The sequence below is a fragment of the Amphiura filiformis genome, chromosome 6 (assembly GCF_039555335.1).
Source record: "Amphiura filiformis chromosome 6, Afil_fr2py, whole genome shotgun sequence".
Taxonomy (NCBI): Eukaryota; Metazoa; Echinodermata; class Ophiuroidea; order Amphilepidida; family Amphiuridae; genus Amphiura; species Amphiura filiformis.
In genome coordinates this window covers 19,009,813-19,065,367 of record NC_092633.1, presented here as the reverse complement: position 1 = coordinate 19,065,367, position 55,555 = coordinate 19,009,813, and the positions used below count along the sequence as shown (strand labels likewise).

Genomic DNA, 55,555 nt, shown 5'->3' with positions numbered 1-55,555 from the left:
GAATCTGTCTTCTTATTGACAACAGCTGGTCTACGTTTTTTAAGCAAAATTGTTTTAACTCATATAAAACACTTTGTATATTTATGGGTGAATAAACAATAGGGGAAATTAAACTCAAATCTCATACATCGCAAAAATGCCAATTAACATGATAATCAATTTTCAGCGAGATGTTTCATTTATGTTGTGAAAGGCGCAAGATGTTGCTCTCTCTAATGAAATATTCAATACTAGAGAGATAATGGCAACACACCCAGTCTACAATAGCTACCATTCAAGGGAAAATTAAGGCTTTCAGCGCTTCAACCAAAATTACGGTGTCTGATTGACGCCATAGTTTGCACATTTAATAATAAAGTTGCACCCAGAAGCATAATCACAAAACCAAAACATTCTTTAGGGAAAGCTTAAAAGTTGTATATATATACAAAAGAAAGATCAGAAAGACAACAACAAACACAAAACAATGCACAATGGACATCGTTGACAAAATATTTATGGTTTACATGTGTTTTTATTAAGAATAAAGCGCAGTCTCAGTTGATATTTTAAATTTGAAGTTTGTGTGTTGGAACAATTTGTGACTCCGCAACGAGAGGCGGATGTGCATTAAAAACACATTCTATTCCTGGGCTGCGTTTAGTTTCCCGAATGCGGATTTGAGTGCAATACTCAACTTAAGTAAAAAGGTCACAACTCAACAAAATGAGTAAAAACTCGAATTGAGGAAATAATGCCCAACATTGAGCTCCTAAGGCTAATATGAGCTCAATGTTGGGTATTATTTACTCAATTTGAGTAATTTGTTTACTTGAGTAAAATATTTTAAGAGTGCACGCGCATCCCATGAAACCGCATTGAAACGTTTTAATTCGGATCCAGCTCTCGTGTGAAGTCACCATGAACTTCTTCAAAACGTTTAAGTAGATCAATCATACAGGTATACGGGTTCGACAAACATAACCATTGCTTATAATTATATGAGGACAAGAAATATATTAACTTTTTACCAATCAAAAATTACATCATTTTAAAATGATTTTGGTAAAGTAACATTGCTATACATTATGGTTTTATTTTACACCAATTATGTAGCGCATCCAATTACATAGCCATGGAATGTTACGAATCATTACAATAATACAAAATAAATGTCTATCTAAAGACAATGTTCAGTTAATTTTACATTTTATATTTGACTATACAGAAATTTACAATAACAAAGTCAAGACATATTAATATTAGCACATTCGCTTTTTCAAAATTTTCAGGCGTTATGCATTATAAACCCTTAAATAATTCCACCTGTTGTGTTTTTTGTTCTTTGTTATATTGCACATATCATAAATATAAACATAAACATGTTTTTGTTGGATGTTTTTAAAATTACAAAAACTAATCCACATCGGATTGGACTATTTCACTTGAAAGTCATACACCCTCTATGGAAGACATTACCTTATCAATCTCCCACACAAGGGTGTGGATTTCAAATGGAGTCACCCATTCAGGTTACCCCATTTGAAATTCACACTCCCCGTATTGGAGATTATATGGTCGTAGCTTCCATATGGGGTGTAAGGGTTTCAACTCGAATAGCACATTTGATACCATATCATGGTATTCCTAATAATCTTTTTAAATTATCTAGAAATGCAATAAGAAATTGCTTCAATAAAAAACGTCTTTTGTTGAATTAAAATGAGATTTAATTCATGGGGCACACTGAATAGAACCATTTTGGAGTAGAAATCACATCATCATCATGTTCATATCACATCAAATGGAAGAACAGATAGTCATATCAATTAATGGAAGATCAATTAATCGTTAATTTGCATCAGCTGCAATATACATTAATGTGCGTATCAAAATTGAATGGGAAATTATTGGAAGACCAGGTAATGATTTGCAAAGTTAACATTTTGTCTAAAAACCTAAGGCAATTAGGTCCCATATTTTTTTCTATTGTTTTAAAAAGTAGGCACTTTTGAAGATCATGAAGTTTTCTAAACAACGTCAATATCTCCTTCTTCTCCTCTGTCTCTCGCAAAATCCCCTGCATGCATTGCGTTTATATGTTCAACAATTGGTTCAACAACATCATCAATCCCACCAGGCGGGGTTGGACACGGGCTACTAACTGGCGAGTCTTTTTCCCCGTCATCGGAGAACATATCTCTGCCATCATCCATCATGCTGCTTAAGTTTGCTGATACATCACTAAGATCGGGGTTTGGGTTAGATTTGTTGGGCAGTGTCGATTCACGGCTACCACCGGTTGACAACAATTCGCGCTCTTTTGAGTTTCTCCATTTCATCCGACGATTTTGAAACCAAATTTTAACCTGAAGATAAAAAGATAGTGATGGTAGGAGAAATTAATACATCGAATTTTCAACAATTAATAGGCCTATAACACTTGTTACAAAAAGGAGAAAAATATAGAAATGATACAGGAGAAATGAATACATAGATCTTTCAACATTTCACACGGCACTTGTAATACCGAAATTTACTCCATTGCCGAAACGCAGGTATTTCGGCAAAAAAAACATGCATGCCTCAATGCCGAAATTTTGACAATCGATGCAATGACGCAACAATTCCAAAAATAATATACTTTTTAACAGTGGTATAAACGACAAACTGCGTGTATATAGCACCATCCGTCTGCGTTATTTTTGACCAATCGTCTCGGATTTTGGTAGTGCCCAATTTCGGCAAGCAACCATTCTGACACAACATTTGCTTTAATTGAACAGCAATGAAGTTGCAAAAAACAGCACTCCGTCATTAAGTTGTTATTCAAGAGACATACGTGTTATGTTATTAATATTTATAAATCAGCAATTTTCTCTCCAATTAGCAATGTTTTATATGCTCATATCTCAGTACAAAATTCTTTAACCTCAATACACTTGTACCAAAGATTGAGTATCTTTGCTTGTACACTCATAAAAATGACATTAAATATTTGGGTACCCAAACTCATACCCCGCAACTTGAGGTCAAATCTTGAGCTATGATTGTTAAATATGGGTCATTGCGCTCTGCCATAGAATGAGACTATTTTGACTAACAGTACTAACCTGTGAGTCCTTTAGTCCAAGTTTAGCAGCTAACTTCTTCCGGTCTGGTTTGCTGATATACTTCTGCTGTTGAAATTTTTTCTCCAAACCTTTCCTTTGTGCATCTGAGAACACTGCTCTTCTTAGCATGCCTCGCCTTGGTTTACCACGGGCGGCACCTGGCCATGGGAAGGTACCGGGTACGGGGATAACGGAGGAATGGGGACCAACTGTGAATGAAAAGAAGAAAAATCATACATAATGTTGATAGTCTTTGCAGATTTCAAATTATTTGTTGCCATGTTTTAAAATTTATGATTATCAACTTTCCTCATAATATCAGAGAAAGAAGGGACAATGAAATAAATAGAAATTTGAATTTGAATTTCAAGAAAGTTTCAGAGATGTTATCAATTCACCAGACAGTGACGTTGAATTTAGAAATTGCCACCCTCCTTTCAAAAGTTTAAATTGGCCCTAATAGATATAGGCAATGATATGATAATGCAGTTGTTCGTTAATTTGTTTGACCTTTGATGAGAAATTAATAACAATAAATATTAAAAAACAAAATGGTAATTAATAATAATCATTTTTGTCCCCTCTGTTACCATCAGTGTTCAACGTTTTTAATTCACTCAAATTACCATGTCGTGTGTCGATACAAATTGCGGACAACGCTGCCCTTTTTCTGGATTTTTACACCAGAACTAATTTCTGTATTAATACTATTGGACATGCATGTGTGATGTTTAACATGGCAATTATGTCCCGTGTGTCTACAGCAGAGCGTTTTGGTTAACATGGTTAATCGATTTGAAATATTGGTATCAGATGACGCAAAATACACGGTATTATATCTTTACTTCATTTCAAACACAGTTTAAAAGCTTGTTTGAATGCCTAAAACACCAGCTCTTTGTTGTTTAATATTGAACAACTCCTACCTAACATCACATTAAATCTCAATTAAATCAGTACGGTTCAAACTTAAAAGAATAATGTGTTGTCCTTACAGCTCTACTTCATAAGTGTTTTAATGCAAGCAGAAAAATGGAAGTAACCCAGAATGGAACCTTGTCAATCACCATGTTAAATGGATAAATAGCGCTAAAGCTAATACAACAACGGTCCGAGAGTCAAGTTTCCAAGCTCTATATGTTTCTTTATGTTTACACATATCAAACACTACGAAAGGTTAACCAAAATGTTTAATGAAAAGGCTGAGTAGAAAGTAGGAATTGAATTGCCGTGAGCGTCAATATACGCCTTTGTGGGAGAACTAATCGCCCAAAATACTCGACAAACAAGGAATATAACTTCTGGGTTTAGCGCAACTTGCTCTATGCGTATGTGAGCGAGGTTGTTCATGTGTATAGACATAGTATTATAAAGATTTTGAAGTGAACTAGCTAGCCAATTTTAGTTTTGTAAGTTTAGATGGTGAGAGTGATTCGCGGGAGAGTGAAAACTAACACCAAACGGCTATTTACCCAACCTTGTTACACGCCATTTTATTGCCCTAAATATAGCTATATTGGTAGATTTAATTTGCTTTTGATGTCATGAGATCTTGTTGACAAAATGTGTACCGTACATGCTATCTTACGTAGATAGCATTTTAAATATAAATACCGTGACTATAGCAATTGAGTTAAATCAATAGCAGAATTCCTATATGCCTATTCTTTTAAATTAATGTTCGAACATGCTATCTTACGTAGACAGCATTTTAAAATATAAATATTGCAATTGGCAATTGAGTAATAGCATAATTCCTAACAGCATATTCTTTTAAATGAATGTTCACCAGGATTCACCAAGAATTGCCTTAAAAACAAGTACGTGTCACTGTTGGTGAGCTTTTGTGTTATAAATGATGGATGTTAATTTTGCTGGACGTTAAGTATGTAAATTTCAGGTATATGCTACTGTTATCGATTTGTTTCAAAGTTTGTTTGGTTGTTTGCAAGCATTGGGTTAACATCGGTGTTAATTCTCTTCACGCGGGTGTTGACTGCAGACGACATGTTCAATTTTTTTTTTAATTCAAAAAATTCAAGAAATGTAAATTTTCATGACCATATTTGGAATCATCATGAAAAATGTATTAAAATGAGTACAAACACGCCTAGTATTGATCCAGTAGTTCTTAAGATAGCTCTTGTTATTTTGAGAAAATATTTCAAAACTTGAACTTTTTCCATTGAAGCGCATGGCTAGCACGCAGAGCATTATTAGGGTATCATTCTACAATATTTATAGTGTTGGCATGGTTAGTGTAAGTGTTATAGCGTTAGTGATAGTGAATAGTTTGAAATCCATGAGCGTTTAGTGCGAGGCAAGGGTGTCTGGGAAAATGTTAGGAGGAGACGAGCGTTTTGATATTAGTGTTATATCGTTGGTGTTCGCGTATTTCGTGTTATTGTTGGTGTGTTTAGTATAATTATGCCAATGTTTGTGTTCGCGTTGTGTGTCGTTGTCAGTGTTTTAGTGTTAGTGTTTTAGTGTTAAGTATGATGGTGTTATAGTATATGTTAGAACAATATAGTACAATTGTGATTTTGTGTGATAAGTCAACTTACCGGGTAAGAATGGATTCCTTGGTTGGAAGGTAATTGGGTCAATACCACTGTCGTAGTTGAACGATCTGTTGATGTTAGATAACGGCGAGGGAATGTTTTTAAACCCACTAAATGCACTGCTTACTGGTGTACTACTGTTAGGCACTGTAAAGTAAAATAAAGGATAAATATATTATTAGTATTTCAAAAATGAATGTGGATAACGAGATCAAAGGAACATGGGCTATATGATTTGTTTTTAGTACATTTCGGGAAATTCAATGCAATTCATTCTGTTACAACTGACCCTATGCCATATTTCCCCTCTGTTCATTTGCGTCAATTAATGTAATATTGCCAAAATGTACTATAATTTAAAAAAAAGTACACCTTGATTACTAGAACAATGTTGCTTTATTTTACCAATCTTTATATCATCGCAGATTGCAAGTTCAATTTTATTTGTAAATATTCAGATAGGGCCTATATAAGCTTGCAATCAAATACGTGTCTTACAGTTTTATACCATATATAATAACGAAATTCATGACACTGATAATAATCTTTAATTTCTAATTATATAAGCATCTTAAAATTTGACTGTCAACTTCTTTAAGCTTCTCTCAGCTATATGAACTGGAAATGCATTATTTCACTTAGCTATATATAGGCATATATTCATTGCTTTGATTTCACAAATTAAGACGTTTGTATAATGTCTTTTTAATTCCTCTAAGTTAACCTATATTTACACGATTGAATGCACAAATCTAAGGCGACATCTATTTACACGTTAAGGGAGGAGGAGAAAAACGAGTTCAAACTGAGTCCCGTTGTTCACGCAGCGAAATCTAGCCAAGCATACATGCAAGCTTTCGACACAGAACGAGCCGGTGCAGCGGCTGCTCACTTCGCCCACTACCGACTCTTGCTTATTCTGGGTAACATAAACCTAAAATTATTTCCCTGTTATACAATGTACAATAATGACCATTGTGTTGAATGGATACGAATATACGCGTATGTATTTATATAGACATCCCATCATATACTATAAAAGAGTTTTATTAGCCAATTATTTTCGCCTTTTTAACAATTTAATCATTTAATTTACCGTGTAACTATAATGCACTTGCTCGTTGAGGAAATTGTATAAGAATATGAGAAGTGCACTGGACAATGAGATCATTTTGCCTTTTGAAAATCATGAGCATGCATGGTATGATCCATAATAATATGACTATTGCTGTTAAACTGAATTATATCGGCACGCGTGAAAAAAATATTGGATAAATCTTTTTAAATAAAATATATTGACTATACTGCCTTCATATAGGTCCTATTGTTTAATTGTATTTTGATCTATATAGATACTACAATGTTGTAGACGCCAAGCCAAACATCAGCTAATTTGTTCATAATAAACATTTTATATGTTGTAAGTCATAACTATATGCGTGTGCTATCTTCAGTAGATAGCAACGAGAATACAACATTCAAACAACCATTAGAGGACAAATAACGGACAATGATGCGCTCCAAATGCACATCCATTATTTTTTACTTTATACTAAAATTAATACTAATATGCGTGTGAATGTTATGGTAATTGTTACTATTATATCACAAAAGTGATTTATAATGATTTATGTAAGCCTTTAGGCGCGGTTGATGATGATTACTCAAACATGTCAAATGATGCCAACAGATAAAACTTTCCCACATTTAAAAATACATTAGATAATATACACTAATCTAACCATGTCAATATATGATAGCCGCTCCTCAATTTTGCATTTTCTATAAGAATTAACGTTTAATTAGAGAATTACCAAGAATTCGATTAAAACATTAGACCATAAAAAAATCTGGGTAAAATATATAAAAAATACGTATCATCTCATCTCTGGTTCTGATTCACAGTTGCATGATTTCAAGGACAACAGAAGCATGCAAGCAGACAGGCAATATTAATAATGAGTTTAAGGGAATCAGATTTAATATTTCCCTTCTTAATTTGAATGACACATAGCTATATATGATAGATATCATAAACAGAAATATTAAGTACAATGAAAAATCTTAAACTAAAGATACAGATATAGTAAGTTTACAAAGACACAAACTTTCATTTTGTTACAATATCATATAATAAATTGAGATATTAAATGGATAAACATTATGAAATATGTTGATATTGTGTATAATTGATATATGCATTTCTGGTTCTTTGTGTGTATTTGTTTGTTTGTTTGCATGATTTTAAACATCTTACCTTGATGTGGTAAAGTACATTCTTCATGAGCTAAAAGAGAGGCGACCCCAAACTTGAGAAAACAATCTAGGCTGTTATTGCTACCATTCGGCGATGTGCACGGACTAGTGCAAGAGTTCTGATGCTTCGATTGCCTCAAACAGTTACATGTCGTACAAGATGCGGGGTGCTTTGGAATAGGTTTATGAATTGGTGTACGATCGGACAAAATGTCTTTCACCATAAAAGAAGTGTGTCTTCCTTCTGCTGCTGCTGCTGGAAGATTTTGATGCTGCTGCTGCTGTTGAGCCTCTCTTTCTTCGTCTTGTTTTCTCTCGCGTTCAATTCTCTCAGCTAACGATTCTCGCGACAGAAGATCATTCCCTGTTGCGTCTGAAGAGGATGTTGGAGGAACTGGAAGCAAAGGAAAACCAGGTCTCATGAAATGGTGAAATAAGGAAGACGGCGGATGAATGAGTCCAGGTTGGTAATCTGAATGAGCTTTCTCTCTACTGATGTTGCTGTCTTTATCCATTCGGCAAAATAATTGTGTTTGAAATGGCAGATGCCCGGGCAGATGATACGGTGTTGGAATTGAGTTCATTGATGAAACACTTGGATGGATGGCTGCAGTGGCCATGTTAGCATTAAAAGGAAAAGAGATATCCACGTGGGAAGGCATGGTTCTACAAGAATCAATTGTTGTCATCTGGTTATCAATCTCCACGGTATAGAAAAGTTACAACTGAAGTGAGGTGAAACTCATGAGGACCAGCTCTTGAAATACTTCTGATGTGAAGAGGTAAAATCACAAAACTGATATCACCATTCGAGTGGGTCTGTAATATATACCATGATATCCAACCAAAACACACAACACAGTCCTATTAACTAACAAATGATGGCTTATTAAGCGTTAGATTACTACTATTACCGCCAACAAGTTTTGGACCAATAGTTGGACAATAAATATGGGCGTGAACTTTCTGTAATACGCAGTGATTTTGTAGTTTGCTTTGCGCTGATTGGATAATGTATACCACATTGACGGCGGCGGACTGCAGTGCAGACATGCTTATCGTCCGTGGCATGGAGCTTTGATTAAATCAGGGCTTTTGCTACCGTGTAAGCGATATAACGAATAGCTCTTTAAACATTGTTCAATATAATAGTTGGCAACAAGTTGGAATGGTGTTGAAATGGTTTGCCACTTAAAACGGGAAACTTGCGCCATCAGTGAATTTATGACAGAAAGAATTATGATACTAGCCGTAGCAATGTATATTATATTATTAATCAACTGGTATGAGTTTAGTGATTGGCAGCGATTCAAAACAATGTTTATATCTAGCTCATAAATTATACAATTTTTTATTTAATAAGAAAAATTAACATATTAACATGTGGTTTTAAGTCTATCTGTACCGAATACAAATTACTTACACATATATATATATAACATATGATGTACTTTTTGTTCCCCAAAGGATATGACAGCACTGCATCGTAACAGTGACTATTATGCTATCTACCGAAGAAAGCAACTATTTTGTTGTTAATTATGCAACCACGTTTCATGTCGTATTTTATATTTATATGCACATTATGGTGTTGTTTTTTATATATCAGAAAACGAAGGTGGAGGAAAAATGGAAAGGAGGTTAAGAACGACAAAAAGAACACGAAGACGAAGAGAAAGAAAAAAAGAAGAGAATAAAAGACAACAGCAACAGTAACAACAACAAGTGAACGCTAGAAGAAGAAGAAGAAGAAGAAGAAGAAGAAGAAGAGGAGGAGGAGGAAGCAGAAGGAGAAGAAGAAGAAAAAGAAGAAGAAGAAGAAGAAGAAGAAGAAGAAGAAGAAAAAGAAAAAGAAAAAGAAGAAGAAGAAGAAGGTGGATGAGGAGAAGAAGGAGACGACAAAGAAATAAAAATGCAGACGTAGATTTAAATATGCTATAGGTAACCTACAGTAAGCCAAAAAATTAAGGTACCAGTTGTGTTCACCCCTGTATATCCTAAATAAAAACAAATATGTCAAAATTAAAACAAGCAGCTAATACCTGAACTCTGTAGCTCTGATTCAAGACTTTATTTGTTGAAATTGGCTGAGAATTAAAGAAACGGTGATCTAAAACCTACTGAAGAGACGAAATCAAAAGTTGCACTTTTGTGTTCTAATCAATGAAAACATGACGTTAGTTTTAACGTGCTAATCAATGGAAGCACAGCGCTAGTTCCCTTGTTCGCGAAGGCTTTGTGTACAAATCAATAGCGCATGCAATGGAAGAAACTGCAACTTTTAAATAGGCACCTTCTTTCGGGTTTTGGATCGCCGTGTGTTTATTTCTTAAACAATTACAACTAATGAGGTCTTAAATTCGAGCTAAAAGATGCAGCTATTGGCTGCTGGTTCCAATTATGACATATCGGCCTTTGTTTAGGATATACAGGGGTAAACATAACTGGTACCTTAATTTTTTGGCTTACTGTATTCCGTCACGTGCATGGAGATGGATAGAAGTTAACTTTTGGTTGTTCTGTATTGACGTTTGCCCCCTAAAGGTCATATTTCAACCAGAAATTAGATAGTTTAATGCATTTTTGATACGAGTGCGTTATGTTATTCTATTTACATATCCCCTTTCAGAAACTTGTTTTGATAACTTTAAATTAATTGTGTTACCAACAATTCGGGCAATTTTTGCACTTTCCAATGTTTGATAAACTACATTATACTATAGAAACCACAGTAAACGAAGCGCGCGGCATTAAATACGAGATAAAATATTATACAAATATGAGTACAATACAGTAGATCATATTTTTAATATTATTATATGATATTATACCATTGAAAATTGATTAGTTGTTAATTGTATTGTTACTCTGACCAATTGACCGACATTGGTAGCAAGATCTATCCATTAGTTTATATAAACTACAGATCAAGTGACCGCATAGTGAAAGGTATTTTGTAACGGTCACTTTTCGCTGGCGGGCATTGTTCTTAAATTTGGGCACAAATGGTATTGACTTTCCGAGTCAATGGTGAGCCTATTGGTTGACTAGAGCGCTACATCTTAGATTAAACTCAATCCGAAATGATGGACGACTTGGGTTAAAGGAAGAAGAAAGACGGCGAATATAAAGAAAGACATAAAGGAAATATCAGAAATGAGCAACAGAACGCGGGCATGGCGGGTGTGGTATCGCGTGCGCTACGGAGCGAGAAGGAGGGTAAAGGTTTAAACGTCCTTACTCACTGATTAACACTTTCATTTCTGTGGTTCATTTCTCAATCTCAAAGCTAAGGGAGTATTTCGTTATCGCGCTTATGGCATATACAGGGGTCCTAATGAACAAGAAATTATAATTTCTATCAAATGCACCAGAAAGTGTCTTAATAAACTGTCATTCCTCTTTTGATATTACTTCAAATGCCTATAAAAACTATGTTCATTATAGAGTAAAGTGCTTATATTTTGATACCCCGGTACTCAAAATTGACGAAAATTCAACATTTAACAATTTTTCTCATTTTTTTTTTCTAATTTGAAAGCCTTAGTTCCATTATGAGCGGCATCTCGAATTATCGATTAATTTCGCTGGAATCGGTGTGACGAGTTACATACCCGGGGTTACATAAAGGGAATATAAAGGGTACAAAACGTTTAAATTACATTTAATTGTAAAATATTTTTTATGTTGCCGGTAAGCATTCTAACATAATGTTATTTAAGTGTTGACAAAATATTTTTAAATGTTTGCAGAAAAAAACGTAATATTTTAACAACATTTTAGACATGTTGTTATGGTGTTGTTGTATGTTTGTTGTTTTTGCGTGTGTTTTTCATACAATACTGATTAAAACGTTTCATGATCTTTATCATATATCCCGACATGTTATTTAAACGATTCGACAAAAAAAAATAACAAAAAAAAAACCCAAAAAACAAAAACAAAACAAAAACAAAAAACATTTGAAACGTTTGAAACTCATTTTTGTATTTTGCTGGGAGCATAGCTTAAATTTGTACTATATAATATAGGTCGCGGTGTTACGCAGTGGACGGGTTAGGTTTCTTAAGACAGGAAGGTCCAAGAAAATGACAAATGGGAAGATGGAACGAGATGAGAAAAGGAAGAGAAAGCTGTAACCACATCCATATGAGGGAAAATTGAAATCCGTGGGAGAAACGGAATATATAAAAGTCAAGTTGTCATTATTGTATTATATGCAACAGAAGGAAGATGAATACTTATGCCTTTTGACCTTATTTCTATTGTGTAGAAATTATATTCTTGCTGAAATTCTCATCGGAATTGTGTGATGGGTAAGTATAAGATTGCTTCACAAACAGGTCGCGTGTGACATTCCAGGAACAAACTATAACATTGATAATTTGATACGCTAATTCTCTGTGTTATTTTCTTTAAAAAAAGATTTCGTAAGATCAAAATCTCAATCATGTTCTTCTTTATTTTTTTATAAATTATATATAGAAAATTTATATAGATAAATAAATAAAGGTTCGTATTTTAAAAGTGATTTGCATTTAACAATAAAAATACCGTATGATGAGGTCTCAACATGCCAATCCGAAAAAAGGTCCATTTTGTCCTGTAAAAGAACTTGAAAAGCATTCCTTTTTAAGGACTAAATCACAACTGGTCCATTTATTTTGGTAAAAACGTTGAAGTAATGATTTGAATGAAAATTAACCAAAGTCCTCCCCTCCCCCGTCCTCCAATCCCATCCTACAATCCCGGTCATTATTGTTCGAACACTTTAACAAAGAAACATCCAACATTGAATGGTGGGGAAGGGGGAGGTTTTAGTAGGAAATGGTTCAGACTTCACACCAAAGAAAGCGAAATGTTAATATGTCAAGTCAGGGATGTGAGAGTCTACTCTCACATCCCTGGTCAAGTATAACAGAAATACCGGTACGGTTTCAAGTCCTACTTTGACACAAGTGTTCCAACTATTTATGTCCGGGATTGTAGCTACGTGCCTGGTTTCCGATTTCATAATCTATTTCGTCTTCGTCTTATCCATTGCATCAACCAGCGGGATGTGCATATCTACGGAAAGCGATATAGGACCCTACCGACATGCTATGGTTTCGGCATAGGTCCTGTATCGCTTTCCGTATATATCAATGTGACAATGTCTTCGAATTTCATATAAATATTAAATGCATTTTCAATTTAATAACTGAACGAAAAAATGTGATCAATATGTATGTAATCACATAATTTATTATAACACTTCAATATGTGATCCTACATGTATTTCACATCGTAATGTGGCATTTTTCAAACTTCACAATATAAACACATGAAATGGAGATAAATGAACTATCTTCAAACTTGACATTAACAAATATGAATTTCATTACTTAATTTACTAATTTATTAATATGATAGATATCATCACAGTCTACAAAATGCGTTTAAATATGTGATAGCCTATACATTGAGTGATACCAAAAAATATAGGCCTAGTTAAAAAAAAAGTAATAAAGTAGTAGGTTAAACAGATTCGGCAGCAGACACGTAAATAGCTATAAAATCCTATATCATAATTGGATTATGTTTCAAAAGAAAAAGGATATTTAATTGGACTGATAACATCTCTGTATTGCTGACCAAATCTGATCATTTTACGTTCGACATGTCATTAATTAAACTATACTGGTCCATCATCATGTCACACATGCGTTCCGCCATATATAGCTGAACTTCAAAACACCGTGCCACTTTCTCAAACACTTTAATTCCAAATTAAACGAACATAACACAAGTTTAGATTAGATTCTAATGGCATTTCGCTTTGAATTAAACACAAAAATACTTACATTTCATTATTTGACTCAAACAAGTATGAAACCCGATTATAAGAGCGGCGATTTTGACAAAGAGGTATGGGCGACTAGGAGCTCGCCAACGATCGGGTGATGGCGCGAACCGTACATCACTTGGGCGTACTCGTCATGCCGAAAAAGTGAAATTATCTTTATCTATTTTCCGATCTAGATCGGGATCGCTAAGCTAAGAACATGCCCTCCAGCGAGTTTAAGTATTTAATTAACACAATGTCTTTCTATGATATACTTAAGTTAATCTGCGATATATGCCAATTTTATCATCAGTTAGTTTCTGTTAAATCGCTTACCATCTTTTATCTTTTTTGCACCTTGAAAAGCCTCGGAGTAAAATGGGCTTAGGATGAAATATACTCCATCCAATCCTCTTATATATAATGATATCACTGATGGGATAGATTCAACTTAGATAAAGCAATCACTTTATAAATATTAGGGATGTTTAAGATGTGTGTTAGATATTTGAATCTAAACAAGTGTGATCATGATGATTGACGCTTGTAATTTAATCTTATATATTTTTGTCTCATACAATATTCGTTAATTAAAGGCCTGAACATTTTGCTCTTTATTTGTTGTATAAGGAGTTACAATACCCGTTTGTTCATATAATTTATCAAAGTAGTTTTGAAAATCTGAAAATTTGAATTACCAGCTACATAAATACATCAGTGACAAATTGAGTTCGCCAATCAGTCTATATAGACGGCATCAAAGTATGTCACAATCACACGATTTTTGTATCATTTGAAAGATTGATCTATATAGCTATATTTGTTTTCTGTTTCTTTTTATCCAAAGTATCTTGCAAAGTAAACCTACACATCAATGTCTGAAAAGTTACATCTAAGGACATATTTTAAAACTGTATACGTGTAAACCTAATTTACTTGTGGATGTGAATCAACGACATTTTAAGCATGTTATGTGTTACATTCATAGAGCTATATACACGCAGTTTTATTACCCCAGCCCTATGGGTAAATCATATTTGATGCTCGATGTCAATTTGAATGGTATATGGTTGTAATATTGAATGTTTTGTTAATGTAAACATTTTACCATGATTTATTTTTGATTTACAAGAAACTTTAATCGATTGAGGAAAGCGATGGTAAAAGGGAACAAATTAAACCATTTACAATATCCAAAGATTATACTATGCTATCTACTGAAGATAACATAATTAATACATTAACAAACACAAGTCTTGCTATCAACTGTAGATAAGTGAGGAATTATGCTACAAGTCGTAATGAGTAAAGGCTCTTTTAAAAAAAAATATTCATGGGCTAGGCCCTATATCTTTAAAATAAGAAATGAAAGTCTTTAGAAGTCTCAAACTCTTTTTGGCTGCTTTGAAGACGTACATCCGTCAACGCACCCGTGTAAATGGACATCAAAGTCAACTAATGAATTTAAGCGTACTGGCTTAAATAAAGGGACACAAGTTGGCGAGTTTGCAACAATGTCCCCAGCCAACTAATTGCATGTATTTACGACACCCATCTCAATCACTCATATGTATATAAATGGACCTACTAAGGTGACCAATATAAGGAACGTAAACTATCAGTGTGTTACATTCTATTCTTTCAAATGCAGACACACTTCTTGGTATTTGCAAACACAAAAGCCCAAAGATATTCAATATAAAACTAGGGTAAAGATTGCGCAAAGAACATGTCTAAGACGCGACTGTGTTTCACAGGATGATGAATGGTGGCATGTTGAGTTTGGCTTCTTCAGTATATAGCTACACAGCATCTACAAGTCAACTTTGATCACGGTTTTGGGACATCATCGGGCGGGCAGGCAGGCGGACACGGGTCTCCTTCGGACTCGCTCCTTACTCGCCCAACACTCGCTCTCAGAATAGTTCTTTTCTCTATGTCTCCCATATTTCTTATATTGTCGCCTGTATTGTCACTGGTCACTTGGGACGTATGGACGACATAGAATGGCTCTTACTATCAAAATACGCACCACTTTGTAGAACATAAAATATGACATTCAGTGAAGTCAGATATACACCATGGAAAGTTGGGACATGTTGATAACATATATTTGAAACATCTTAACTGTTAATACCATAGAATGGAAAAACAACCGCTTTGATCTCAATAGAAATAAAGAACGGGTGTTACTCTTTAAATGTACACCGAGTGGGAAGAGTGGAAAAAAGAGTGAAGAGTCAAATGGAGGACAAGCCCTTTTGAGTGGAAAATTTCACTCTAAAAGGATTGAAAAAAGTAATCTGTATACACTCAAAAGAGTGAATAATTAGTAAAAGGAAATGTACTTTCTCTCATTTTAGAGTGTTTTCCACTCAAAAACGGATTAACTATTGAGGAAATTCACTCTTTTACAATTTAGAGAGTACATTTATTATATTGATTGAGTAAGTATAACACGTGGTTCAAATTTAGAAAAAACAAAAGATCACACCAACATTTAAAATCTAATAATCTACTCTCCAAATGTAAAAGAGATACTTTCAGTCTAAAAAGATACAGTGATCATCTAATACATGGAGTGAAATGACAAGAGTGGAGATTGAGTAAACTTTACAGTAGAAAGAGTGAAATTCACTCAAGGAGTGCAATTCACCCTCCGCGGAGTGAAAATGTACTCAACTGTATACGAAATCCATAATAGAGTGATATCTCACTCTCGATAAAATCATGATAACGTCATCTGGGTGTATGAATGTTTAATGGAACAGCCTCAATTGGACGTCAATCCGTCTCATATACGCATTTATAGCAGCTGAGATAAGGAGACGTGTTGCCGTATGTATATATGCGTACATTAAGGCGACCATACTGCTATCTACAGTAGATAGCAACAAGCGAATCTTCCTCAATAGTTGCTATTGTAAACCGTCCAGTCCATCATGTCCATGCACCCCTACACAACATAGGGTACATTATTCGGAAACGTGCCAAACTTGTACAATGTATCTTGGAAGGTCTGCTTTAAGAAAAAAATTCATTTGTAGTCGTCAATTCCCTCACTGGAGTTTATTATTGTGATGAACAAGGGGAGAAATGTTCTTTATTATTTCATCTATGCTAGAAATGACATGCAGACGCAGCGTCACTGCTTAAAACTCCCCTTAAAACTCTGATGAAATCTTAAGGGACCCGTGTGCCTTGCACCCCTTCCTCGTTTTCTTGTGCACAACTTGTAAGGCTTTTGTCCGTTGTTCGTATTCCTTTTAGCATTACAATTTTATGTTTCGTTTCTTTATCTCGAAGAAGACAATGAAATTGGCAATAATTGCCTTTGCATTTGTACCAAATTCAATATTTACTTGCTTATATTTCACAGCTATTTACACATATGCTCCTAGCACATTCTGCATGGCGATATTTACTATTATTTCCTTGTGTCATAAAGGAATCTTATGCATTCATCTGTTTTCATAGGCTTGCAATTTCGACAAATTTTGAAACTTTTTGATATCATCATGTTGTTGTATATTTTTTTACTGTGTATGAAAAACAGAAAAAATTTAACATTTGGCAAGTACGATAGACATTTGTGAGAAGTATAGCTATATATATTATGATCCCAGAATTAATTTTTCCAAGTAATTCTTTTCATGAAGGGTGGCGCGGTTTTGCTTTCATTTTCAAGTGACAAATAGACTTCTCCGTAGTTCACTTGTCCATTGTGCATACTCTAGCTATTTATGAAACTCTGATTTGTATTCATTTGTATACAATTAAGGGCGGTCTTAACCCTGAAATTATGGCATATTAGGAACAACTACCATTTTCTTAACCTCGCCCTCAATGACATTGAAAATTCATTTTATATTGCACAATTCGCTATAATTATCAAAACTTATATTTGTTAATTTCATTTATAAAATGAAAAATCAAATGGATGTCTCTTTATTATATAAAATTGAATAAAACGTGAATTTAAAACCCATTTGAATATATACCAGCAAAATTTTGAAAGGGTCTATTATACGGGCAAATAATAATACATTGTTTTTATAGACAATAGGCCCATTTGCCTAATAGTTATAATATTTAGTACAAATTATTTTAACGACTCTATAGAAGCACCTCAACACGTGCTTGAAGGCCATAAATTTTAATTAACATTTGTTATTTCGTCATTACAGTAATATTCCTACAATAATATATTTAACCTTATTTTACGATACGGTATGCGTTTCTCTCTCTTTATTATGCCTATTGCTTGTTCGATCGACCAATCAATCAACATATCAACCAATCAAGCAAGCAAGCAAGTAAGCAAGCAAGCAAGCAAGCAAACAATCAAGCAATCAATAATTTCTGTATATCAATACCACCATTATTTTTAAATTGCCATTAATAAACCTACCACACACTATCACAGATTGTGTATCGTTCGAGTCAGGACTCACAGTGGACTCGAAATGTTTCCCCAGTTTGCGCGTTTTCTGACATTTTATATTCCGCAGTTTGAAATTTAGGGCCTTACTTTGAAAATTTGTAGAAACATTATATAGATGCAGCCATGAGCAAGCAAGTAAAACGAGTCAAACATGCAAGCAAGCGATTAAGCGTATAACACGTAATAAAAGTTCATAACGTTTTGCGCTAGGTGCCAGGTAATGGAAAAAGTACCTGTAGATCTTGATATCGGGTTCACATTAATTGTGAATGTGAAGTAGTAAAACCAAAATGTAGGGTTGATGTATAAAGTGAACATTTAAATGTTAGGATTCAAGGAATTGACCTGTGGGGTACCGTATAGAGTTTGGAACAAACAAGTATATAACACAAAAAATGTGCTGACATGGTGACGTTTACTAATTAATTAAACAGCTATAATAGAGACATAAGGACCACTTTTGTGGTTTTATTTAACTAACACATGGGTTCCTCCATAGAAAAAGCGCGTTAACCTTAGATGTATATCTTTGACTAGCTGTCGGTATTATTTAATTTTACATTCTATGCTGTAGTCATTAGTATAATGATTAGATTTATTTGTAGATTTATGGCCAAATAATGCAGATCTAATCACCTATGGCACGCGAATAACTGGACGCAATTGCGGCACTGACCAATACAACCAAATTATTAAGAGCTGGATTTTTTCGAGTTTATTGTATGACTATCGTTATCTTAAACAAAAACGAAAAAAGGTTCTAAGTAGAAACGTTCTTGAGCTGTCCTGTTTCTACAAGGAACTGAAAGTTTTCTACACTGTAAGAACACATATGTTAAAATTTTAACCAACACGGATTACCAGGTGAACTACGCAATTGTTGGCTAAAATTTTAACCAACAAGTTTAAACTTTGATGACGTGGGTTACCTGTTGGTTACAATTTTAACCAACAATTGTGTGGTTCATCTGGTAATCCGTGTTGATTACAAAGTTTAACCCGTGTTCTAACAACGTAGAAAAGCTATCCATTTTAGACCTGAAAAGGTTCGGGAAGAGCCAAAAAGAACCAGTTTGAGTTCTTTGCGTTTTTAAGAGCCCCTTTCTTTTGAGGGTTCTACATACAGGACAACCAAGAACCTTTTTTTCTAAGCGTGTAAAAAAACGTGAAATAGTTTGTATCTTCAACCAAATTGACGACAAATTCCAAAAGAAAATTCTTCAAAATTTTCATAAAGGCCTGACAGTTCTTTCAAAATGCAAAAGGTATATAGCATATATACAGTTTTGAGAATAATCCATTTGAGAAAGATCCATTGGATTGTACTTTTTGCTTTCCATTTCCTCAAAATACTGAACTGCAAGTAAATATGCATATTCTTACGTTTTACTGTAAGTATTGGCACATATACTTTGTTGTAGATGACCAATCTTTTTGGTTTTAGTGCGGTTCGTTTGAGTACTTCAACCACTCCTACAAAATTTACTAATGGATTCAATAGCGGCTATCAAATGGCTAATTAAAAGACCCACTTAAAACTAACATTTAGCCTCCTTTTTTTGTTTAATAACTCTTCATTTAGCAAGACCACGAAGTCAGTGCACACGATTTCAAACCATAAAGCCTCCATAACTATACACGCAAACCAACAGATTCATTTTATCATATTAACTTAAACAATATAAGCGGAAAATTCGTTTTGAGTGAAGATGTGATCAAAAATACACCGCAAAACCACACTAAGAGATCTGTATGATAAGTTAAACAAGCGATATACCAACCAGTTTGTCAATTATAGTCAACGCTTGATTAAAAGTTTTTCCAAAGTTGCAGAGTATTGGGAAAAGTCGCATTTCTACTTTATTTAAATAATCCAGGGTAATAGAAATATATATATATTAAATAAAAAGATACAATGTGATGTTATAGTAGATATGGTCATGTTATGTGAATTTATTGTACGACCAGCATGAGTTATTGGTTTATGTATTGCTATCTACGGTAGATAACTCATATACTGCATACATAGCAGTCATGTACGTGTATAGCATGACAGCTACACTGCAAAAAAAAGTGTTCAACATTAGAACACCACCTGTGCAAAATTTGACACACTGTATTCAATTTCATAATGCTTGGTGTTCGTAACCATAATGCTTAGTGTTCGTTACATAACGTCAGAGGGAACTTTTAAACACATAGTGTTTGAAGTGTTCAGCATTAGAACACCACCTGTTCAAATGTTGACATACTGTATTCAATTTCAGAATGCTTATAGTGTTCGTAACATAATGTCAGAGGAAACTTTTAACACATAGTGTTTGAAATGTTCAGCATTAGAACACCACCTGTTCAAATTCGACATAGGCCTATTTGACATACTGCATTCAATTTTGTAATGCTTAGTGTTCGTAACATAACGTCAGAGGAAACTTTTAAACACATAGTGTTTGATCATTCACTAATGTTCATAAAATGAACACTGTATGTTTAATCTACAATTTTCACAACACTATTAATAGGCATAATAGCATAAAATGCTCGCCTGCTTGTAAAACCATTTTTAGAATTGGTTACTATTATTTATGGAGATCATCAGTTGTTTTCATTTTATTTTACACAGGCCTGCAGCTTGCACGGAATGAAAGAACATTGAACATTTTGAACATTTTGCGGTTTGTAGAAAAATACCTGATAATAGGCCTATTATAGGGGTAGGCTTACGTCGAATATTGAAATTTAGGCCTATACCGTACACTCCAAATAACTCTGGGTGCACGCCCATAAAATCGTGTCGTAGGCCTACAGCTCCAGGTGTTCTCAACTTTTACACTGAATGAACATGTAATGTGTTCGTTTTGAACACTGTATGTATGTAGGCTATATTTACCACGTGCTGGGCCACGCATGCGTCGTTGCACCGTATAATAGAACAGACGATGTCATCGGAGTGAGAAACCGCGATTTGGACGGGGATTTGGAGGTGAGATTTTACCCACAAATACCATTTTATTTAAAAACAAATATATCGAACATGTTCTCCACATATCATAGAACAACGAGACTAAAAATGGTAAATTCATCGTTTTTGTATTGCGTGGTTTTAGTGCATTTTAATGAATGCGCAGTAAGCTTATCAATCATGAGTCATGACCATGCAATAGTCACATATGGTCAGACAGTGTGCAAATCTGCAATTTGATATAGGCCTAGGCCTAATGTGAATTATACTGTAGGCCTAAACCTCTGACGAGTGTGTCTTACAACTGGTCAGTATGCGGGTCGATTTCATGCCATGGCATGCCTGATGGAATAGATGTAATTGTGATGTTGCACTAGTCAAACATGCATAGGCCTAGCCCTAGGTTTGCTGTAATTTACTACTGAGTCTGTTGTTACAATTAAATTTCGGACAAATGTGTACATTTATACATTGACCCATTGTACTTTGCTTTGTGTAGCCGTATTGCATCCCTTTTTGTAACACTTATTGAACATATGTAGGCCTAAGTGTCATATGTTCCAGACTTGAACACTAAGTGTATGACATTTGTGAACACAACTCAGTGTTCAAAGATTAGAACACAGGTGTTCTAAATGATTAGAACACAAGTGTTCTAAAGCTGAACACATTTGATTTTTAACATGTAAATGTGTTCTTAAAGTGTTACATGGCATTGAACATGTAAATGTGTTAGGATTTGGAACACTTTGTGTTCAAAGTTTTAACATTAGGTGTTCAAAACATGAACACACCATGTTCACAAAATGACGACAATATGTTAACATCAAGTGTTCAAAAGGTGAACACACGTGTTCACAAATTATACTCTTGTGTTAAAGTCTGGAACACTTGGTGTTCACAATCAGTACACTTTTATATGTTCAATAAGTGTTACAATTTTTAGTGTTCTAATTCAGAACACTTTTTTTTGCAGTGTATACAAATAATTAAATAAATAATATTGTAAACCATATTCTAGTTAGGTTGTAGACAATAGATATAGGCTACCATAGACAGCAAACACTATAGAACATTGTTCCTAGCAAATTATCACAAAAATCTATCTAGAATATTTTTTTTCGGTAAATCATCACAGTTTATGTATTGCTATCTACGGTAGATAACTCATATACCGGTACTGCATATCGTGTACATGTATAGCATGACAGCTATACAAATAACCAAATAAATAATATTGTAAACCATATTCTAGTTAGGTTGTAGACAATAGATATAGGCTACCATAGACAACAAACACTATATATATAGAACATTGTTCCTATAGCAAATTATCACAAAAATCTATCTAGAATATTTCTTTTCGGTAAATCATCACAGTAAATGTACATCAGGCGTGCAGTAAATTTTTTGTGGAGTTACAGCGCACCTGTTGCGTGTTAAACTATGGCATATATGCTCGAATTTTGAGAATATGTAATATCATGATGAACGTATATTTAGTTGAACTCGAAATTATACAGATGTTTATCACAAGCAAAGTATTCAATAGTCATGTGTTTTAAAATGTTGATATTAGTCACAATAAAAGTACAATATGTATGCAATGTTATCGAATGCAGCATATCACGGCATAATCAGGATAATTATAAATGTGGGCTCATTTATTTATCAAGTCTGATTCCCGCATTGACCTTGCAAACAGAGGAGTATGGTCACTGAAAAGATCAGATATAGAAAATGTATCAAATGTGCACGAATTAATGCATTTCGGGGTGTATAAATATGATAGTTGGTAATAGTATGCATGATGAGCAAAATAGATGTGCGCTAAGTCAAAACTTGCAACCATATACCATGTATACCCACAACAGCTAATAGGTGTATCCCATCATGCTCTGCAGTATCATAGTAGAACTGTACAATTGTATACAAAATCCCTTACTTCAACTTTCAATTACTCTCAGAGGAGCTTAGACTTTTTTTGAAAAAATATGATATGTAAAGTATTGTGAAATTATCCATACCTCTAAATATTTGACCGGCTCTTACTTTTATTTTGCATGTATTTGTTATGGAGCAAGCAGATAGACTGCAATGAATGATGGGATACTCCCTTCAGCTGCTGTGATCTTTTAGGCTATCTGTTAATTTTCACGTTCGATGTAAATCAAAGGGTACGCATAGACATTTAGAAAGAAAGTGTCTTTAGGGTATTTTGAAATGATCATAAAGCATGTAAAACTTGAAGCAAAAACCAAAACTAAAAGTTGAAACAAAACACAAATCAGTAACGTATATACCAGAACAACACTTACACAAGTAGTCTTGGTTGAACCATACAGCACTTTAACGAAAAAACATCGTGATTACATTGCTCGACTTACTCGACAATAGACTATTTAAGGGGGTACTGCACCCCTGTGGTAAATTTGTGACTAGTTTTAAATTTAAAAAAAAATAATAACACACTGGTAATAAAAATTATGTATATTATTGGGGCAAGGAACCCAATTACTACACTGGAATTTCAGTAACTCAAGACAAGCGGTTCAGTATATATGATAGGAAACGAGGTACATGCTAGCGGTACCTTATTTCTTATCATAAATAACAAACCACTTGTCTTGGGTCACTGAAATTCCAGTGTAGTAATTGGATTCCTTGCCCCTATAATATACATAACTTTTGTTACCACTGTGTTATTAATTTTTGAGAAAAATGCAAAAATAGACACACATTTATGGAGGGGTGTAGTACCCCCTTAACATTCATGAACCCAACAACCCCCAATTATTAACATGATTAAATCGGTAATCATGTTTTAATTTGTTTAATGTTTCAAGACTTTCATGTATGATGATTTATAAGGCTATATATATCCATGACATAGAAACCACCCTTTTAAAAGTACAATTTGTTTGTTTATGCCTCATATCAACAGCTATACAACAGCTAGTAAAATATAATAAAGTTTGTAGAAACAAATGAAGCATAAAAACAATGAATAATAAAGATGGGACCGTGTCCGATCGGCCTTTAATCAATATTCCATGGTCACTTTATGAGCTTTTAATATTAAACTAATCTGAAAAACCTCAAAACTTCTTTGCCTGTTTATTTTGTATGTGGATCCCGTGCCCGCCTTAGGGAAGGGCCTAACTCTATATAACTCTAAAAGAGCACATCTATACCCTTACCTAAACACGAACGCTCAGTTTACAATAAAGAAAATGAGAAGGGCTGAAATCATTTCAATTTTTGCCTTCAGGAAAGTTTGTCATAATAAGATATTTTGAATGAATATTTTTTGAGCTTGTGCTGGCCTAAGTATACACAACAAATTGTAGCGTAATTGACGGGATTTTTTCATGCCCAAAGGGTTGCACGCCGGACACCGCGCGCGGGCTGGCGCGGCATGGACATAAATCGCGTGCCTGAATTGCCCGGGGCTGGTCGGCGTATATATACGTTGGCCTTATGCCACTAAATCGACATTGCTTGCAGGGTGACCAAATACGGCCAAATATGGACAGAGTGGAACATTTTGCTATGCTTTTAAGATAATATTTCTTAGTATTTTGTTTTAACAGATTCAAATATGAAATTGAAAACAAATCTATAATCACAGATTTCTGTGTCTATAGTGCATCTGCGTACGCTTGAACAAAAAGCAATATTCATCATTCACGTGCAATACCCATTTGAATTGCATATGGACGTGAAACGTGCAATATGTTCAACATTTATTACAATAATGTAATAAATAAGCAAGATTAGAAATGGCCCGTATACTTTTAATTCCCATATTTGTCAACTTCAACTTCAACTTAATGTCCACAATCAAACAAACAGACAAATACTTATTAGATATATTATTACAAAGAAAGATTAAACGAAACGATTATGGAGGGAATGATCGAAAGGCCAATAAGGACACAATTGACCACCCCCTTTTATAAGACAGAAAAATAGCAAAATGAGACACTATCACACAAGACAAAACATTAAAAAAAAACTTGCTCCAAGAACATCTTTTTGGTCACAACGTTCTTACAACATGTATGAAATAATAGGTTTGTACGAGATGCCTGGAATTCAGTCCATATAATGGCCATAATCATGACAATGTCAGTGCACTTTGCAAAAATTGTTTTTACTTTTGAAGTGACCAACAGTAGTTTTTTGTTGTGCGGGCAGCGCGTGAGTGGTCAGGGTGGGGTGCGTGTGGAGGTGATGTGAATAAATATTGAAGATAATAAAAAGCTACTGCTAAAGGGCATTGACTCAATCGTGGAGTGCACCCTTGGTCTTGAACTTTGTTGCCAAGTGGTGGCATACCACCAACTTTACTATTCGAAACAATGAGTTTAACAAAAGAAAACAAGCCAATATCATCTGTTTTCTTGCCTTGCTGAATATTGGCCTGGTAACCAACAGAACCCTCTTACAACTTGTGAGTTTAAAATGAGATATATATTTTCAAACATACACGTAGATATCATTAATCATATCACTCTCAGAAAAGAGGGTTATTGGCTGTCCTGTATGTAGATTCTCCATACATCGTAGAACCCTCAAGAGAAAAGGTTTAATCTTGAAAATGTAAAGAACCCCAAAATGGTTATTTCTGCCCTTTCCAGAACCCTTTTCAGGTCTAAAATGGTTCTTTCTAACCTTTCCAGAACCTTTTTTTGTAAGGTTCCACATACAGGACAGCTCAAGAACCATTCTAGGTTCTACTTAGAACCTTTTTTTTTTCTAAGAGTGTACGTGTATCACCAATTACGATTTGCAGTCACTGCCGATTGGGACATTGGGACAAATTGCATTGAAAACCAGTCGTTCACCTATACACATATTAGAGTCACGCGGTAGCCGTGACCAGCAAGTTTTAAAAAAAAAAGACTGTTAAAGAAGACTAATAAGATGCTCCCCGAGACTATATTTACACCTAACATTAAAACACTTGACTTCTATTGTTCTATGATATTTTTCGCTGGGTACAAAGTGTATCTAAAACCATGTTTAATGTTATTTAGAGTCCCAACTGTAATATCTTGACAACTCATTAATTCAAAAAGGGACACCAATCCTACAGTCAACCATTGTTTAATAATAAACAAACACTTTTGCTTCATTTCACCCGGTATTTCATAGCGAAAATTAGTGGAAAATAATGTTGATCCAGAATTTTTGGACAAGGCTACAGCACTAGCGGGCAATCACCTACACACTACTTTTTCAGATTTACTTCCAATTATACCCTAGCATTTTCTGAGATACCCTACATACAAATTCTGAGCCCCATTCGCCAAAAAATCAAGTTTTTCACAATTCTTTTGTTCTTTCCGGACGATGCACCCATTCATATATAATAAATAATGTACTTCGACAAAGCAATTTAAATCAGAGTCCCGTAGCTCAATGGTTTCGGCTTGCGACTCATGATCTGGGGATCCGAGTTCGAAACCGCATGACCAACTGTTTTTTTCAATATTGTATTAAACAATAATTTTATTGTCATTAATCAAGGATAACATAATTTTAATCATCCAGTGAGTGCTATTGTGATATTATTTTTTTTTATCAAAGCAAGATGTTTGATTCTCAGGTTTATTATTTATTATATTAAGGGCCTATTTAAAAAAAAAACCTATAGTGCAGCCGCTAGCAGAACAAATAATAAAAGAAATCTCTTTATGACTTTCTTTATTTATTTAAATCTGAACAACACAACAATCCGAATAACAAAAGAAACTAGATCAGGTTACCAATATTTTCTCATTTAAATAAAGTTCTGTCCTACCACGGGGCAATTCGCATGATAATAGGACAATAAAACATGTAATGTGTATGAATGGTTGTTGAATCGATCTAGAGACCTGTCCCTCTGTCATCTTCAGCTATCGTAGAACTGTATTCCTACATGACTGTCACTTCAATTGTTATACCGTTCCGGTTGGTTTGTTGCATACACTCTATAGGTGTGAAAAATTGTTCCACTAATATGGAAGGCCAGCAGGGACAAAAACGTATCCAAAAAGAGACAACCAAATATGGAAGGCCATTAAAGTCATACGTAAAGACAAATTAGCAAAGCGGCAAAAATACACAAAGGCCTGTTGAAAGGAGGGACTGTCCACACCACAGACACACAGAACAACTTGGCACAGCCTATAGGAATGTGCAACAAGATTTTCCACAGGGCTGCAAAGAACCACAAGCCGCGAAATTTTGATAGCCAACAAGCTTAAGCTATTTAATTAACCCTCGATAGAGAGCAGGGCTTGAAGAATGAAGGAAATTAAAATCACAAACCGCGAAAGACCGCCAACAACCGCCGCTCAATAGGGATGTCAAACTAGATTGCCCCACATGGTTACAAAGAACCACAAACCGCGAATTTTGGATATCGACCTAAATTGCCCGCGGGGTACAAAGCAGTATGGTTATCCAACAAGCTTAAGCTATAAATTACCCCCCCGAGACTGCAGGGCTTGAAGAATGAGGAAATTAAAACCACAAATCGCGAAAGACCGCCAACAACCGCCGCTTAATAGGAAATCCAACTAGTATATACAAAGAACTATCAACCGCGAAATTTGGATATCCAACTAGATTGCCCCGCAGGGCTACAAAACCACAATCATTAAAACATAATTATCTTGCTAAGTCGTGGCAAGATAATAAGTATAAGCCTTGCTACATAGTTTCAATTTGAAGTAAATCGGACTGACTCTGTGTCTCCCTGGCATCGTCAACATTGGGTATGTGTTGTTCATATTTACATTTTCTTAGTTGCCTTGAATAATTAAAGTATATTAAAATGTATATGTATCCCTATTAACATTACAGTCACGCGGTAGCAGTGACCAGCAAGTTTTCAAAATAAACGGCTGATAAAGTTTTATTAAATTATTTACTGTCATAAATCAAGGATAACATAATTTCAAACATCTATTTTTCTTTTTATTCGTTTTATTGAGTACTTCGTAACTGATGACTTTCCAAGCTTAGAGCAACTTGGCTACATTCATAAAAAAGAAAGAAAATCCACCAAAAAACTTTGACAACGTAAAGAAAGCAGCAAGTTTAAAAAGCCCCCACCTCGGCTCACTTTTTGAAACTTTGGTTCCATTTTGAATATCAACACAATAGCATCATTGCCTACTTGTTATTCGTTTAATTCAATCATTGGTCATGAACTTAATAATTATTATAAAACAAAACATATATAGGATATTGGCCAAGAACAACATAATAACCTATCTGATCGTTCCAGAATGCTAACAACTTAATATCGCATCGGCACATTAAAGATACATAACACTTCTGGAAATGTTTTAAATTATGACAAAGATTAAATCAGTATCTTTTACAAATGGGACCAAGTTTCAAAAAGTGAGCCGAGGTGGGGGCTTTTTAAACTTGCTGCTTTCTTTACGTTGTCAAAGTTTTTTTGGTGGATAATATGTTACCCATAAGCCAATGCCGAAATTAAGCATGTTTTTGTTTTTAATTTTCTAATCTTATCGAACAAAAACAACAACAACAACGAGTCTATCTTTTCGTCGTCTTATTTTTGGATGTATCTCAATTGCATAATTTGTGACGTGACATCAGACTGAATAAATCAGAACGAGTCATATAATAACTATAATGCTTAAACTTAAACGACAATCATTTCTCGGGTTCATTTCTTCATAATGTAGAAACAGAATTATTTTCTTAACCAATTATGAAAAGTGTGTCAGATTAGCTGAAATGACCACAACATCATCATTGCTATCTTCAGTAGATAGCTGCGTAAATCATGCTATAATAATGCACCGTGGTAAATCTCACTAAATCTATGGAGCTTAGTTGGCATGCTTGTGTGTATGATGGGCATATTGTCTTTTCCCATAGTAAATGCTATATAATTAATCCTTCACCTTTAATTAATCCCCTTCATTTTAATCAGAAAACCACCACCTTGTGTTTTTAAATCCATATGGGTATTAGAGACACGTGCAAATATGCGGTGTATCACCCATTATATTCAACTAACATCAATTTTATTTCATTCAAAAATTAATCACAATTAATAATTATGCATTTTCCACCTTTAACGAACCAGAAATAACATTTATTCAGCGTACGTATTCTTAACATATTAATGCTTCAATGACACAATCTTAGTTGTTTTTTGATTAATTAAAAATGATATAATTAACTTATTCCTTTATAGGTTGTGGTTTAAGTGTGTTATGTGGACGAAGAGATAATTTCCATTTTATAATTGCTGACGTCATTTGAATTACTCCTCCTTTGTATAAAATGTTCGTCGTTTACTAGCGTGACGACTGATTATCTTAACAACGTAATCAAACACTAAAACTGGGACTTAAAGCCATTCAGTACACTACGCCTTTAATACCAGGGAACTGGTATACCGTATTTGGGCACCATGCAGAACCCATCATCCTATTATATTTAGACTAATTAATTCTATCAGTATTATGCTGGTATGTTGTTTTTCTATTTTCCCCATTAAGTCGTTCAGTCGAATGATCATAATAGCAACATAGTTTTATATTTATGGCGGGATTTATGGGGTCAATTTACTTCCATCACAGAAAAAAATATGATTTTTGGTCCATGGAACAAGATAGAAAGTGTACCGGTATACATCGTACTGACATATTATACGAGGGTTATTTGGACAAATCTGCATCGGCCTTACACATTCAAACCTGTAAATGAAAGTTTCTTGAAAATTTTCTATAGCTATAGATATATCGATATATACATCGATATCTATAGAAATAAATATCGCTATAATTGAAGACCGAATTAAAAAGACTATATACTTTACGTCTGTGACGTCAGGGCAAAAGCGCGGCGTGATTGGTTGCTGACCTGCGCAGTACGGCATTTTTGGTCTGGTTGACAGGACGTCATACGCATACTATAGTCTTTATAAAATTACATTGATGTTCCTTCAACATAACACTTTTATCACTTCACCTTAAGAGCCAAACAGCACGGTATCTTGAATGGTAAAACAATAATGTATTGTCGAGATTAATTTATTTCGGCATTTTATCACCATTCCATGGTCACTTTATGAGGCTTTACATCTACAATGTATCGAAGAAAAATTCTTTATTCTATATTTCAGACTGTGTAGATGACCAAAACGATACATATCTGATATTGACAACTTTACTGACATGTTCTTGATAGTTATGATTATTGCTCCAATCTGAATTCAATCTGTGAAGGTGAAATCTCAGAGAATGTTTTGTTAGAAGTTAATAAAGAGAAGGCTGCCTCTGAACTCGGTATATCTAAGGCGCCAACACAACGAAGAATGAACTTAATGTTGTTTGCTCCTCCATACACTTTTTACAAATTCCTCTGTACGCGAGCAACTCTTTTGTAACGTTATGTTGAATTTCCTTGTCAACAAATGAATTGTTGTTGAATTTGACAGAACGACCCCCACGGACAGGAAACCAACATGCTTCTGGCCCTAAAACATCAATGTATAAACTTATGTTGAAGGCTTTCCTAAATTCACCTAACCACGTGTTGTAATTACCTCTTTTAACTAAATGATTAGAGGTTATATAAGCTATTACAAAGATAAACACATTTCTTAATTGTTTACATTCAACGCTCTGTTGCCTTTTCTGCCTTAGTTTCAAAACTCATTTATTTTATAGTTTTTGTTGTTGTTACACGTGGCAAGTACTTTGTTTCTTTCAGAAATTCAACAAAGTTTAAAGGAACAATATGTTGAAGAGAGATGTGATTCGCGTGACCTGACTTTACAATGCGTTTTGGCTTTCCGATTTCTATGGGAAAAGGTATGATTGTGATATCTGCTTTGGCATGATGTAAAGTGTGGTCATAGAACGAGTTCGGCCTTAGGCACGGTGCCCGTGACTCGAGCCTTTGGGCAATGTATGCCATGAAGAATTTGTCATGATGGTGATCGGATCCTTCCTGTCTGAGAAATGTTTTGAACTGAACGTGGAATCTGTTCAACCATTGGTGATATTGTTTCAGTGTACAATAACTGTCATAAAACTATTATTTACAAGCACGTGTCTGTTTGTAAAATGAAAACATCTGCGAAATATTTGGGACAAAACAAAGTTTGACAGAAAACTTTGGTTGATGTAAAAAAAAGAAATCACAGAAGTTCACAAGCAAACGAATATTTCCGCGTCGATTCGTATGTTTATCTTCATTACCCAAAGGAATTGTTATTGATTATCCATTAATTTGACCATTATCTGATTTTATCATCACCAATAATTCGTGGCTATATATTGTCTCAACAAACATACATTGAGTTAAATTAAACACAAGCTCTGACACACCCTACACGACACCCCTTCAACCCTATGTACCTGGCGTCACTCACACATAAACTTGGTGCTATATAGCAGTTGATGCTAGGTTAGTGCTATCTTCAGTAGATAGTGGCTCAGAGCATTATATAAAACGAAACACCCAACTCTGTCAACCTACCCACAAATTACACCCCACCCACATCCAACAACATACTTCCATACATAAAAAGGCTCAGGGTATCAACTTTAAATCAAATTTCTTTGATCAATTTGGATATGAACCAAAAGGATGAAACAGCTGCTAATGAATATTGAATGGGACCAGAAAATAAACTTGAAACAGTTGACATATCGTTTATCGATTTAAACATTATTTAATGTTTGAATTTTTGGATTGCAACTAAAAGAGTCAATTGTTGCTTTTAAACAATTGATTTCAAAAGTTGCTATCAATTTTATTTTATTCAAAAATATGCATTTTCCACCGTTAACGAACCAGAAATAACGTTTATTCAGCGCGAGTATTCTTAACATCTTAATATCACTGATATTACTTCAATGGCACAATCTTAGTTGTTTTTTGATTAATTAAAAACGATATAATTAGCTTATTCACTTATAATATAAGTGAATAAGTTAAATATGACTTTATATAAGTTGCGGTTTGAGTGTGTTAAGGTTGAAGAGATAATGTAAATTTTATAATTACTGACCCAACCCTGCCACCCTACCCACAAATTATACCCCACCCACACCCAACAACATACCTCCATACATAAAAAGGCTCAGGGTGTATATCAACTTTAAATCAAATTTCTTTGATCAATTTGGATATGAACCAAAAGGATGAAGCAGCTGCTAATGAATATTGAATGGGACCAGAAATAAACTTGAAAAAGTTGACATATCGTTTATCGATTTAAACATTATTTAACGTTTGAAGTTTTTGGATTGAAACTAAAAGAGTCAATTGTTGCTTTTAACAATTGATATCAACAATTGCTATCACTAATCACAGTATATTTGATGAACTGTTGTCTGAATTTCTTCTGATTTAACGAGCAGCTGATGTTTTGCAGACAATGAATTGAAATTGAAAGTATGGGACAACAATTGACGGTAATAAAATTAACTAAAGCACCGATATCCGTCCAAACTAAATCACGCATGCAATGTGAAATTGTTTCCTTTTTGTAAGTTAAAATGACAATGCTCAATTTTGATCAATCCACCTTGAGTATAATCATATTGAAATGATGATTGGAAAATAAGCACATCAATTACCTTACATGAGTTTTTCATGATTTTTATGATTCAGCTTAAAGCTTGGGCTTATGGGCAGTCGTAATCAGTAAACGATACTTCTGTTTCCTTTCCTCTATAAAACTGCCCATGTCCGACAATTATAGTAAATCAACAATAACAATAACAATAACAATAACAATAACAATAACAATAACAATAACGATAAGGATAACGATATCAAATATAACAACAACATATAAGTTATCATATTTCTATGAATACGCCATCGGTTATCACAGTATACCGGTGCAGTCGTGTAAGTGGTCGAGCTTTCTTTATTGAAGTCCTGATGAAGTCAGAGACACATCTGACGAAAGCTCGACCACTCACACAGGGACAAGCTACATCGGAACTCAACCGACGGCATCCTCGTAGAAATACTAGGCCTATATTTGATAGTAACTGTAACGACAACAACAACAGCAACAACCATATGAAGGCGAAGAAGATGATGATGAAGAAGAAGAAGTCGGAAAAATAACAACAACAACAGTTTAGTGTTCAGACAGTGTGCAGAACTACAGATAAATGCCATCCATTATAACAAGTTTAACCTATAGGACCTATTTTATTACAAAAAATTAGATTTGTTCACGCCTCTGGCACAGAACCGAATCTGAATACATAAATGACAATGCACGATGGCCACAAACATAGTTGACAATGTATGGACTGGTTATTTCTGGTACATGTTTTCCATGGTTTGTGGATTTGGTAATGTCTGGATATAGATGCAGGCCAGATGGCTCAGGACAATTTGGCAAGATCAAATAAATCATAACCAATTGCCGTCATATAATACAATATCTATATTAAATATTAAATGACCATACATCAAATTCAACATACGATGGTGCAGGGGTGTGAAAATACGTGTCATGATTTGTCCACAGTTTAATTCACATGAGTGCTGTTGGCCAAACAAAAGGGCAATCTTCTTAACTAACTGACATTTGGGCATCTCGTGTTCATGGTGGACAGTCCCTATATGCGTTAATAATTAAGTTATTTTAGAAGATGATTACGATGATGAATTAGTATTTGCCATCACTGTGATAACCTATGTAATTAAAACCTATTTTAAAACGCGGTTTAAACTGTCCCTTTGTTCTCTTATTTATCTACTCAACTTGATAAAACACCAGAAGTCGTTTGATTTAAAATGGAATGTGGGTTACTTCAAATCATTCTTTACACCACGGATTACTATATGTAATTTTCATCAGATTGTATCAATAAATTGATTTATGATATCTTTATATAAATTTACTATGAAGGGTAGTATCATTTATAAATTTATAAACACGAGTAACAACTTTGTAGCTTTTTGTATGATTTTTGATCTCGTTGGCCTTTTTGGCTTGATATCTTGTTAAGAACAGGGATGTCAGTGCATGGCCTGAAGTGACTTTGCAGGAAAAGCCTGAAAAAGTGCGCGAATTTGAGATATAAAGCCTCAAAATGAGCTGAAAATAAATAAAAGTGCGGAAATTTGGAATAACAAAAAGTAGGAAAATAGGTAATTACCTGAAAACTGGCACCCCTGTAAAAAGAAATAAAGTTAACTTATTGGATGTCTTGATGATAATGAGTACTTTGATCGCATGGAAATATTTACATTCATGATCACCATAATCAGATAATACACTTACAACATTGCCACAGTCGTGAGTGCGAATTACATATTGAATTAACTTATACATATTCTATGCTGGGGACGCAAACCCAACTGGTATAAGTTTTTGAAAACGCACTACAATTCTCCATCTCGTCACGTTGTTGAAATCTGACCAGGCAGTGTGTTGCTGAAACCTGACCAGTGTATTCAGTGGCGGACTAGGTAACAAATGCCATAGTTCTTTATTCTCTAGGTGACAAATCCGAATCCCTTATGGGCCGGGGACACTGGTCAATTGATGCCCTTTATGTATGGCGATCTATGTAAGACGCATGAGTATATTGGATACCATTGGAAGGTTTGGAAAAAAAACACACAAATTGATACTGTAAAAGGGGAAAGAACTATAAGTTCAATGTAAAATATTTTGTCTAACTGTTTACAGTTAAGTTCTAATTGAAAAGCAATTTTGTAAGCAAAAATATGTTTATATGTTATTATTGTATTAACATATCGATGTCGGATAGAAGTCATATATAGCTATATTGTTATATAAATAGCAATTCAGTAATGTATGCTATAATAGATAACACCTCGGTGCTATCTTCTGTAGACAGCAATCTATAATAATCTTCCCTGTGTCGAAACTTGTTTTTATCTCCAGTAGATACTAGCTCTCAGTGTTCCTTAGGCAATCGCTTACTATATCTTCAGTATAGTTGGAAGCCCAGTGTCATCTTCAATATAACAGCAATCCAGTGCTACCTTCCGCAGATAGCAACTTCTCATTATAGCCCAGTGTTATCTTCAGTATATAGCAGCCCTGTAGTTTCTTCAGTGGATATCAATAATATCTTCCTCAGGTAAAGGCGCTGTGCTATCTTCGATAGATAGCAGCAATTCAATGGATCAGCTCAAGTAGCAGGTAGTCGCTCAGTGCTATCTTCAGAAGATTGCGACTCAGTTATCTTCAGTAGATAACAGCTCAATGTTTTCTACCCTAGATAGAAACTCGGTGTTAGATAATATATATACGCCACTAAGTGCTATAGGTATATCAATCAACTCGATGTCTATGTCATATTCATCATGTTCTTTAAATAGGAACTCAGTGTGCTATCTTCCGTAGATTTCGTTTATGCATTTATTATCGCAAATCGACGTCGTACACAACACACCAGCTCATAAATAGCTATTTATAAATGCTTTGGACAGTTTTTGTACTGATCAATCACGACAACGGTCAGAGCAACTAATCTATAGAATATCAAAAACTATATTTTGCCGTCGATTTTAAATGCGGGTTTAGTGTAACAAATGATTATATTTTATCATGTCGATAGGGTCATTTCATACCAGCATTTCAAAAGCATTAATAACTTCCACGTGCAGCTAAGTCACTACTAATATATATGCCTAATCATTATCTCTTAATACGATCTTGATAATGTATAAATATGATTGATGATATAGTCACCTCTGTGACACAGTTTAGTGGTGTTAACTTGTGGGCTCGTATAAACGCGAGCCTTAAAAGGCGGGGACAGGACACTCGTTATTTGCACTTCTCTTAACATGTTTCGCTTGGTTTACGACGTTGTCGAGTATCTCAATGACCCGTCCTTAACTCACTCGCTTTCTTTCCCTTAACTCACTCTATACATCTTGTAACTAATGCTTTTGTACATTGGGTGTCACTTCCAAATAGTTCAGATTTCTATCACACCCTAAAGTGGCGTAGAATGGCTCACCGAGCCTCTGCATCAACATCCGCCGCCGCTTGTGTTTGCTAATGGCAGAGCGATTTGCTTGGCACCTGTTTTGGTGGCTATAGCTGATAGTCATTAAATAGAATTTCATTTGAAATCGTTATAGTTGACTAAATATACTTGTTAACTGGTCTCGCATGGTAGACGTTTATAAATCCAGGTATATATACACACTCATTTGAAGTTCAAATATAAAATGGAACTTGAGACACATGGGATAAGCTTAACTTATAAATGTATTGTCGCGCACTATAAATTACCTTTCATTAATAGTGCATTGTATTCCATTTAAATCTTAATCTTTATTTAATTTTTGTAACAAAGGAAGATTAAATATAAATGGGATAACGAATCTTATAATTGTTCTTATTTCAAAGCTACTGTTTTGCTAAAGATTTTGTAAAAATACTTACTTTATTTTGATAATATGTTTATCAGTTTAAATGCCTTAAAGAAAATTCCAAGACGTTTATTGTGTAGCAACATTTTTCTTTTGCTCGAACATTATGCTATAGATATGAGCATATATGCCTATGCGGGAAAAAACACCGTAAATAGTCGATTATATCGTATACTGACTAATGAGACTTTCTTAAATTATTGGGGTCTCAAACAACTGTTGTTCGTTATCTATATGCACCCCCATATATGTCACATCATAGCACGTCATTATCTCAAATTTGAATTCTAAATATGCTCTGTAACTGAATTTCGTTTACCACTCGATTTGTATAACAATATTTGATTATTGTGATCAGATATGAATAGGACTAAACAAACAAACGAACGAAAAAAAAAACAACAACAATTAAAGAAACATTCAAATTCAGACATACATTTTACGTTTATAATGTGTGCCGTAGCTGACAACGGAAGAACAACATTACTCTCTACGCACTTGCATAACTTGTATGTTAGCCCATCATGCACCCAAGTCCATCCACTCACCACCCCTACTTATCCCATCACATAAACAAGTCATTATCATGAGACCGCATTTGTACCCTGTATGTGGTTACTTGAAGAGTAAAAGCATTTTCGCGTTTTCAGGCTAGCACGAAGGCATACATCAAAGATCACCAAATCAAAGCTAATTATAGATTTTTTGGTATTAATCATCAGCAATCGCATCCCAAATATTGCCTTTCGCTAAAATACATATTGAATTCATATATTGAACAATTAAAATGAGGCTAATTGTAGTTTGGTACGCGCGCCAGGTTCCTTAATTTGGGACGAGAAAGGGCCGCAAGGAACACCTGACTGTTGCTAGTCGATCCCAGCTCTCACCTTTCCGCGCGCTCGCTCTGCAGCAATTTAATCGTCTGTGATTTGGGTGAAAAATAAATAGAACAAGGCAATTTGTGCAATATGAAGTGCTCAGCAATGAATCTGACACAATACGAGGTTTAAGTATTGCGGTTAGAGAATATTTTTTTTGTTTCCCCTCTTATGTAAACAAAGTTTATGAGTTTTGTAATTAACCGTGGAAGATAGACTTGATTGATATACGGTATGCGACTTATTAAAGTTTTAGAGTATGAAAATGACTTGCATCATTTTAGGTTCATCTTAAAATGATAATTATTTTATTGACATTCAGCAATTTTCCTCCAACATTTACGTATAAATAGTAATTTAGTACAGATGTCCACAGAAAGCAATTCAAGATATCTTCATTGGGTGCTATACGTATAGATATCAACCTAGTGATATCTTAACTCCGTGCTATCTTCAGTAGATAGCAACCCAGTGCTATCTTTATTAGATATCAGCTCAGTGATATCTTCATTAGATAGCATCTCAATGTTGTAGTCAGTATATGTAATAGTAATCGGTGCTATCTTTATATAACAGTTCAGTGCTATATGCAGTAGATATCCATCCACTGCTATCTACAGTAGATAGCAATCCACTGCTATCTACTGTAGATAGCAATTCATTATCTACAGTAGAAATCCACTGCTATCTACTGTAGATAGCAATCACTGCTATCTACAGTAGATAGTAATCACTGCTATCTACAGTAGATAGCAATCACTGCTTTCTACGCTATCTACAGTAGATAGCAATCACTGCTATCTACAGTAGATAGCAATTACTGCTATCTACAGTAGATAGCAATCCACTGCTATCTACAGCTCACAAATATCGATTTGGACATGAGCAACTATTATTTCTTCAAATATATTTCTTAACAAACTAGATAGCAATTCACTGCTATCTACAGTAGATAGCAATACACTGCTATGTACTGTATACAGTAGATATCAATCCAATGCTATCTATAGTAGATAGCAATCCACTGCTATGAACATCAGTCGATAGCAATCCATTGTTATCTACGGTAGATAGCAAGTCAGTACTATCTAATGTAACAAAGTATAATGTAATGTGTTGTTTGGCACGTGTAAATAAATTGTTGTTAATTAAGGGCTCTGGGATGAGAGTTTCGACATATTTTTGTGGGACATGAGAGCACATCAGACAAATCAAATTGCATTTTGAATACGAAGAAAGTCTTTCCGGTATCAAATAATTTTAATACAAAAGGTCCAAATTTTTTGAAATTCACTGTTAAATATCAAAAATATCAATTTTTAATCATTTGCCATAAAATGTGTATTACATCGCGAATTTCAACAAAAAAATCAAAATTATTTGATATCAGAAGGACATTCGTAGTATTCAGAATGCAATTCGATATGTCTGATGTGCTCTAATGTCCCACAAAAATTACTGTCCAAACTCTCATTCCCCAACCCTTAACCGAAGAAGAATAAATCGATGCAGCTTGAAATGGCGACAAAGATTCTATATGTAAATTGGTTCTGAAAATGGTACGTATTAAATTATAGGATATATAATTTTAAATATAAATCTAATCATATTTAACCCATTTTTTATTCAATAAGATATGAGAACGTTTTACAGTTACAGACAAGAATTACAACAGTAAGTACATTAACGGATTCGATGACTTATTTGCTAATCCATCTTGTGAAATAATTTACTTGACTGACAAAAGATATTTATTCGTATACCATAACGCTTAGAATCAGAAAGCTCTAAATTACGCCTATTAAAACATCTATTGGATTCAAATATTTGACTAAAATGGGACAAAAATGCGTTTCTTTCTATTGCCGTGGGGATGTCTAACCCCGATACCTTTAATACCAGCTCACAGCCACCTGACTGCCTGAAGTCATTCAAACGATGCGCAGGGCAGAAGTGAATTCAAAATCATGACGGCGTGCCGCGTATGCCAGATAACGACATGAGAGCAATGATGGTAAAATGATGAGGGCCAATAACTGACTGAGAGACAGATTTGTATTTGTCATGGTATGAAACAATAGATTAGTGCTCTATGTGCTGGTCATAGGTTTCAACATAAAAAGTTTTTAGATATTTTCTCAAAATTTGACAAGCTATCTTAAGAACCAATACCAGGCTTGTTTGTACTCATTTTAATGCATTTTTCATACTGATTCCAAATATGGTCATATAAATGTACAATTCTAAACTTTTTGATTTTTTTAAAGAAAATTTGAAACTTGTTGTCTGCAGTCGACACCCGCGTGGAGAGAGTTAAGACCTGCCCAGTCGCTTATACATATCACCTAAGGAAATAAACATCAACGTTTCTTTGTTATGAAAAGCTAAAAAAATACAAGGAATGCAATTATTCAGAGGAAACTGTTCACACGTGGATACTTGAATTTATTGTTTTGAATCGCATCTTGCCAATGTGACAGACTTAATAGAAATGAATACATAAGTGATTTTATTAATATGTATGGTAAAATGTTTTCAATAATGCTTACAGTCTTTTCTCTCAATTGTCTTGTATCTGATGATTCTCGACAAAGATGCACACTTCAAATGCATTGTTTTTATAATAAGGCTGTCATCAATAAAACAGCTCGAATTAAAAACTGCTAGCAGTATGTGTATGCGACGACATATCGAGTGTCTCTCTGTTCATCTCTGATATCGTCTTTGTCGTGGACACATTGCTTTAACAAAAATCACAATTAAACCATTATAGGTTTTGTTGAAGATCATCAACAGAATATGCTTTATAAAGATATAATAAATATACATGACAAATTATCTCTCTTATCTTATTTTATTTCACATATGTGCGCATATGCTGTTTGGCATAATTTTCTGTAATGGTTTCTGGCCAGCAATAATTTTCATGTGTTATCCTAAAGTATATACATATAGTAGAAAACAGAAACTGCAAGTGTGTCCATAAAGTTATTGCAATAAGGGTTGATGAACTCAGCTGAAAATGTAATAAAATATAATTATACATAATTATACGATATAATTAAAACATAATTGTACGATATAGCGTTGAGATGATGAAAGGATAACTGCATTTTCGCGCGCACGATAATAATCAAGTTTATTGTTTACGAATAAGTTTCCAAAGCAGTGAAAGTCATTGCACCCGTTTTATTTTATGTGAAATTCTTTGAAACCTCTAAAAACATTAAAACAAAAGTTGAAATTCCTTACAGATATATTTCAGTCACTGTTTATCCAGGTGATACTTAAAACAAAACAAAAAGTATCATGATATTTAAAATTAAACAAACTATTATGGTTATAATTTTACTTCAAAGGCATTAATACTTCCGCGATTAATTTTATGAGGTTAAAAATACACTTTTCTTCTGATCACAATTATACCGATCACATTCATATAGTTCAAATCAACATTGCTAGTGGTCATATATGAAATGTTGGGCTTTCACTTTGTTTGCATATCACGGCCTCTGTGTTTTTGTGGTTTTCGATACTTAAACCCAAGACTCGATACAGTTGCTCTAGTTCTGCGCAAAAACCTATTGTTTTATTTCTATTGTTTTGTTAAACACAATGCAAATATATAGAATTAGATGGTGACAATCCCCCTCGAGTCCCACGGAGAGTATCAATGGACGATATTCAGGCTAAAATAGCTCCTTAATTGCATTAATTGGCAAACAAATTACTCTGTATTCTTAACACCTACGGGATTTGGGCAAATTTGAGGGGAAAGTTTTTCCCGTTGGCGATATGCTTAACTTAACGTAACCTAAACCATTGGCCAGCTCGCTTGGACAGAGTATGTGTACTTAATGCCCAATAGAAAGGGACACTTGCAAGACTGTGTTAGGTGACCACCAGTTGAAAGGATATTAATATATCATGTCAAATATTACACACAATTAGCCACTTTTGATCCGTTTTGTCCTGCGGACATCAGGACATGGTGGCTGAATTCATCTATCTCTTTGCATACTGGTCAACACACGCGCCGCGTTGTTTACAGAGTAAGCACTTTTTGATTGCCTTGGCTCGAGTCGAGCCCCTGGCCAAAAAATGGACAGACAATCTGCCCTAAATTCACTTTATTTGGTGATATGTGAGATGGGGTTTTTGTCGGTAATTTCACGAAATACACGATGAATATTTCCTCTGTATGTCGTGTTAAAGCGCCGATACAGCAGATCTTGCGCGGCAGTGTATCAAGTTTAAAAGAAATTTGAATAGTGCAAAATAAGAGACGGGTTTGTAATACACTTTTATTCTTTGTAGTACCTGATGACTTGGAAATTGCAAATAATCTACTGCTATATCTTCAGTAGATAACAGCTCGGTGCTTTCTTCAGTAGATAGCAGCTCGGTGCTTTCTTCAGTAGATAGCAGCTCGGTGCTTTCGTCAGTAGATAACAGCTCGGTGATTTCTTCAGTAGATAGCAGCTCGGTGCTTTCTTCAGTAGATAGCAGCTCGGTGCTTTCGTCAGTAGATAACAGCTCGGTGATTTCTTCAGTAGATAGCAGATCGGTGCTTTCTTCAATACATAGCAGCTCGGTGCTTTCTTCAGTAGATATCAGATCGGTGCTATCTCCAGTAGATAACAGCTCGAGTGCTATCTTCAGTAGATAGCAGCTTTGGTATATCTTCAGTAGGTAGCAGCTCGGTGCTATCTTCAGTCGATAGCAACTTGATGTTATCGTCCTAGAGAGCAGCTCAATGTTATCTCTATAAGCTATCAGATCAGTTCTATATCTTCAGAAGACATCAGAGTATATGTTGTCTTCATACAATAGCAGCTCAATGACATCTTAAATATATAGATAGCAGCTCAGTATAACGGTGCTGTCTTCTGCAGGTTGCAGTCTAATATAATGTTTAGTAGATAGCAGCCTAGCGATGTCTTAAGTAGATAGCAGCTTCCTGAATCGCACACTCTAATTTCACACTATTAATTTTGCTGAATAGAATCCCTGCTCGTACATTTTTGATCTTAAACTATTCGTTTTGATGAGGTATATTGTTCATTTTGATTCGACATATTATCACTTTGAACCGACAATCTTATCAAAATGAATAGTTTTATTTTAACAAGTAACTATTTAAATTGAGAAGATCTCATTATTTGACAAGATTATCCATTTCATTTTGACAAGATTCTGTTATACCTCCTCGGAGTGATGAGTTTCTTTCGTAAAGCTTTTGATTCTGTGAATCACCAACTGCTCATTTCTAAATTAAAAGATGCTGGAATTACAGGTAACATCCTTGAAGTGTTGCGTTCCATGTATATGCAATTAAATGCACATGTTAAAACTCCTAATGGAGTCACAAATTCTTTTCCTTGTTTATCAGGTGTTCAGCAAGGGTCTGTATTATCACCATTTCTTTTTAATTTGTTCCTCAACATGCTTGAGTCAACAGCTGAATTCTTCCGACATCCAGGAAATCCAACTTGGCGACGCATATATAAACCACTTACTCTATGCTGATGATCTAGCACTGATCAGTGATACAGTATTTGGACTGCAACGACAAATAAATATTCTTGCTAACTACTGTAAAGTATGGGGTCTAACAGTCAATACTGAGAAAACAAAAATCATTGTTTTTCGTCGTGGTGGTGTATTAAAGAGATATGAAAAATGGTATTATTTAGACGAGCAAATAGACACTGTTAATTCATTTAAGTACTTAGGAGTTACATTCAGTTCGTCTGGATCATGGATCAAATCACAAGAGTATTTAAGTGTACAGCTAAGAAAGCCCTTTTTAGTGTTAAAAGCATTGCCAGTAAATTTGGTCGCCTACCTCCTGATGTAATGTGCAAAATTTTTGATACTAAAATTGCCCCAATTATGTTTTATGGCTGCGAATTATGGGGAACAGATGAATCAATGTTAATTGAAAGAGTACATTTAAGTTTCTGCAGGTACCTACTCAACATACCAAAAACAACTTCTAGTGATGGTGTGCGAGGTGAATTGGGCAGATATCCTTTGTTTATTCAAACTCTGATGAGAGTTATCAAGTATTGGCTATATATTCTTGAATTAAGTCATAATAGAACATTATTTCAGTGTTATAAATTTCAGTTCAACAAAGCCGAACGTGGCCAGGAGTGTTGGGCACTAGCTGTCAAAAACATTTTGTTTTCTAGAGGATTTGGTCACGTTTGGATTGCTCAAGGTGTTGCCAATAAAAATGTTTTTATTTCACTTTTTAAGCAACGTTGTACAGACATAGAACTACAACGTTTTGATGAGTCTATGCGTACTAATTCTAAGTTAAAATATTATTCAATCTTTAAGACTGATATCATATGTGAAAAGTATTTATTTATAATTGAAAATGTTATGATGAAGATTTTGTTGACTAAACTACGACTGGGTAGTTTGAATTTGGAAGTAGTTTTAGGAAGATATGAAGGTATACCACGCGATGAACGTCTCTGTAAATTATGTGAGTCTGGATTGGTCGAAGATGAACTGCATTTTGTTCTAGTGTGTGATTATTTTAGGAATGAGCGGCAACGTTTTATACCTAGATACTATCGTGAAAACCCAACTGAACTGAAGTATTGCCAATTCATCAGACTTCTGATAGCAGGATCTTGAAAAATCTGTGTAAATATCTATTTAATGCATGTAAGAAGAGAGATATATACTTTCGTCAGTAGATGTATACGTTAATATTGTTTATGTAATTTACAATGTATTTTAGGGCCGGAGGCCTTTATATACTGAATAAATTTCCCTCATTTGAGGGAATTGAATTGAATTGAAAATTGTCATTTGGATGAGAAAATCCGATTCATTTTCAACAAAAATCCGTTAATTTTGAAAATAAATCTGTTATGCTCCTACGAATAGTCATACTTGTCAAATTTGAATAGATTCTTTCATTTGTGTGGAGTTAATTTGAGTGTACCGTAGGTAACAGGTTGTGCTATCTTCAGTAGATAGCATCTCGGTGTTAATATTTAGAGTGTACTGTAGGTAACAGGCTGTGCTATCTTCAATAGCAGCTCGGTGTTAATTTTTAGAGTGTACCGTATAGGTAACATACTGGGCTATCTTCAGTAGATAGCAGCTCGTTGTTAATTTTTAGAGTGTACCGTAGTTAACAGGCTGTGTTTTAGAGTGTACCGTAAGTAACAGGTTGTGCTATCTTCAGTAGATAGCAGTTTGGTGTTAATTTTCAGAGTGTACCGTAGTTAACAGGCTGTGCTATCTTCAGTAGATAGCAGCTCGGTGTTAATTTTTAGAGTGTACCGTAGGTAACAGGTTGTGCTATCTTCAGTAGATAGCAGCTCGGTGTTAATTTTTAGAGTGTACCGTAGTTAACAGGCTGTGCTATCTTCAGTAGATAGCAGCAGCTCGGTGTTAATTTTAGAGTGTACCGTAGGTAACAGGTTGTGCTATCTTCAGTAGATAGCAGCCGGTGTTAATTTTAGAGTGTACCGTAGGTAACAGGCTGTGCTATCTTCAGTAGATAGCAGCTCAATAATAAGTTCCTTTAGCAGCTCGGCGGCGCTATGAGTATGAACTCAGTGTTATCGGCAGTATAGCAACTCATTGTTATTAAATATATTCATAAGACAGTAAATCTCTATTTCACATTAGATTTATATTATTTTCATTCAAATTTCGATCATAAGAGCAAAATAATATGAGTTTATTATACATCCGTAAATTATGTTTGATATCTACTTTAGATAGGCCTATCAAAGGTATTACATCAAGTGTCATTTAAAAGAAGAAATCAGACCTTGATAAAATCTCCAAATATTAAACTCTAATTAAAATTACAACTAATATTTTTGAATAATTTTCACCGATTAGCGCTCATTTTATTCTCAATACATGATCAATCAATTCATTGAGCGTTACTTGCACTGTTGTTTACATCTGATACACGCGACCAAAACCGTAGCGTCTAATCTGCCTTTATAACATGTTATATATACACGGCATTTATAAATGATAGCATTTAACATGCATGAAGTCCCCAAAACGATGCATGAAAATACCAACTGGTGTTCTACTATATTAATATGCATAATATTTCTTTAACATATCGCCTTTTATGGACAATTAGTGGTCAAATTTGGTTAACTTTTCATGCAAAACGAAAGTGGGGGAATGGATAGGCTATTTTGTTGTCGGTCAATGCAAAGGCCGTAATTGTTTAACCTTTGAGACGCGATGATATAAATTTAATATCATTTCTTTTGAATAAATTAATAATTATTAAGATCATAAAAGGGTGATGTGTGCATTAATTGAAAATGTTATTGGAACCATTAAATCATTATCGATAATTAGTGAAACTTTGCTGGTATAGTTTAGGTAAATTGACTGAAGAAAATAGATGATATAAACGGCGGTGGTCACTTAATTTTCAGCATATGAATTGTTTAAAGTAATACTACGCCCTGAGGCTGTGTATAAACGTTCGATCTAATTTACTGGTAATGGCCAGTTTAGTTAAGAATTCCAAAAAACACAAGTAGGTATAGTTTCCCCTTCTTCCCACTATCTCTGATTACGACTTACGACGGATTACAAGACGTGGGACTCGTACGCTCGATTAGCCAAGAAATAGCTGCTTACATTTTCTTGCTTAAGTATTTTTTCCGTAATTTAAACCCGTGAGATAATCATTTTGTTAACACAACCGTGGAAAATTGAAAAATAAAAATGAAGAAATGAGTATTTAAGATGATTTCAATCTGATCTTTATCAGCCTTATTTTTTTGTTGTACAAGATTAACCGACTTATAACAAATCTTGGGCGGGACTTTACTGTGGATAAATCTTATAAACTTTTTGGTTAAATCTAACAGATGCTGGCAGTTTTTGAATCCCTCGTGAAATTATATTAGTATTTGGGATATAATGAATTTGTTAGAATGGAAATAGATATAGGGTCGAATAATTAGTGTCTTCTTAGAAGATTTTAATCTTCAAGAATCTTCGAACTTTCACAAATTAATTACAATTTTGTCTGACATTGCTGCATGCGCACTATTTTTCTGTTTCAATGGAAAATCCTAATGCATGAGATAAATCTTTGAGACGGCGCGCGTTGAATGAACTTAAGAGGTTTAGACCTAATTCAAAACATTTTACTTGGGATTCGTACTCAATATCGAATCTTTTTTTTTTTTTATTATCGAGAACAGTGCATTTAAAAGTTCTCATGACTAATATTTGTGGAGATTGGAGGCCTGCGCCTATCATCAACTGGTCTTCAATGCCGACTGAGGTTGGATTGTAGCGGGAAACGGGTGTTAACCTCCACCGGTCAGCTGAATGGACGAACGAGTCGTATGGGTGAAAGATGGTGGCCTCCCATGTCTCTGTTCAAAATGCACCCGTTTTTGATACACCATGCGTTCCGTCCTAATATTTTTAAGAAAATCTTACAAATTGATTCAATATGATGCTATGAGACATCGTTTTACGTCAAAGTGAATTTATCATTTAAATTATTAAATCTATTATGACCACACCAGTATCTTATTATGAAATACGAGTCAACATGATCATATGAAACGTCGACAAACGTCTACGGCGTTATAACTTGCCTTTAGTGACAAAACCAGCCAAAATTACTGTGACATATTTAGTGAAAAGAGAATACAAATTAAAGATCAGTTTTCAAATGTCTTCATTTATTCACATAAAACCACAATGTACATCTGTCCATGCTAAATAAATGCTAGCAGATATTACTTACAAATCGGGCTAATGTATACCTTTGCTTTGCTGGTCTACAGAACCTTGTTACATTTTGATAACAACGTGTGTTTGGTTTTTAATAATGTCAGCAAAAAGAGAAGTTTGCTTGTAGGGTCGAAACTCTATCTTTCGCGGCATCAGAATCTTTTGTAACACATGGGTTAGCATTTCAACACTTACAGTCATATCCAGAACAAACGGTATTCCCTGCCTTTGATTTCAAGTCACTATTATGTTTTTGGTGTTGCCAGATGTGATATATAATTTGGATTATTAAATTGGATATAATATCAGAAAATATAACATGTTTGAATTGATTACAGAAATTGCTTCTTATTCTTATTGCCGTGAGTTAAAACATACGCAGATAAATTAGTGAGTATATTTTATCATGTTCAAACCATGTGAAAAATTGACCATTTTTTAGAATGTACGAAATTAAATTGGACTATTGTCAACAACAACGAAAAAAGGTGGGGGAAGAAGAAGAAGAAAAAAATGAGAATCTAGGACCGGTTGAAATATAAAACGCATTTATAAAAGTAACATAGCCAGGAGTGCGACTGCGTGCGGGGTTTGGAGGACAAAGACGATATGACCCCATATATGACTAGGCTGAGTTGAGAAAATTAAAAATTCTATTTTGTGATTAACAAAAGTCATTATGATTAATATCATTCATCATTATTGTTGTTGTTATTTATATTATAATCCAAAACGATGTAACACTATACACTGGCAACACTTATTCAACATTTAAATGCTGTAAATCCACGACAGCTGTGTGTGGTAAAGAATATGCTGATTTTGGTACAAAAGTTTTATTTACTCCCAACATAATATTTTATATGTGAGTGATGACCCTACGGCCAAAACTTTAAGCCCTTCTAATGTTGCCAATCACTTCAAATATAAAGCTAGCAGAAAGAAAATAGTAGAAGTTGGGAGCTGAGATTGGAGAATAATCTTTTAAATTGTTTGCTCACTCTTGATCGTCTCAACAGCAATGCTGTATAAATCGATTTACTCAACCAAAATTCCACTTTGTCAACGGATGTATTTTATCATCGAGAACATAAATCCATGTGATTTTTCTACTTGTAAATACTGTAATCTTCTCATTACATCGCATGCTTTCTAAAGTTAGGATTAATGCAAACTCGATTTTTCATTTTTTGTAGCCTGCTTTATTTCAAGCACGCCCTCAGGTAGTGTTTCTGGTGGGTATAATACACGCGGGAAAATGAATGATGCGGGTATATAGTTGAGCGAAGTGTAAGAGATAATTCAAAAATACTAATGTTTATTCAAAGAAATTCAGTACATTTGTCATTTTGTTCGTCGTTCTTTGACAAGACGCGCTTTTATTTATTCTGTATATCTGTTTGAATAAGAACAGAATGAAATAATGTTACTATTTCACATTTCTACTTTTTATACAAATGTTTTGTTTAGCATCGATAATACCAGTATTCCAAATGTCCTTAAGTTATGAGCATACATGTGAGCAAATCACAACTTTACTAACAGATGACTGGTTACAGTGGTTAGCCCAAACACCCATAAAGAGCCATCTCCTGTACTAATGGTTTGACACCTAAATGTAAAAAGAGAGAGGAGTTCGGTTAACCAAGAAGGTGCAAGGTGGCCTACGGCTAGTTATGGATATCTGAAGGCGCTATATCAGGACCGGTTAGCTCTACGATGAGCGAAGAGTTTGCCCTGGAGTTACGGGTTATCTACGGCATAATGCTGACAAATAAAAATCATATACAGTTTTATCTAACATATTATGGGACAATTATTCATTTTTAGAGCATCAGTGTTAACATATAGGCTAAATAAAAACAACAATTTTTGAGCGAATTTGTAGATCAGCTGGGCTGAGTACCGGGTGATCTTGTTAAATTTTGATAGAATGGTATGAACTTCGTTAAGGTTTCATTCTCAAACGAATGGACAAGTATATTTTCTTTGATCTCATCCAGTTTTGTTACTTTAAAAATGTAAATCATATTCAAATAGCTCGAACTATTACTATCACGAACTATATATGAATTCCAAAAGTTTCAAATTAAAGGTAATTTACTTATATAAAAAGCATCTTAACGCGCGTGATTCTAGCAAGCAAGTTCTCGGATCATGAAGATATTCCATGCCATGCTGAATTCTTGACAACAAATCTATATTGAATGTCCCTTTAGGACCAATTAACTGACAAATTCATGCCGTATTTGGCTATGCTTAATAGAAAACCATCTTTCCTTGAGTTCATCTTAAATCTATATAAGGTCTGTATCTTCCATTAAAATGACCCAATTTTTGTTAATGCTATCATGCAATGTATAGTTAGTATTAGGCCTGCTCAAATGTAGGTATTCATTTTTACACTTTAAAATGTGAGATCTAAAAGCGATATTGCACCAAATATTTGCACTATTATTATAAACTGGAACAGCACAGAAGAGGAAACGGTTGCGCAACATAGCCTTATAGGCTATACAGAAAGACAAATCACAAATGCAATTAATTATAATCTTGTAATTTTGACTGTAATGGCCGCCCATAATTAAGACGCCTAAAACTATAAACAGAAGGTGTCGTGCTTTCAAAGTTAACACTCAGAAATAATCAAATTTTATTCACGTTAAAGTATAAATCTAATTTACACTTCCTATAGCCAGCAGGGCGAGTACTAGTCGACGAGATTGGTAATCAGTTTTGAAAGTTTGACAAATAACGCCAACATTTCATGTTCAGAAAAACATAGTATGTTGTTAATGAATTGTAATCCAGAAATAGGGCAATTTAACGTCAACATTAATGTTGTATGCGTTAATGTTCACGCCGCCTCGCCTCGCTTGACACGTTTAACAAGAAATTGGTATTTTATCAACACAATTATCAACATGGCGTGACTGTCTAACATTATGCATCAAAGTTAACATTAATTGCATCGGAAATCGCAAGTGTAACTCATTGATAGGTCTTTCACCTTGTGTGTCACAAAAGGCGTCAAGGTTCACCGTTTTACCTACATTTTGCCAAACGCCATGATCAATTAGCCAAATTTGAGTTTATTTTGGGATGTTTGAAAGGTTTAAGTAAATGGAAGTGACATCAAGCAAAGAGCGGAGAGAGAAAGAAACAAAGAAAGAGAATCAAAGAAAGGACAATTGGCATAAAAGAATTAACAAAATTACATATACGGAAGATAATCATTAAAAAAGAGTGAGTAAATTTAAAGGAACTATAAAGGAAGAGAATGATATTAAAGAATTGATGTGGAGTGAAGCGATGAAGGTGAGGACAAGGATAAGGAGGAAAAGCCGGTATACTATTATTATCTACAGCTTACAGCCATTAGAAACACGAATATAAACATACAAACACCCCAACAAAACACCTTACCCTGACACGCAAGCATTTGTTTCGTAAAAACACATTAAAACACCTTTTGTCACTACCCGCCCTAACGTAAGCGCCTCAGCTCAAAGTAACATTGAAAGTTTGATGACGCGCGGCGTTGCTGGTAACGGAAAAAGCACCTTATAGCTGTAAGCATAGCCATGGCGGATTCTGCACTATGATTTCGTACTGTACTCATTATGGACTTAGGCTATAAGCCAGAAAGTCCAGGAATTCGGACGTTACACACCAAATTAACTCGAAGATACTACATAAAGGAAATGTATGATAATTTCTACCCTTTTAACTTTTGTTGTAAAAAAATTATGACGATAACAAAATAGTCAAAACGTTTGTTGATTGGCGAAATATCGTATCAGTGCACATATATGTCATGGGTCGACCGAGCCGTTCATCTGGTTGAGTAGAAACGACCCGTACAGTATAGGACCAACTTGGACATCCATCGCTTTTAATATAAAAGTTAACTTAAAAGCAACATTTGACGATTAATTTGTTACGCACAACAAACTTTGTAGCAGGTTAAGCGACAAAATCCTCGCGTGCCTGCGTGTACGGCTATATGGCTTACGGCCATGTCGAAAGTTCACTTTCACAGGTTTTCAAATCACGACCCCTTGAATGCGAGTGGTCGATCCGAATGACAAGATTATCTTTACCTATTTTATCGTATATATTAAAACTCTTTGTAAAACTACCAATACAGTTATGCTTCGTTTTAATCTATAATATTTCTTGATACTGTCCCTCTTCAGTTTCTTTTTTTTTTTTTTTTTTTTGGTGTTGAAGAAAAACATTAATCAGAACTTCAAGTCCTATAACTTTTGCTACATGACCGCGTGCACGGCGTTAAAAAGTTGTAAAAAGAAAGGGTTGGCACGGGCTATGGAACACGGGACGAGTCTATTTGAGGATTAAAGCCTGGGCACTAAGTCACACTCAACAAGAACAAATGACAACATTACCATTATAGTCTATAACAATAAGTGCGCTTAAGAAAAACCAATATTTTCCTTAGCACATTGTTGGTAGGTTATTATTGTATTGTACAAATGTACGCCTCTTGCATGTTAGCACGAAGCGCTGTGGCTAAAGCAATGTTCTAAAATTACATTGTACTATAGTATATATTTCCAATTTTATCTTAAAATTGTACCCTGTACGGGGTCATGACACACCCAATGATAACTTATGATGTGTGGATGTTTTCTTAATCAGCTTACATATCAAAATTAAAAGTGCTTAGATTTTGTAGGATATTATATTAATATATAATGATATGATGTTTAGTTTGAAATGACCGGATGGAATCGGTTTAAAAGAAAGAAAGAAAGAAAGAAAAAAGAAAGAAAGAAAGAAAGAAAGAAAGAAAGAAAGAAAGAAAAAGAAAGAAAGAAAGAAAGAAAGAAAGAAAGAAAGAAAGAAAGAAAAGAAAAAGAAAAAAGAAAAAAAAAAAAAAAGAAAGAAAGAACGAAAGAAAGAAAGAAAGAAAAAAAGAAAAAAGAAAGAAAGAAAGAAAGAAAACAGAAAAGAAAGAAAGAAAAGAAAGAAAGAACGGAAAGAAAGAAAGAACGAAAGAAAGAAAGAAAGAACGAACGAAATAAAGAAAACGAAAGAAAAATTAAAAACGAAAGAATGAATGATTGACGTCGAGTTGTATGTTTAAGAGAATGAATGAATGAATGAATGAATGAATGAATGAAGGAATGAAGGAATGAATGAATGAATGAAAGAATGAATGAATGAATGAATGAATGAATGAATGAATGAATGAACGAATGAACGAACAACGAACGAATGAATGAACAGAATGAACGATACGATTGTTTTCAGATTATGTCAAAGTCATATTTTACCCAAAAAATGCGTGACTTTTACAAAACTGTTTGGCATATATTCTCGTTAAAATGAGTGTACACAAATTCTACCATTTTCATTGAGGGACTATAAATGTTCACTTCATAATAATGATATATTTGACATTTAGCGTGTCAAGATATAGATATGAACACATATTATGTTCTTAATCCCTTTTTAATATATTTTGATTGAAAAATATTCACGGAACGCTTCATCAATTGATATTTTAAGGGTGCATTTGTTGCACACGTCAAGTGTATAATAGGTGTGAATATCCGTACATGATATATTTTATCAAAAAATATGATTTTATTTTCATTAATATGCTCAAGGGAGTTGATATAGCGCATTTACGGTGTACTGGGTCGTGTCACGAATACACCCCCTGCATACAATGTTATAAAACCGTACATAAGCAACCAACGTTGATACACACAATGAATGCGATATACACGCTTTCATGTGCTAGACATGAACAACAAAATATTAATATTGCTCTGTGAGACTTTACTATGCAGGGTGCAGATTGGTCAGTGATCCCAGCAAAAGTGTATTAAACTTGTTTATAAATTGCTTAAATTTAAATTGATGGCGGCTGAGGTACTTCCATCATTCTAAACGTTATTTTACTGTACGTGTTATCTACTGAAGATAGCACAAAATGTATAATAATGTATTTCAAATTAATCTTTCTCTCTCACCTCCCCTCCTCTCTCCCTCGTCCCCCTCCGCAGTTCACATGTGTACAAGCACGAAATCCGCCATTCATTTAGGCGATATACTATCTACTGAAGATAGCACAATTAACTGTTATAACTGTCCCTTCACGTCCACTGTGACCCCACAGTCGTTGCGACGCGAAAATAAAGATTTGGTGCGGTACATCAGGAAGGTGCGAGTAAAAAGAAAGTCACCACATTGTCCCTTATCCTTTCCTGTCCATTTATATCGACTGATCAGTGCCAGAAGTTGGTAAATGCAGTAGCTGCCCTGTGAGAACATTTGACAATTTATACACGTATATTATACTCATCTACATATGGCAGCCCATGTATCTATTAATCTTGGCAACCACACCAGCTATTGACACTGAGCAGTCGACTTGACAACAGAACATTAAAAAGTAAACAAAAATAAAATATACCCTCTTTCCATCTCTCAAAGTAATTCACATATTTTTGCGTTATGTATATTAATTGATGTTCGTTACTGCACTTTCTTTATCATAATACGTCACTTTTTTCTCTCATCTCGATGCAAATGCACTATCTACTATCATTGCTATCTACCAAAGATAACACATCAACGCCATCCATTGCACTGTCATCCGTATCTATTATACATCTCTCCCTCTCCTTCTTCCTATCTCACTTTCTTTCCCTCTCCCCATCTCTCGTCTATACTGCCCTCTCTCTTTCGCGTGCATTGTATGTGATATCTACTGAAGACAGTACATTCATATTATTTATTTGAATCCTATATATTTATCAGGCGTGGCACTCCCCAAGCTCTCTGACGATCCGTTTGACCATTCCCTCTATAATTATTGTCTTTCTACTCTCTTTTGACCCTTCATCCTCCTCTCTCTGACTCTATCCTCTCAGTAGTTTTTATTATTCCTTTCCTATACACATAAACTTTAATGTGAAAAGTTATATAATGAAGGCGCTCAGATCTCCATACGATATGGTGTATTGTTTTGTTGGGAAAAAAGAAAACGAAATGCTTTGTTCGTTCCAGTTAATAATAGCCATACGCATAAACAGGAAGCATCATTCGAAATTAAACTATTTAATATGAAAAAAAAACATATTCAATGGACTAAAATGATTGTCCAGAGGGAGCATTTTGTGACCAATAAACCTACATTTCTAGACACATTGAAGTAGTCACAGATGACCCATTATTTACACACACAAATGGGCAATATCATGTTTCTGCATGGTGGTTTATTATTCCCACTCTTTTATCTATTTTCGGATTTTCACACACGGGATAAAAGGACGCATTTTCGCCGTTAACAATATACATGTTGATTATAACAAACCTTTGGTCATGTGTTTGATAATAGGGCACATACGACCTATAAATAAGATATGATTTTTCATAAGATGACGACGGTAATATAATATTTATCCCACTTTTTTGTGTATCATCATCTCAACTTATCAAGGAATTGTCTTTTTTTTGTCAAGCCAGATAGTCTGTTTGAGTTTTGCCGCACTCGGTTCTTTCAAAGGCTCGCAACGTGTGTTGTCCACACTCACTTTAACAGCACCGAAGAATTGAATTATTGTTAGAACTAATATCATGAATTAATTCATTCAAAGAGCAATTATATAGGCTATTTAAAAATAGTACATACCTCATTGTGTAAATGTATACGAGAACTGTGAACTTGTGCGGCTAACAAATAGCGTTGAAAGGGTAAATGCCCCTTATTTATGAGACTAAAAAAGGGCGTGATAAGTCATGGGGAACAGCATATTTCTTTTATGTATATAATAGAGACCATACAAATGGTGATAGCCTAGTTAGCCACCAGACCGCCCAGCTTTGGTTATCTTTTATTAGTTTTAATTCAAATATAATGTTATTGAATGCGGTCATGTGGCCATGTATTATGAGATAAAGAATGCTTGGATTCAATCTGTTAAACAACGTGTTTTGATGGTCTTATAATTGATCGCATGTGGTGTGCAGTTTAAACTTGAAAGATAGCGACGTTTTGGAGCAGTTGCTTCACAGAACCATGTATTACCAAAAACCGATTAGCCTAATTATTTCTGGTGATAAAAATGACTTTGATTTCTATAAATATCCGTATTCATTGGCCATTTTATGATTTTTTGATAATTATTGCTGTTTGCTTTTTAAAATCATTTTCATATTTTGTATACCTTCAAAGTTTGAAATTAGATTCTTTGGTTCCATGTACAATTCTATTCATTTGTCGGTTTAGATATTATTATTCATAGTACTAGATAATAAGAAAGCACTACTATACCAGAGATAAAGAAAT

At 34.4% G+C, this 55,555-nt stretch overlaps 1 protein-coding gene across 1 annotated transcript; it reads right to left on the bottom strand.

Moving 5' to 3' along the window:
- Positions 1-505: 505 nt before the first annotated feature.
- LOC140155104 (homeobox protein DBX1-B-like) lies at positions 506-8,790 on the bottom strand. Its single transcript, XM_072177807.1, has 4 exons — positions 7,911-8,790; positions 5,657-5,800; positions 3,093-3,301; positions 506-2,348 (listed from the first exon to the last, which is right to left on the bottom strand). Exons 1-4 carry the CDS (start codon positions 8,596-8,598, stop codon positions 2,010-2,012), a joined length of 1,380 nt encoding a protein of 459 aa, XP_072033908.1. The 5' UTR covers positions 8,599-8,790; the 3' UTR covers positions 506-2,009.
- Between the last annotated feature and the right edge of the window lie 46,765 nt (positions 8,791-55,555).

Bases quoted from the DNA above. Each gene is read 5' to 3' on its own strand.
- LOC140155104 (XM_072177807.1), bottom strand. From the start codon at position 8,598: ATGACAACAATTGATTCTTGTAGAACCATGCCTTCCCACGTGGATATC. The intron at 5,801-7,910 runs GTAAGATGTTTA...TTTACTTTACAG, and splicing joins ATGTACTTTACCACATCAAG to TGCCTAACAGTAGTACACCA. The intron at 3,302-5,656 runs GTAAGTTGACTT...TTTCATTCACAG, and splicing joins AAGGAATCCATTCTTACCCG to TTGGTCCCCATTCCTCCGTT.